Source organism: Triticum urartu, chromosome 1A (genome assembly GCF_056163025.1).
Source record: "Triticum urartu cultivar PI428250 chromosome 1A, HENAU_Tu73, whole genome shotgun sequence".
Classification (NCBI taxonomy): domain Eukaryota; kingdom Viridiplantae; phylum Streptophyta; class Magnoliopsida; order Poales; family Poaceae; genus Triticum; species Triticum urartu.
In genome coordinates this window covers 559,107,627-559,173,975 of record NC_141873.1, presented here as the reverse complement: position 1 = coordinate 559,173,975, position 66,349 = coordinate 559,107,627, and the positions used below count along the sequence as shown (strand labels likewise).

At 45.8% G+C, this 66,349-nt stretch overlaps 3 protein-coding genes, 1 long non-coding RNA gene and 2 pseudogenes across 6 annotated transcripts; 1 reads left to right on the top strand and 5 right to left on the bottom strand.

Moving 5' to 3' along the window:
* Positions 1 to 11,048: 11,048 nt before the first annotated feature.
* LOC147992720 (uncharacterized) lies at positions 11,049 to 13,351 on the bottom strand (annotated as a pseudogene).
* Positions 13,352 to 15,245: 1,894 nt separating this feature from the next.
* Positions 15,246 to 16,403, bottom strand: LOC125533176 (putative F-box protein At1g50870). Its single transcript, XM_087539118.1, has one exon. It carries the CDS (start codon positions 16,401 to 16,403, stop codon positions 15,246 to 15,248), a length of 1,158 nt encoding a protein of 385 aa, XP_087395244.1.
* Positions 16,404 to 18,867: 2,464 nt separating this feature from the next.
* On the bottom strand, positions 18,868 to 35,443 carry LOC147992719 (uncharacterized). Its single transcript, XM_087541161.1, has 3 exons — positions 34,751 to 35,443; positions 19,454 to 20,478; positions 18,868 to 19,372 (listed from the first exon to the last, which is right to left on the bottom strand). The coding sequence occupies exons 2-3, from the start codon at positions 19,825 to 19,827 to the stop codon at positions 18,868 to 18,870; spliced, it is 879 nt and encodes a 292-aa protein (XP_087397287.1). The 5' UTR covers positions 19,828 to 20,478; positions 34,751 to 35,443.
* A 1,760-nt stretch (positions 35,444 to 37,203) lies between these two features.
* On the bottom strand, positions 37,204 to 39,500 carry LOC147992718 (putative F-box protein At5g52610; annotated as a pseudogene). The gene is made up of 2 exons (XR_015615393.1): positions 39,356 to 39,500; positions 37,204 to 38,489 (listed from the first exon to the last, which is right to left on the bottom strand). The product of XR_015615393.1 is annotated as a putative F-box protein At5g52610 (transcript).
* Positions 39,501 to 42,875: 3,375 nt separating this feature from the next.
* On the bottom strand, positions 42,876 to 44,148 carry LOC125533177 (F-box protein At5g49610-like). 2 transcript variants are annotated; one of them, XM_087541148.1, is made up of 2 exons: positions 43,010 to 44,148; positions 42,876 to 42,912 (listed from the first exon to the last, which is right to left on the bottom strand). In XM_087541148.1, the coding sequence occupies exons 1-2, from the start codon at positions 44,146 to 44,148 to the stop codon at positions 42,876 to 42,878; spliced, it is 1,176 nt and encodes a 391-aa protein (XP_087397274.1). The 2 variants fall into 2 exon arrangements, with proteins under 2 accessions (XP_087397274.1, XP_087397278.1); XM_087541152.1 differs by lacking the exon at positions 42,876 to 42,912 and having other exon boundaries at positions 43,006 to 44,148.
* Positions 44,149 to 53,830: 9,682 nt separating this feature from the next.
* On the top strand, positions 53,831 to 56,660 carry LOC125539690 (uncharacterized). The gene is made up of 3 exons (XR_015615392.1): positions 53,831 to 54,359; positions 55,063 to 55,161; positions 56,374 to 56,660. It is a non-coding gene; the product is annotated as an uncharacterized LOC125539690 (long non-coding RNA).
* Positions 56,661 to 66,349: the final 9,689 nt, after the last annotated feature.

Below are 66,349 nucleotides of genomic sequence, written 5' to 3'. Positions count from 1 at the left end.
CGTTCCTTAGCCGTGTGCGGTGCCCCCCTCCACCATATTCCACCTCGATCATATCGTTGCAGTGTTTAGGCGAAGCCCTGCGTCGGTAGAACATCATCATCGTCACCACGCCGTCGTGCTGACGGAACTCCTCCCCAAAGCTTTGCTGGATCGGAGCCCGGGGAGTGTCATCGAGCTGAACGTGTGCTAAGAACTCGGAGGTGCCGGAGTAACGGTGCTTGGATCGGTTGGACCGGGAAGAGGTACGACTACTTCCTCTACGTTGCGTCAACGCTTCCGCTTCGGTCTACGAGGGTACGTAGACAACACTCTCCCCTCTCGTTGCTATGCATCACCATGATCTTGCGTGTGCGTAGGAAATTTTTTGAAATTACTACGTTCTCCAACAAGAATTACGTCCTGGAAGCACTGCTGGGTGCCAGGCCTGCTGCAGGAGCAACGCTAGATGTTGTGAACGCCTGGCAGAGCAAAGCTGATGACTACTCAAGAGTTCAGTGTGCCATGCTTTACGGCTTAGAACCGGGTCTTCAACGACGTTTTGAACGTCATGGAGCATATGAGATGTTCCAGGAGTTGAAGTTAATATTTCAAGCAAATGACCGGATTGAGAGATATGAAGTCTCCAATAAGTTCTATAGCTGCAAGATGGAGGAGAATAGTTCTGTCAGTGAGCATATACTCAAGATGTCTGGGTATAATAATCACTTGATTCAACTGGGAGTTAATCTTCCGGATGATAGCTTCATTGACAGAATTCTCCAATCACTACCACCAAGCTACAAGAGCTTCTTGATGAACTATAACATGCAAGGGATGGATAAGACGATTCTCGAGCTCTTCGCGATGGTAAAGGCTGCGGAGGTAGAAATCAAGAAGGAGCATCAAGTGTTGATGGTCAACAAGACCACTAGTTTCAAGAAAAAGGGTAAAGGGAAGAAGAAGGGGAACTTCAAGAAAAACAGCAAGCAAGTTGCTGCTCAAGAGAAGAAACCCAAGTCTAGACCTAAGCCTGAAACTGAGTGCTTCTACTGCAAGCAAACTGGTTACTGGAAGCGGAACTGCCCCAAGTATTTGGCGGATAAGAAGGATGGCAAGGTGAACAAAGGTATATGTGATATACATGTTATTGATGTGTACCTTACTAATCCTCGCAGTAGCACCTGGGTATTTGATACTGGTTCTGTTGCTAATATTTGCAACTCGAAACAGGGGCTATGAATTAAGCGAAGATTGGCAAAGGACGAGGTGACGATGCGCGTAGGAAATGGTTCCAAAGTTGATGTGATCGCGGTCGGCACGATACCTCTACATCTACCTTCGGGATTAGTATTAGACCTAAATAATTATTATTTGGTGCCAGCGTTGAGCATGAACATTATATCTGGATCTTGTTTGATGCGAGACGGTTATTCATTTAAATCAGAGAATAATGGTTGTTCTATTTATATGAGTAATATCTTTTATGGTCATGCACCCTTGAAGAATGGTCTGTCTTTATTGAATCTCGATAGTAGTGACACACATATTCATAATGTTGAAGCCAAAAGATGCAGAGTTGATAATGATAGTGCAACTTATTTGTGGCACTGCCGTTTAGGTCATATCGTTGTAAAGCGCATGAAGAAACTCCATACTGATGGACTTTTGGAACCACTTGATTATGAATCACTTGGTACTTGCGAACCATGCCTCATGGGCAAGATGACTAAAACACCGTTCTCCGGTACTATGGAGAGAGCAACATATTTGTTGGAAATCATACATACAGATGTATGTGGTCCGATGAATGTTGAGGCTCGTGGCGGACATCGTTATTTTCTCACCTTCACAGATGACTTAAGCAGATATGGGTATATCTACTTAATGAAACATAAGTCTGAAACATTTGAAAAGTTCAAAGAATTTCAAAGTGAAGTTGAAAATCATCATAACAAGAAAATAAAGTTTCTACGATCTGATCGTGGAGGAGAATATTTGAGTTACGAGTTTGGTGTACATTTGAAACAATGCAGAATAGTTTCGCAACTCACGCCACCCGGGACACCACAACGTAATGGTGTGTCTGAACGTCGTAATCGTACCTTACTAGATATGGTGTGATCTATGATGTCTCTTACTGATTTACCGCTATCGTTTTGGGGTTATGCTTTAGAGACGGCCGCATTCACGTTAAATACAGCACCATCAAAATCCGTTGAGACGACGCCTTATGAACTGTGGTTTGGCAAGAAACCAAAGTTGTCGTTTCTGAAAGTTTGGGCTGCGATGCTTATGTGAAAAAGCTTCAACCTGATAAGCTCGAACCCAAATCGGAGAAATGTGTCTTCATAGGATACCCACAGGAGACTGTTGGGTACACCTCTATCACAGATCCGAAGGCAAGACTTTTGTTGCTAAATTCGGAAACTTTCTAGAGGAGTTTCTCTCGAAAGAAGTGAGTGGGAGGAAAGTAGAACTTGATGAGGTAACTGTACCTGCTCCCTTATTGGAAAGTAGTTCATCACAGAAACCGGTTTCTGTGACACCTACACCAATTAGTGAGGAAGTTAATGATGATGATCATGAAACTTCAGAACAAGTTACTACTGAACCTCGTAGATCAACCAGAGTAAGATCCGCACCAGAGTGGTACGGTAATCCTGTTCTGGAAGTCATGCTACTAGATCATGATGAACCTACAAACTATGAAGAAGCGATGGTGAGCCCAGATTCCACAAAATGGCTTGAGGCCATGAAATCTAAGATGAGATCCATGTATGAGAACAAAGTATGGACTTTGGTTGACTTGCCCGATGATCGGCAAGCAATTGAAAATAAATGGATCTTCAAGAAGAAGACTGACACTGACGGTAATGTTACTGTCTACAAAGCTCGACTTGTTGCGAAAGGTTTTCGACAAGTTCAAGGGATTGACTACGATGAGACCTTCTCACCCGTAGCGATGCTTAAGTCTGTCCGAATCATGTTAGCAATTGCCGCATTTTATGATTATGAAATTTGGCAAATGGATGTCAAAACTGCATTCCTGAATGGATTTCTAGAAGAAGAGTTGTATATGATGCAACTAGAAGGTTTTGTCGATCCAAAGGGAGCTAACAAAGTGTGCAAGCTCATCCATTTATGGACTGGTGCAAGCCTCTCGGAGTTGGAATAAACGCTTTGATAGTGTGATCAAAGAATTTGGTTTTGTACAGACTTTTGGAGAAGCCTGTATTTACAAGAAAGTGAGTGGGAGCTCTGTAGCATTTCTAATATTATATGTGGATAACATATTGTTGATTGGAAATGATATAGAATTTCTGGATAGCATAAAGGGATACTTAAATAAGAGTTTTTCAATGAAAGACCTCGGTGAAGCTGCTTATATATTGGGCATTGAGATCTATAGAGATAGATCAAGACGCTTAATTGGACTTTCACAAAGCACATACCTTGACAAAGTTTTGAAAAAGTTCAAAATGGATCAAGCAAAGAAAGGGTTCTTGCCTGTGTTACAAGGTGTGAAATTGAGTAAGACTCAATGCCCGACCACTGCAGAAGATAGAGAGAAAATGAAAGATGTTCCCTATGCTTCAGCCATAGGCTCTATCATGTACGCAATGTTGTGTACCAGACCTGATGTGTGCCTTGCTATAAGTCTAGCAGGGAGGAACCAAAGTAATCCAGGAGTGGATCACTGGACAACGGTCAAGAACATCCTGAAATACCTTAAAAGGACTAAGGATATGTTTCTTGTTTATTGAGGTGACAAAGGGCTCATCGTAAATGGTTACGTTGATGCAAGCTTTGACACTGATTCGGACGATTCTAAATCACAAACCAGATACGTGTTTACATTGAACGGTGGAGTTGTCAGTTGGTGCAGTTCCAAACAAAGCGTCGTGGCGGGATCTACGTGCGAAGCGGAGTACATAGCTGCTTTGGAAGCAGCAAATGAAGGAGTCTGGATGAAGGAGTTCATATCCGATCTAGGTGTCATACCTAGTGCATCGGGTCCAATGAAAATCTTTTGTGACAATACTGGAGCAATAGCCTTGGCAAAGGAATCCAGATTTCACAAGAGAACCAAGCACATCAAGAGACGCTTCAATTCCATCAGGGATCTAGTCCAGGTGAGAGACATAGGGATTTGCAAGATACATACGGATCTGAATGTTGCAGACCCGTTAACTAAGCCTCTTCCACGAGCAAAACATGATCAACACCAAGGCTCCATGGGTGTTAGAATCATTACTTTGTAATCTACATTATTGACTCTAGTGCAATTGGGAGACTGAAGGAAATATGCCCTAGAGGCAATAATAAAGTTATTATTTATTTCCTTATATCATGATAAATGTTTATTATTCATGCTAGAATTGTATTAACCGGAAACATAATACATGTGTGAATACATAGACAAACAAGAGTGTCACTAGTATGCCTCTACTTGACTAGCTTGTTGATCAAAGATGGTTATGTTTCCTAGGCATGGACATGAGTTGTTATTTGATTAACGAGATCACATCATTAGGAGAATGATGTGATTGACATGACCCATTCCGTTAGCTTAGCACACGATCGTTTACTATGTTGCTATTGCTTTCTTCATGACTTATACATGTTCCTATGACTATGAGATTATGCAACTCCCGTTTGCCGGAGGAACACTTTGTGTGCTACCAAACGTCACAATGTAACTGGGTGATTATAAAGGAGCTCTACAGGTGTCTCCGAAGGTACATGTTGGGTTGGCGTATTTTGAGATTAGGATTTGTCACTCCGATTGTCGGAGAGGTATCTCTGGGCCCTCTCGGTAATGCACATCACTTAAGCCTTGCAAGCATTGCAACTAATGAGTCAGTTGCGGGATGATGTATTATGGAACGAGTAAAGAGACTTGCCGGTAAAGAGATTGAACTACGTATTGAGATACCGAGGATCTAATCTCGGGCAAGTAACATACCGATGACAAAGGGAACAACGTATGTTGTTATGCGGTCTGACCGATAAAGATCTTCGTAGAATATGTAGGAGCCAATATGAGCATCCAGGTTCCGCTATTGGTTATTGACCGGAGACGTGTCTCGGTCATGTCTACATAGTTCTCGAATCCGTAGGGTCCGCACGCTTAACATTTCGATGACACTTATTATGAGTTTATATGTTTTGATGTACCGAAGGTTGTTGGGAGTCCTGGATGTGATCACATACATGATGAGGAGTCTCGAAATGGTCGAGACATGAAGATTGATATATTGGAAGCCTATGTTTGGACATCGGAAGTGTTCCGGGTGAAATCGGGATTTTACCGGAGTACCGGGAGGTTACCGGAACCCCCGGTAACTTAATGGGCCTTAATGGGCCTAGTGGAGGAAGAGGAGAGGAGGCCAAGGGGCAGCCGCGTGCCCCTCCCCCCCCCCCAAGTCCGAATTGGACAAGGAGGGCTGGACTGGTGCAAGCCTCTCGGAGTTGGAATAAACGCTTTGATAGTGTGATCAAAGAATTTGGTTTTGTACAGACTTTTGGAGAAGCCTGTATTTACAAGAAAGTGAGTGGGAGCTCTGTAGCATTTCTAATATTATATGTGGATAACATATTGTTGATTGAAAATGATATAGAATTTCTGGATAGCATAAAGGGATACTCAAATAAGAGTTTTTCAATGAAAGACCTCGGTGAAGCTGCTTATATATTGGGCATTAAGATCTATAGAGATAGATCAAGACGCTTAATTGGACTTTCACAAAGCACATACCTTGACAAAGTTTTGAAAAAGTTCAAAATGGATCAAGCAAAGAAAGGGTTCTTGCCTGTGTCACAAGGTGTGAAATTGAGTAAGACTCAATGCCCGACCACTGCAGAAGATAGAGAGAAAATGAAAGATGTTCCCTATGCTTCAGCCATAGGCTCTATCATGTACGCAATGCTGTGTACCAGACCTGATGTGTGCCTTGCTATAAGTCTAGCAGGGAGGAACAAAAGTAATCCAGGAGTGGATCACTGGACAACGGTCAAGAACATCCTGAAATACCTTAAAAGGACTAAGGATATGTTTCACGTTTATGGAGGTGACAAAGAGCTCATCGTAAATGGTTACATTGATGCAAGCTTTGACACTGATCCGGACGATCCTAAATCGCAAACCAGATACGTGTTTACATTAAACGGTGGAGTTGTCAGTTGGTGCAGTTCCAAACAAAGCGTCGTGGCGGGATCTACGTGCGAAGCGGAGTACATAGCTGCTTTGGAAGCAGCAAATGAAGGAGTCTGGATGAAGGAGTTCATATCCGATCTAGGTGTCATACCTAGTGCATCGGGTCCAATGAAAATCTTTTGTGACAATACTGGAGCAATAGCCTTGGCAAAGGAATCCAGATTTCACAAGAGAACCAAGCACATCAAGAGACGCTTCAATTCCATCAGGGATCTAGTCCAGGTGAGAGACATAGAGATTAGCAAGATACATACGGATCTGAATGTTGCAGACCCGTTAACTAAGCCTCTTCCACGAGCAAAACATGATCAACACCAAGGCTCCATGGGTGTTAGAATCATTACTTTGTAATCTACATTATTGACTCTAGTGCAATTGGGAGACTGAAGGAAATATGCCCTAGAGGCAATAATAAAGTTATTATTTATTTCCTTATATCATGATAAATGTTTATTATTCATGCTAGAATTGTATTAACCGGAAACATAATACATGTGTGAATACATAGACAAACAAGAGTGTCACTAGTATGCCTCTACTTGACTAGCTTGTTGATCAAAGATGGTTATGTTTCCTAGGCATGGACATGAGTTGTTATTTGATTAACGGGATCACATCATTAGGAGAATGATGTGATTGACATGACCCATTCCATTAGCTTAGCACACGATCATTTAGTATGTTGCTATTGCTTTCTTTATGACTTATACATGTTCCTATGACTATGAGATTATGCAACTCCCGTTTGCCGGAGGAACACTTTGTGTGCTACCAAACGTCACAATGTAACTGGGTGATTATAAAGGAGCTCTACAGGTGTCTCCGAAGGTACATGTTGGGTTGGCGTATTTTGAGATTAGGATTTGTCACTCCGATTGTCAGAGAGGTATCTCTGGGCCCTCTCGGTAATGCACATCATTTAAGCCTTGCAAACATTGCAACCAATGAGTCAGTTGCGGGATGATGTATTATGGAACGAGTAAAGAGACTTGCCGGTAACGAGATTGAACTACGTATTGAGATACCGACGATCTAATCTCGGGCAAGTAACATACCGATGACAAAGGGAACAACGTATGTTGTTATGCGGTCTGACCGATAAAGATCTTCGTAGAATATGTAGGAGCCAATATGAGCATCCAGGTTCCGCTATTAGTTATTGATCGGAGACGTGTCTCGGTCATGTCTACATAGTTCTCGAACCCGTAGGGTCCGCACGCTTAACGTTTTGATGACTGTTATATTATGAGTTTATATGTTTTGATGTACCGAAGGTTGTTCGGTGTCCCGGATGTGATCACAGACATGATGAGGAGTCTCGAAATGGTCGATACATGAAGATTGATATATTGGAAGCCTATGTTTGGACATCGGAAGTGTTCCGGGTGAAATCGGGATTTTACCGGAGTACCGGGAGGTTACCGGAATCCCCGGTAACTTAATGGGCCTTAATGGGCCTAGTGGAGGAAGAGGAGAGGAGGCCAAGGGGCAACCGCGCGCCCCTCCCCCCCCCCCCCAAGTCCGAATTGGACAAGGAGGGGTGGACTGGTGCAAGCCTCTCGGAGTTGGAATAAACGCTTTGATAGTGTGATCAAAGAATTTGGTTTTGTACAGACTTTTGGAGAAGCCTGTATTTACAAGAAAGTGAGTGGGAGCTCTGTAGCATTTCTAATATTATATGTGGATAACATATTGTTGATTGGAAATGATATAGAATTTCTGGATAGCATAAAGGGATACTCAAATAAGAGTTTTTCAATGAAAGACCTCGGTGAAGCTGCTTATATATTGGGCATTAAGATCTATAGAGATAGATCAAGACGCTTAATTGGACTTTCACAAAGCACATACCTTGACAAAGTTTTGAAAAAGTTCAAAATGGATCAAGCAAAGAAAGGGTTCTTGCCTGTGTTACAAGGTGTGAAATTGAGTAAGACTCAATGCCCGACCACTGCAGAAGATAGAGAGAAAATGAAAGATGTTCCCTATGCTTCAGCCATAGGCTCTATCATGTACGCAATGTTGTGTACCAGACCTGATGTGTGCCTTGCTATAAGTCTAGCAGGGAGGAACCAAAGTAATCCAGGAGTGGATCACTGGACAACGGTCAAGAACATCCTGAAATACCTTAAAAGGACTAAGGATATGTTTCTTGTTTATTGAGGTGACAAAGGGCTCATCGTAAATGGTTGCGTTGATGCAAGCTTTGACACTGATTCGGACGATTCTAAATCACAAACCAGATACGTGTTTACATTGAACGGTGGAGTTGTCAGTTGGTGCAGTTCCAAACAAAGCTTCGTGGCGGGATCTACGTGCGAAGCGGAGTACATAGCTGCTTTGGAAGCAGCAAATGAAGGAGTCTGGATGAAGGAGTTCATATCCGATCTAGGTGTCATACCTAGTGCATCGGGTCCAATGAAAATCTTTTGTGACAATACTGGAGCAATAGCCTTGGCAAAGGAATCCAGATTTCACAAGAGAACCAAGCACATCAAGAGACGCTTCAATTCCATCAGGGATCTAGTCCAGGTGAGAGACATAGGGATTTGCAAGATACATACGGATCTGAATGTTGCAGACCCGTTAACTAAGCCTCTTCCACGAGCAAAACATGATCAACACCAAGGCTCCATGGGTGTTAGAATCATTACTTTGTAATCTACATTATTGACTCTAGTGCAATTGGGAGACTGAAGGAAATATGCCCTAGAGGCAATAATAAAGTTATTATTTATTTCCTTATATCATGATAAATGTTTATTATTCATGCTAGAATTGTATTAACCGGAAACATAATACATGTGTGAATACATAGACAAACAAGAGTGTCACTAGTATGCCTCTACTTGACTAGCTTGTTGATCAAAGATGGTTATGTTTCCTAGGCATGGACATGAGTTGTTATTTGATTAACGGGATCACATCATTAGGAGAATGATGTGATTGACATGACCCATTCCGTTAGCTTAGCACACGATCGTTTAGTATGTTGCTATTGCTTTCTTCATGACTTATACATGTTCCTATGACTATGAGATTATGCAACTCCCGTTTGCCGGAGGAACACTTTGTGTGCTACCAAACGTCACAATGTAACTGGGTGATTGTAAAGGAGCTCTACAGGTGTCTCCGAAGGTACATGTTGGGTTGGCGTATTTTGAGATTAGGATTTGTCACTCCGATTGTCGGAGAGGTATCTCTGGGCCCTCTCGGTAATGCACATCACTTAAGCCTTGCAAGCATTGCAACTAATGAGTCAGTTGCGGGATGATGTATTATGGAACGAGTAAAGAGACTTGCCGGTAACGAGATTGAACTACGTATTGAGATACCGACGATCTAATCTCGGGCAAGTAACATACCGATGACAAAGGGAACAACGTATGTTGTTATGCGGTCTGACCGATAAAGATCTTCGTAGAATATGTAGGAGCCAATATGAGCATCCAGGTTCCGCTATTGGTTATTGACCGGAGACGTGTCTCGGTTATGTCTACATAGTTCTCGAACCCGTAGGGTCCGCACGCTTAACGTTTCGATGACAGTTATATTATGAGTTTATATGTTTTGATGTACCGAAGGTTGTTCGGAGTCCCGGATGTGATCATAGACATGATGAGGAGTCTCGAAATGGTCGAGACATGAAGATTGATATATTGGAAGCCTATGTTTGGACATCGGAAGTGTTCCGGGTGAAATCAGGATTTTACCGGAGTACCGGGAGGTTACTGGAACCCCCGGTAACTTAATGGGCCTAGTGGAGGAAGAGGAGAGGAGGCCAAGGGGCAGCCGCGCGCCCCTCCCCCCCCCCCCAAGTCCGAATTGGACAAGGAGGGGTGGCGGCGCCCCCCCCCCTTTCCTTTCCCCTCTCTCTCCTCCTTCCCCCCAAGTCCTAGTCCAACATGGAAAAGGAGGGGAGTCCTACTCCCGGTAGGAGTAGGACTCCTCCTGGCGCGCCCCAAGCCTGGTCGCACCTCCTCCCCCTTGCTCCTTTATATACGGGGGCAGGGGGCACCCCATAGACACAACAATTGATCATTGATCTCTTAGCCGTGTGCGGTGCCCCCTCCACCATAATCCACCTCGATAATACCGTAGCGGTGCTTAGGGGAAGCCCTGCGTTGGTAGAACATCAACATCGTCACCACGCCGTCGTGCTAACAAAACTCTCCCTCAACACTCGGCTGGATCGGAGTTCGAGGGACGTCATCGGGCTGAACGTGTGCTGAACTCGGAGGTGTCGTGCGTTCGGTACTTGATTGGTTGGATCGTGAAGACGTACGACTACATCAACCGCGTTGTGCTAACGCTTCCGCTTTCGGTCTACGAGGGTACGTGGACAACACTCTCCCCTCTCGTTGCTATGCATCACCATGATCTTGTGTGTATGTAGGATTTTTTTTGAAATTACTACGTTCCCCTACACGGTCGTGGTTGAATCGCGACGAGGTGCGAAGCGAGGCGCGGCAAAAGGCGTGGCAACAGAGCGCGGAGCGGGCACCTGCAGAATCAGGGGCGCAGCACAGGGTTCCGGCGACGGAGGCGACATGACGGCGGGAGTGGCGGGGCGAGCGAAGGGGAAGACGTCCTCGTGGAAGAGGACGTGGCGCGAGGTCAGAACCCGCCGGGAAACCGGATCAAAGCAACGATAGATGCGGTGATCAGATGGATAGCCAAGAAAAATACACGCAACAGAACGAGCGTCAAGCTTGTGGCGAGCTGTGGCAGTGGTGTTGGGGTAGTAGAGGCAGCCGAACGTGCGTAAGAGGCTGTAGTCGGGTGCGACGCCAAGCAGGAGCTCGTACGGGGAGCGAGGCGCACTGGAATGACAGGGACGGTGATTCAGCAGCTAGGTGGCAGTGTTGAGCGCTTCAGCCCAGAACCGCGGCGGCATGGACGCATGGAGAAGAAGGGCACGAACGCTGTCGTTGAGTGTGCGTAGGATGCGCTCCGCCTTCCTGTTCTGCTGGCTAGTGTATGGGCAGGAGAGACGAAGAACAGAACCATGCGCAGAGAGAAGTGAGCGCACTGAAGCAGTGTCAAATTCGCGCCCGTTATCTGTCTGAAGAGAAAACACAGGGAGCTGAAACTGCGTGCGCACATATGCATAAAAGTCACGCAGAATTGGTAGGACATCAGACTTGTGTTTGAGAGGAAACGTCCAGACATAGTGCATGTAGTCATCAAGTATCACAAAATAAAACTGATAGCCAGAAATGTTGGTAACAGGAGAGGTCCATACATGTAAGTGAAGCAACTGAAAGGGGAAATGAGTATAGCTAACTGAAGACTGAAATGGTAAACGTGCGTGTTTGCCTAATCGACAGGCTTGGCAGTGATGCAGCGATGACTTGCTGAAGTGGAAGCAGAGTTGGGAGGCGGTCTGCTGAACCGAGGCGGCGCCAGGGTGCCCAAGACGCTGGTGAAGCAGCTCGACAGTGGCCACGCCGGCGAACGGGCGCGAAGACAGCGACGGCGCAGGTCCAACTCGATACAAATCGCCGGTGGAATCACAACGGAGGATCACCGTTCTGGTTCGGATGTCCTTGACAGAAAACCCAAACAAGTCAAACTCAACAGAAACGGGATTATCACGACAAAGCTGACGAACAGAGAGGAGGTTTTTGATCAAAGAAGGTGCAACAAGCACGTTACGAAGCTGAATTGGTGAAGTACCAGAGATGAGAGAGCCAACACCAACGTGGGTGATCGGGAGATGCTCACCGCTACCAACGATGATGTGAGAAGAAGAGTAGGAGGGATGGACGGAATGAAGAGTACCAGCGTTGTTGGTCATGTGGGAGGCCACGCCCGAGTCGAGGTACCAGTCGGAGGAGCTGCCTGACGAGGACTGGCCGGCAGTGGCGCTGCGGAGCACCACCTGGAGCGACGCCATGTCGAGCGGTGATGCAGGCGGAGGAGGGCGGCACAACATAGTGCGACAGCGGGACGTAACCCGGTGGACGACCGTTGCCGCCGTAGCTGTAGGCGCCAGGCAGAGACGCGGAGGGAGCGGTGTACATGGCCTGCTGAGGAGGCGTGCCGGGGCACGGGCCGAGCACACCAGAGCCCGGGGCACGCCAGGGCATGGGCCAGGCCTGCACCAGGTCAGTCCAGGAGTTGGCGCCGGGCGCCGGAGCAGGAAGCCCAGGAAGACGCGGCTGCGAGGAGGCGGTAGGTTGGCCGCCAGTGTGGCCTTGGCCACGTCCACGGGGGCGCCCGCATCCACGGCCTCGTGTGGCAGAGTCGTCAGGTGCGGCGGGCAAAGAGGATGCGGGCGGGACCGGAGAGGGCGTGGCGAGACCACACCCGGCGACGAGCGCGTACACGCCCTGGATGCGCGGCCTGATCAGCGCGATGTTCGTCGAGCAGGAGGAAGGAGCGCGTTTGGAGGAAGGTGGGGAGCGGCGAGCGCGAGGTGATGTGGGGGATGGCGCCATGGAACTGTTGCCCGAGCCCGCACAGGAGATGGAACACCTGCTGCGGCTCAGACACGGGCTGCCCCAGATCACGCAGCTGGTCGATGTAGGTCTTGAGTTTGGTGCAGTACTTCATGATCGTCATGTCGCCCTGGACGACGGCGTGGTACTCGGCGTCGACGTAGACGGCCCGGGCAAGCTGGTTGTCCCGGAAGATGGCGTTGATCACCGTCCATACAGTGAGGACGGTGTCCTCGTTCTGCATCACCGCGTCCAGAAGCTCGGGGGAGACGGTGGTGTTGAGCCAGTGGACGACGGCGTGATCCGCTATCGCCCATTCGGGGTCGTCGAAGCGCGGGAGAGCCGCGGCGTTGACATGGTCACGGAGACCGAACATGCCGATTGCCGTGTCGAAGTGGCAGCGCCACTGCGCGTAGTTGCCGGCGAGGAGATCCAGGGTGACCGGCACATGCCGGCGGATGTCTATCGTCTGGAGCACGAAGCCAGGGAGGGGAGCAGCAGTGGGCACAACCGCCGGAGGAGGAGCGGGAAGGGCCGCATGCGGGGCGGGAAGGGCAGGTGGAGGGGTGACGGCAGACGCAGTGGCGTCAGTGGGCACGTCGCCAGGCACGGGGGCGTCGCCAGGTGCGGTGGTGGTGCCGTTGGGAGCAGCGGAAGAGGGATCGGGGATCGGAGCAAAGGGGTTGATCCGATCGGGAGCATCTGATGCCATGATAGTTGAGAGGTGGAGGGAGAGAGACGTTTTGGGACTTAGCATACATCCATTAGGCTCATCGGCCGGCCATATATACAGTTACAGAGAGCACGTCCGAGAGGGAGATCGTGTGCCACTACCACTGTCATGCGCAACCCACGCACACGCCCACAATGCGTACAGCCTTGACTCTATACAGGTTGTGTTCGTATAGTCTAACAATCCCGACCATTGCTGCACCATCCGCCGGTGAGTACGAACCATCGACAAACAGGGCCGCAAAGTTTGGCGGCGGTGGCGGCCATCTACGGGTCGGCGAGGACCGTACATTCTTGGGAGCGGTGATATTATCGCATGGAGACATCTCACCCTTAATGACCTCCTCCATAGTATATTTCAGAGCATAGCCAAGAGATTTGAAGTAGCTATCCAAACATTCGACCTTCTAATTCTGCACGGGCCAACCATATAGGTGATTCTCAATTACCCTTACAAAAAAGGTGATTTTCAACTTCCCTCAAGCTAGGGTTTTGCTTCTCATGCCAACGCGTTGAGTTTATCTTCCTCCTCCTTCAGCTTCTCCCTCCACCGGTTCAACTCGGGACGACTACCAGGTGGTCTCGCACCACCGTCTGCCCTTGGTGAATGATGGTGGGGATCCGGGACATAGAGGTTTTGGCAGGGTTTGGTCTTTTCTAGATTAGCTCTTTCTGGTTTTGATGGCATCCGATGATAAGGGTGTAACTTCAGGCAGGGTGAGGCAGTCAACCTACATGCATTGATGAAGGATGGGGGTTGCGTGAGGAGGACCTCACCGACGTGGTTTTTGACGAAGGACGGCCAGCCGAGGTGGATCTTCGTTGGATAACCATCGTCGGGTTCATAGTGACCAGGAGTTCAGTAGTTTCTGGTTAAGTTCATGAGAACCACATCGGATCTAGCTAGTGACGTGAAGATCCGCATTTTGGAGAAGAATTTATTCATGATGTGGTTTGCTTATCTTGGAGATTAGGAGAATGTTACTCTTGGAGGGAAATGGAGCTTCCGAGAAACTCGGTTCTGCTTGCACCTTACGACAGTTTCACAAAAAACCATCCACAATTGAGCTAAATTATCTTGACATCTGGATCAAGATCCATGACTTACACGATGGTTACCATGGTGTGATCAAATCTTTGGCTTCGAGGGGGGAGGGGAGGGGGGGGGGGGGTTATTGTCTCTGAACCGATGCCGTGTGATTTGAGGGGAATTTTTCCCGAAGTTTGAGTCAGACTTGATGTGCGCAGAACACTAAATAATTTATTGTGTCGATCAAAGGGGTGGGAGGAACAAGATTTCTTTAAGTTTGAGAGATTATCAGATTGGTGTGTGGTATGTGGGATGTTGGCCCACGTCTTGAAAGAACATGCCGACAGCGTTCACCCCCGGCTTCGTCAGCACTTGTTTTCAAGAACTTGTGGGTGACTTGGAGGATACGTTAGGACTCTCGAGCTAAATAAGTCACGTTAGTGGCTGCTCTAGTGGTAGCACATCGAGAGGTGGCCGAGATAGGTGAAATTATTACAGCAAGAAAAGGTCTTCTCTAGCCACAACTTTATTTATAAAAGTAGAAACTCAAATGAGGATGCTGACAATCTCACTAGGTTTAATCTTGGTTTTGGTCGCAAATCTGGTTCTCCCCCCTCAACGGCGTGGGCATCTTTGTAATATCTATTGATAAATAAAAATCTAGCAGATTGTTTTAAAAATCACAATTCTGCAGACTGGAAGAGAAATTCAGACATGCGCAAAATTGGACATAGGTGTCACAACTGAATGTGATTAGCAAGTTTTCCTGTGTATATTTGACAGAGAAGAAACACACGCATGCATCCACTACAATGATAGGAAAAAAATACGCACACAAGAATAATTACTGTTCAATTACATGACATAAACGGCTCAGTCCTGGGACCTTTGAATAGCATGCCGCATAACAATAGCAGTCCCATTGCCCATCAAGCTGACCATCTTTAATCTCACTAAGTTTCCCGGTGCCAATGTTGTATGACAAAAGATTATTTGTCTCCTTACTGAAGAGGATGAGAACCTCTCTTTCCAAGTCAAGAGCAACAATCCAATAATAACGTAACCAGGACCGATACTCTCCATTGAGAAGGGAGTTGTCCATTCCAAACACATCTCTCATACAAAGACGATGCTTTAGAGACCATTTGCAAGGGCGATAAGCATCGAGGCTGAAAACTACAATTGCAGCACCATCCTTCTCTGGAAACGCACACTGCAAGAACCCTGCTGATTGGCCAAAGCAACCATCCCGACAGTCACCCGGTAGCTGTATAGTGTGATGATAGGGCGACTTGCCAGGACTCATTGCTTCCAAGCCGTCAAACACAACAATCTCATCACACATGGTCTGCACATGCAACACTCCCTTTGTAAAATTGTGCCGTTCATTGACAAATATCCTATGATTCCCACTCCATGTATCATCCACAAGCCACGTGGATAGGTCAGACGAGAACACCTCAAGCTTGTTGACAACACGTGAAGTGTTGCCGAGCTTCTGTTGAAAGTTGAACACATAGAACTGCGCCGACCATGATGGATCGTAAGCCAAAAAGGCTGTATAGCTGGAGACATTTGGGCCATACGGAGTATTAAGAACAGGAAGCTCAAACCACTCTTCTGTTGCCGGGTTGCACACAATGAAGCGGCGAGTACCTTGCGAAGTAAACCAGCTCTTGTACCGGCAAAGGACTAGGCCATTGCAGCAGTCCACAAGTTCTAATTTCTTGTACTGTGGAATGAACCTAAGTGCTCCATCGATTTCCTCATCGTTTCCGGACATGCTAATAAGATGGACACGTGACCCGTATTGGCCATGGTACAAAAGTCCAGTGGATTTTTTTGGCAGCTTTTGATGGTAGTAAGGATCAGAGGAGAAGGCAAGCCAGGCCTTGCAGACACATTTGAAGCGGCAAAAAGACTTGAACGGCACTCGAGAGAGGATTTCCACCATCAAATCATCCGGTAGGCTAGCAGTAATAATCTTCTTCTTTGAGTTCATCTTTTTACTAAAAGGGAAATTTGACAAGATCAACATGGAAAAAAAAATGACGAGGCTTAAGATGAAAAAAAGTTAGGTTTACAGATCACGGGACTTTTAGGCCAAATCAAAGCGCTTAACTTTCGGTTGAGGTTGCCGGGACATGCTACCCATGAAGAAATCAAATCGACGAGGCCTAGATTGAGTTGTGAGGACATGTAGAGTTACCTAAGTGCTCGAGCTGTATATGCAGTGGCGGTGCAGTCTGCAGCAGCGTGAACCGTGAAGCAAGTAACCACCAACGAGAGGAGGGATGGCGCGGTTGGCAGAGACGACTTCGAACGGTTGTCGACGAACGGGCGGCGACACCGTGAGGTAGGAGGTGACCCAGGACGGTGGGGAAGCACGCGCCACGACGGAGTGGAGACTGCTCGATGCTGATCGGTGATCGTGATCGAGAACCTGAAACGTAATCGAAACTTATAGTGGCTACTGGCTTAATAGATGGGTCTGGAGCGGCTACGCCCTGATGGGCCTATGGGCTAAACAAGCAAGCTTTATGCATATGGGTCCAATGGCGTTATTTGTAATTTTATAATGTTTGATCAATAGCTATTTACGTGGCATCTTTTCAGATAAAATAACAGTTGCCACCGTCAATGTCGCCATAGAATACAAACGCTTCAGGAGCGAAAATCCAATTCGGTGCCCAGGCTCATCCGCACCCGGTCAAAAAAAATCAAAACAAATACTAAAAAAACTCAACAAAATCCAAATTTTTTTGTGTGATAGAAAATTGTATGTGTGAGGTTCACTCCTTTCAACTTATTTGTACATTTGAGAGCTCTCAGAAGAAAAAAAAATCGGATCAAAATAGTGTGTGAACAGTAAACTTTTTTACAGACCCTGAATTTGTCTTTTTTGTTGACAGTTGCTCAGATGTCCAAATGAAGTGAAATTTGAAGCGCACCTCACGCATAAACTTATCTACCTCATACAAAAAAATTGGAATTTTTGAATTTTTTAGTATTTATTTTGATTTTTTTGGAGTTAACTCTTGGTGTTGTCGTTCCTTCCTCCACGATTGTCACTAGCAACTGGAGCAATTAACAGGCATCCCAGGGTTACAGGAGTATTACTACTGATTAGCGTGCCTCATGTATCATATAACAGGAGGATCAACAGGAGAAGAGAGATGTCTACTGGTATAGTCGACATGTTCTTGGAGAGTGGTGTTTTGGCACATAGGAGCGCGCACGCTCCTGGTTTTTAAAATGTGTTTTAAATGTATTTTGAAAGGCAACATATTTTCCCCTTAAGAAAAAGGCAACATATTTGGTGAATCCTACCTAGTTCGTGTGTCCATGTAGCCATTCCGTTTCAACCCCACGATCTAAATCCTGAGCATCATGTGCAGCCTAGGGGCTAATTACGTTTACACGCCCGCTTTGTAACTTGACAACCATCTTAATTCATAGAAAACCCCCAAAGCCTTTTAACCAGGAGCGCCCCGACTGCTTCTGTTCGTCTTGCGCCACCGCCGCCGCCGCTGTCGTCGTGTGCCTCCGATTTCCGTCGACTCGAATCCGACGTTGTTTGGCGCGGGTGACAAAGCGAACCAGGCGGGCGTCTCGACAGCGAGTCCATGACGAACTGACGTTGTTCGCCACCGCCGACGAAGCGGCCCAGGCAGTCGTCTCGACGGCCAGGCCATGACAAACTGTCGTCGTTCGGCTCCGGTGACGAAGCCTCTCAGATCAGGCGCTATCTCCCTGATGGTCTACCCCGACCGAGATGATTCCTTCATAGGAAGTTGTAGCGTCTCGTCTCCAGGACGTAGGCTGTACTTGTGCAAGTACTGTCCTGTTGCATTCGGACGACTACTGACATGCACATTATTAGTGCAAATGACCGTATCAATATTTGCAGCATAATGAATGGCAATGGCGGGTTCAGATCAGAGGCTCTGGTTGAGCTTTTCACTGTTAGTTTGCTTGGCATTTTTTTTAAAAAGTGTCCTCTTTGCTGTTGCCAAGAAGGCTACTGACTAATTCAGTTATGCGTTAGTAAAACAGGTGACCATCTCAGTCATGTGCTCAAAGCATAAACTTTTTAGTAAAGCTTTTGAAGTACAGAAGTGGCCTGGGATGGCTATGTCCGGTTTCTGAACATCTACAAACTTCAGAATGTGCTACTGGACAATGCAAGTCTGATCAAAAAATAAGGAGGAAATAAACATGCAGTATTGCCACACAGTACAAGTTTTAATATTAAAAAGAAATTTAATCATGCTTGCATAGCTGGTAAAAATGTCTGAAATTGATAAATATGTCCGATACTCTGTAGCAATTTGACAAGCGTCAAAACCTCTGAGAAATCAAGTCAACTTTAATTTGACACGACACAAATTCGCATCGATTACATAATTCAGTACATCAGAGTGTACATGATAACATAGATAAAATCATTTTTTGCTTGGACCATATCAGGAAGCACCATTTGGCTGCATATCTTGCACAGTCACACTCCCTTTCTCTTTTTTGCTTGGACAATTACGACTATCATGAAATACCATTTGCTTGCACGTCTTGCACAAGCATGCGACCTTTGCCTTGCCTTCTTTGTCCTTATTTTTTTGACCCCCCTCCTTGATCTCCTTTCCTCGCTTTATTATTTTGCATCGTCCCACGGTACGGACATCAGTCGGCGGATGTATATGAACTTCAGTGGGAATATTACAACCAATAAAAGCCTCATATTCCTCTTGCCGTGTGCTTTGGGTGGCTGCAGGGATCATTTGGTCCAAATGCGCCTCAATGTTCATCACACTTGATGTTAAGAATTCCAATGCTTCATCTGAATGTTTCGCCTTTTGAATAAGCTCTTCCATCTTATCTCGTACACCTGAAATCTTCTTTCTTGTGGCCGCACCAAGTGAATCCATGGGCTTTTCTTCTAGTAGGTTCCCATGTTCATCATAAACATTCTCCCTGCAAAACAAAAGAATGTTGTTAGTCATATGATTTTGGAATAACAATAAGAAATCGGTTGTTATGGATTATTATTTTTACCTTTTGCACCTTTTTTGCCATCTTTTCATAATGTAGTAGCTAGGAAGCTCATTTTGGTTTTCAATCCTCAATACTTGGATAATATGGCGACATGGAATACCGAGTGACTCAAATAACTTGCATGAACAATTTGCTGTCATGCTTCCAATGTCATAGCAAACCTCCCTAATCTTACCAGACCGACCTCTCAGGGTCACATTTTTTACCCCCACACCTTGTGTAATACTCTGAACACAACAATGGTCTCTAGCAGCAATAACCTGTAGCTGAAATTTCTCGAACACCTCATATGTGAATACCTCACTACCCCGTTTCTCCATTGTCCATAGCGTAAATAGTTGCGGGGTGGTATGTATGCTTCTGTTGTCTGCCATTAATTCTTCCTCACGCTGGCATTCTAAAGCTGTGTCAAACCTAAGCCAAAACTCAACAAAAGCAAGCCTTCGATGAATGAAGGCGGTTAAAAACGGAATTTGCACTTTCTGCTCTTGAAGTGGTTCGGAGAATGCCCGCTAGAGATATATCCATAAGGTAGGCCGGTATCCATTTATGTCGAATGCTAAACCTTTTACTCAACCACTCATTTTCCTCCAATCCAAAATCTGTAATGATGGAATTCCACTGTGACTCAAACTCTGTTGAAGTTTCCGAACCCCAAACACATGAGTTCAATCTCGTCCAAAATTCAGAATCTTCTCTAATCACAGGTCCAACTTTTTCTGGAACCTTTTCCATTATATGCCACATGCACAGCCTATGAACGGTGGTTGGAAGAACTTCGTCAATACCATTCTTGATGCTAGTGGCTTCATCGGTTATGATGAGTCTAGGTGCTATCCCTCCTATTGCTTTTAAGGTCTCAAATAACCAAATGTATGACCCATCCTTCTCATTTGATAAGAATGCAGCAACAAAAAATAAACTTTGTAAGTGATGATTAACCCCGGTAAATGGTGCAAATATCATGTTGTACTGATTAGTGGTGTATGTAGAATCAAAGGATATGACATCACCAAAGTGATGATGTAGACCGAACCTCGATGGCGAGATCCGATCTGTTGTTGCGGCCCGACCTTTCACGACACTCCACCTTTAATAGCAGCAACCTCTCGCCCGCGCACGCGATGTTCACGAAGTAGAGGGTTTGAACCTTGCGGCCCAGCACGAGAAAACCAATCTCGACGAAGGTACTCACGCGCAAAATAATTTCCACGAAGAGAAATCGCAACACAGAGGTTTTCTAAAGATCCCTCCAAAACTTGATACGGGTGTCTACCCTGAAAAACACATCGTGTCTATTTCATAAAAAATAATCTCAACTTTACATGACTCACGGGCTAGACTTTATAGTAGTATAGCCGACTCCTTCTAACTTGATTGACAAGGAAAAAACTAACACACGTAAAACCTCCTGCTTATTTAAACTACCTTTTACATCTCGGTAGATCCTAAACTTGCAACCGAATAATATTGGAGGTGGACCCTGAGGTGGACCCCAGCCCGTGTCCTTTAATGACAATACATCACGTACTAGCCTCTGACTCTTGCAACGTTGTGAAACTTCTTCTTTACGTGGAGGTGGCAAAAACAGAAACAAATCCCTCTCATTTATCTTGTTGACCGAACCAAATAAATGACACCCCGCATGCTCCCTTTCATCAGCGTAGGTTTCCTCTTCTTTCCAAGTATTAATGTACTTTTGAATTTCCCTTGCCAAAACTTGCATGATCAATGTTGCATGCACATGTCATGCCTTGATTTAGCTCTTGAATTTGCATGTAATTATCATCCTTTAATACATGCATGTCCAGGGACTTCTCTTCCCTCTCGTTGGCGCAAAGATCAAACAAAACAATGTCCTGTTTTATTTTAACAGAAAATAATTCCTCTAACCCACTAACATGCGTACTATTTTGCGATCATCAACGCTAACATCAGTTGCGGCCATATCATCCTCTCCTCCTTGAAACGAAACCGTCCTCGGTTTCGAATCAATCTCTTCAACAATATTTGTATTTGCAGTTTGAATGATGCTTGGAAAATTTTCAGCGGCTTCAACCTTCTTCTTCTTTACTTCTGATGCAGCTTGAGCAATGTCCCGTTTCTTGCGATCAGCCATATACTTCTCCGATGTGTACGAATCAAGTGCTATGTATTGTCCTCCATGAACAAAAGAAAATTTGTCAACAGAATGATATGTCAACTGTCTTTTATCTGTCCATGATTTTCCTAGCAGTATTGAGCATGTATGTATGTGCGTAGGAAGCACATCACACATGACCATATCGTCATATCCACATAGAATAAACCGTACCTCAACGCGATGCATGATCTTGACAAACTTGTCCTTCCACCAAAGCTCGTACGGTTCTGGATGTTCAATCAACGACAAGTTCAAAGCATCAACCATAGTCTGACTCACCATATTCATACTAGAGTAGCAATTCATCAACGTTGCACAACTCGCCGGCCCAACGCGCACACGCGTAAAGCATTGGTACCAAGGCAAGGAACGCAATTGATCCTTCTCGACCGCCATCATCATTTGCGAGCTACAATCTTTTCTCATGATAAAAAAACTTCAATAGTAACTCGAAGAAAAATATTGTGTCGTGAACAACCTTTGCTCTGAATACCACCTGATGTAGACCGAACCTCGATGGCGAGATCCGATCTGTTGTTGCGGCCCGACCTTTCACGACACTCCACCTTTAGTAGCAGCAACCTCTCGCCCGCGCACGCGATGTTCACGAAGTAGAGGGTTTGAACCTTGCGGCCCAGCACGAGAAAACCAATCTCGACGAAGGTGTCACGCCCAAGATGCGACCCTATCCTAAAGGAAATCGAAGGTCCCAGCAAGGGTAGAAGCGCATCTTGAAGACGCTTTTGCAAGGTGGATATCATTACATCAACATTACATAATAGTGGGGATACATCCAATACATACCAAAGTCACATGAATACAACAATACATCAAATACAAGCTCAACATCCGACTACGGACGAAACATAAACAGAAACTCAAACAACATCCACCCTGCTAGCCCAGGCTGCCAACCAGGAACCTATCCCTCAATCGAAGAAGGAGCAGAAGAAGAACTCCAACACAAATAAACATCGCTCTCACGTCACGATCATCGCAAAACCTGTACCTGCAACTGTTGGTGTAGTAATATGTGAGCCAAGAGGACTCAACAATCCCATTACCATGGGTATCAAGACTAGCAAATCTTAAAGGGTAGGAAAGGGGTAAAGTGGTGAGGTTGCAGCAGCGACTAAGCATGTATGGTGGCTAACTTACGCAAATAAGAGCGAGAAGAGAAGCAAAGCAAGCGGTCGTCAACTAGTAATGATCAAGAAGTGATCCTGAACCCCTACTTACGTTAAACATAACCCAGAAACCGTGTTCTCCTCTTGATCAACCCCGAAAAGAGACACTTACGGTTACGCACACGGTTGGTGTATTTTATAAGAGTTTACTTCAAGTTTACTACAACCGGATATCAACAAATTCCCATCTGCCACATAACCGCGGGCACGGCTTTCGAAAGTTCAAACCCTGCAGGGGTGTCCCAACTTAGCCCATGATAAGCTCTCGCGATCAACGAAGGATATTCCTTCTCCCGGGAAGACCCGATCAGTCTCGGAATCCCGTTTACAAGACATTTCGACAATGGTAAAACAAGACCAGCAAAGCCGCCCGGATGTGCCGACAAATCCCGATAGGAGTCGCACGTACCTCGTTCTCAGGGCACACCGGATAAGTCAAGCTACGAGTAAAACCAAGCCTCGAGTTTCCCCGTGGTGGCCCCGCAGGCTGCTCGGTTCGGACCAACACTCGAAGGAGCACTGGCCTGGGGGGGGGCTAAAATAAAGATGACCCTTGGGCTCCGGAAACCCAAGGGAAAAAAGGCATAGGTGAGGCAAATGGTAAAACCAATGTTGGGCCTTGCTGGAGGAGTCTTATTCAAAGCGAACTGTCAAGGGGGTCCCATAAATCACCCAACCGCGTTAGGGACGCAAAATCTGGGAACATAATACCGATATGACGGAAACTAGGGCGGCAAGAGTGGAACAAAACACCAGGCATAAGGCCGAGCCTTCCACCCTTTACCAAGTATATAGATGCATTAATAATATAAGAGATATTGTGATATCCCAACATAAACATAATCCAACATGGAGCAATCTTCATCTTCACCTGCAACTAGCAACGCTATAAGAGGGGCTGAGCAAAAGCGGTAACATAGCCAAACAACGGTTTGCTAGGAAGGGTGACAAAGGTTAGAGGCTATCATGCAATTTGGGAGGCTTGAGCAGCAAGTGGTAGGTAACGCAGCATAGCGATAGAACAAAGCAACTAGCATAGCAATGATAGTAATGAGATCCAAGGTGACGGTCATCTTGCCTGAAATCCCGCAAGGAAGAAGAACGAGTCCATGAAGAAGATGAAGCCACGAAGATGAACCAAGCGTAGACGAACGAATCCTCACGATCGCAACGAAACGGGAACTATCGAGAAGAAGCACACAACATGGTAAACACACCACACATGAACAAGGCATGATGCTCAACCAAGTATGATGCAAGACAAGGCTACATGAAACTACTCATGGCAAGAGATGATGCATACAAGAGCAACACATCAAAGCAAGTTTAAAAGAGGCCGGAAACAACATATAGCAATTCCGGTAAGTCCTCATATGCAAATTTTGAAATTGGTCCAGATCTGAATAAACGTTATGTTAAAGTTGTTAAACAGCAAGTTAAGATGCACCAAGATGATCTACACGAAATTCTAGTCAAGTTACATATAAAGTTCATTAGATTCGGAGCTACGGCCTAAAAGATATGAGCAAAACAAGTTAAGCATGACATTGATGCAAAATGCATACAAATATCAAGAAAACACATTCAAGACATGGATACAACAAGGTAACATGAAACTACATGCAAAACTAAGCAAGTTTCATATAGAGCACACTCAAAACGAAGCAACTGTTCAACACATACACACTATACAAGGTTAAAGGACAAACTGTCCAAAACAGCAACTAGGCATATTGCAAGCATCAAAACCACAAGCTACAGTATCTCAACATGAAAACAAAAGGCATGGACATGATGTACAGGTAAAGCATTACAAAACATGAACACTGAGCTAACTCCAGAAACTAATAGAACATGCTCAAAAGGACATGGCAAGATTGCAAATAATAACAGGTTCACAGACTCAGCATAATTCACAGGGCATGATAGAAATAACATCAGGTTGCAATGTTTAGAGCTATCAAACAATATGCTACAGGAATTTATCATGGCAACAAAAGGCATGGCATGAATCTACTAATTGCATATAACAAGAGTCCCTTACTGACCATAAGCCAAAATGGCACAGAAAAGATGATGGCACCCATGTAAACATAGCAAGTTTCGTTACAGATTCAGACTTGGTGAAAATAACAGCACATGGCAGGAACAACAATAAGTAGGCATGTTGGTGAGCTTGATGCACTAAGAGGTATTGCATGACAAACTAAGCATACACCCAGCAACTAGACATGGCATAGAAGCTAGACATGGCAAGAACAATAACATAGCATGCACGGATCAACAACAACAACAAGCTAGGCAAAATTGCTAAACATGTTAACAATCTGTCAGGAACATTTTATAGTAAAAGTAGAGCAAGATAAAGACATGCTAGAGCACTCTATAAATGCAACCAGGAGCATCGATGGATAGAGCCTAACCATATGTGCAAAACATTCTTACTGGACATACTCAAAAGAGGCATGGATCTCACTGTAGCAACATGAATACATGGCATGAAAATAACAGCAGACAAAGACGGTGAAATTCTAAGTCTCTGAAATCAGCAACATCATGAAGGCTACTTTGCAAGCTTGAAACAATCAATACATCGCATATCATGAAGAATGGGATGCTCCACAGCAAAGATTACATGTTGTAGCCCATAACACATGTAGACTTCATGCTCAAAAGAAAATCACACATAAAGATACAAAAATGACAAATGAGCAAGTTCTGTTAAGTTACAGCAGACAACATTATATAGCACTCTTGCAACAATGATTAGGGCATCAAGATGAACTCAAATGAACGTGGCACAATGGAACAAAATGAAGAGCATAACATGATGAACATTTCGATATATTATATGCATGAATCGGACAAACGAGCACGGAGATATGACAGGTCAAACATAGCACCAGAATGCAAATTGTCAGGGACTTAGAGAAAATCGAGGGGGGGAAAGTCAACCTCTCTGGATCTGGATCTGGCGCTGGTTACGAGGTTCAACGGGCGCTCGCCGGAGATGGGGAACGAGGAGGACGACCAGCTCGGGACGGGGGAGGAGGTCAGCCGGAGCTCGGAGGAGGAGGTGCGGGCGGAGCTCGGCGAGCACGGCCGCCGGCGACCTCGCGCGGGGCGGCGCTGGAGCGGCGAGTGGTGGCGCCGGCGGGCGGGGCCGCGGGCGGCGCGCGGGCAGCGGCCATGGGGCCGGGCGGCGGCGAAGCTAGGCGGAGGGGCGCGGGGCGCGCGGCTGCCGGGTGGCGGCGCGGGCGGAGGGAAGCGGGCGCTGGCGGCGGCGGCTCCCGCGGTCTCGCGCGGGCCTGCTCCGGGCCCCGCGGGCCGCGGTGGAGGGAGGCGGCGGAGGCAACAGGTGGCGGCGCGTGGTTGGCCAGCGACGGCGGCGTGGTGACGTGTCAGCCCCGGATTGGTCCGGGCGACATGGCTGCGGGGCGGCGGACGCGTCCGGACGGCGGCGGACATGTCCGGCGGCGCGGAGGGAAGTTAGGGTAGGGTTTGATCTGCGCGGATTTTTCGGGGGAGGCCACATATATATAGGTAGGAGGAGGTAGGAGTGTCCAAATGGAGAGCAGTTTTCGGCCACGCGATCGTGATCGAACGACTGAGAGGATGGAGGGGGTTTGGATTGGTTTTGGGCCACTTTGAAGGGGGTGTTGGGCTGCACACAAAAGAGGCCTTTGCGGATACCCAGTTAACCGTTGGAGTATCAAACGACCTCCAAATGGTACGAAACTTGACAGGCGGTCTACCGGTGGTGTACCAAGGCCGCTTGGCAAACCACGGGCCATTCCAAGAATGTTTAACACCCACACACGGAAAGAGGCAAAAGGGGGCGCCGTGGGACATAGGAGTGCCGGATTGCAAAACGGACAACGGGGAAAATGCTCGGATGCATGAGACAAACACGTATGCAATGCAATGCACATGATGACATGATATGAAATGCAGATGATGACATGGCAAAGTGCAACACGCAAGCCCATGACATGGCAACTACGGCGAATAGCTGGAAGACACCTAGTGCATCGGATCCGGGGCGTTACAACTCTCCTCTACTAACAAGAGATCTCGTCCCGAGATCTTAGGACCGAGACGGGGAGGAAAAGGGATGAGGTGAAATAAGAACAAAAGAGAGAGGATGAACAAAGTCAAGAACACTCGAGTAGGAAAAGGAGACGACGAATATGACAAGAATCAAAGCTCCGAAACAAAATGAATTCGAAACCACTCCGGTTAGAACAAGATAGAAGCGGAATAAGAATGAAAGAATTTAGGCAGAACTCTGGCTGAACAAGGAAAGAATAGAATATGAACTTGAGAAGATGGAACGATACTTGACTTGAGGAACAACACAAAACCTCCGAAAGACTTGAAAGAGTGGAATGAGAAGAACTGGGAAGAAGATGACAACTTCTACCACGAATGAAATAGAGAGCATCCTTAGAAGGAAGGATTGAACAGAGTTGTTGAGAAAATCAACAACAAAAAGAATAAGCTTGTTGTGGACTTGTGGCTAACATCTCAAAATTATGAGGTGATCTCCGGCCACAAGCGGAAAAAAAATTGAATAGATGAGAAGAACGAAGAAAAGCAAAACTCCACTTTAAAAGAATACAGAGAATTAATTGCACTTGGAGAAGCAAGAAGAAAAGATACTTGAGATCCTCCAACAAGAATCTTGATGAGCACTTGAAGAATGAATTAAATCATGACGAACCACCGTGAAGAACTCCGGTAACAAAAGGATGACGAGATAAAATTGAAGGATGAAATGGATAAGATGACGCCTTGCGATGATTTAGATGGAGCTTCCGACGAGATAAGCGAGAAAACTTGGAACTCCGGAAAAGAAAAGACGAACAACTTAGAACCGAGAAATTATTCAACATGAACAATCTCCGAAGAAAAGAATTAATCAACTTGATGAAAGAAGAATAAGAATTACGTTATTCTTATCCTTCACCAATTAAATTGATAAGAAACCATGGTTTGCATACAACTTATTCACGTTGGAAAAGATTAAGGGGGGAATATAGCGTCAAATTTAGGAAGGTCTTCATGAGCCACCGATAGGATGAAAAGAACAAATGAATTGATATGATGAGAACGGAAAAGGAATCTTCAACGAACCACCGTAAGAACTCAAAATTGAATGACGAAAGAGAATGAATCATCGGGAAGAATTAGAAAAGCACAAAGATGCTTGAGGGAATTTAGAGACAAGAGAACGAAGAGATCGCGAACTGATTGAGGAATACTTGAACGAAGCACCGGGACAACTATGGAACGAATGAAGCTGAAAACTTGGAACGAAGAAATATTCCGAAAAGATGACCTCCGGATGATCGAGACGGAAAACAACTCCTGAAATACTCCGGATGGATGAAAAGAATTGCACGACTAGAAACAATTTGATAGGGTAACATCGAGTTAGCACCGTGAATCTCTGGGAGAACGAACAAGATTTAAGAGAAAATCTTCTTCGGTCTTCAAATGTTGAGAAAGACGACGAGACACACCAACAAAATTGTTGAGATACTCCGGGAGAATGAAAAGAGGGAAAGATTAACCCGAACATGAAAGAATTTGAGAGCGATCTTGGAAAGGCATCTGACTGATGAAATTCATACTTACGTCAACCTTCAAAAAGAATTTGAGAATAGCTCCAGGAAAACAAAAGAGTCAGGTAAGATCCTGGGAAAAAACCTGTGGGTTAGGGCCCACTGAAAAGAAACACCGTTGGAAAGGATTGTCGAATGAGAAATGATGCACCGGAACGATTGAAAAGGACTTGAATGAGGTGACAACCTCGAATTAAATGGATGCAAACACGAACCTTCTGAGATGTCTTCATCACTCTGGAAGGATAAACTGGCGAGAGGCGAAACGAGCAAGGGGAAAAACACTTCGGTGAAGGAAAGGAATATGATCAACACCGAAAACTTGAATTGAAACCACCTGAAAAGGAAATGAGACGAACAATGATTAACTATGCGAGAATTCACCGGTTGAGGCAATTGAGGAAAGACTGAAGATACTCCGCACGAATGGAATTGATTACTTGAATAGAGGCTCGGAATCCAGGAATAAAAAGGGTGGGAGGGCGGGAAAACAAAGGCAACTGGAACAGGGAATCGACGAGTAACTAGAAGAGAAGACACCGGTTGAAATAATTGAGGAGAGAATGCAAAGGCTTCGCACGAGTAGAATGGATACTCGATTATGGACTCCGGTTCCGAGAAGAAAAAGGGTGGGCGGGTGGGAAAAACAAGGACAACTTCGGATAGGAAACCAACATCGATTGAAAAGAACCGAGGATTGATCTCCCAGAGACAAAGAGGGTCGAAACAACTTGACGAGAAATGCACCGGGCAAAAGAGGATGGACAACGAACAAAAACTAAACGCGTGATCCTAAAGAAAAATTTGAAGGGGAAGAGGAGTAGTTCAAAACATCTATGTCAAGATTTCTCACCAGAGCGACGAAGGGGCAGAGGAGTAAAAAGAAATCCTACTCTCCGATATAACTAGACTCCGAAAAAGTTTTTCTTCTAGACTCGACATTGGCCAAACTACACGATCAAACAAGGGGGCTCCTAGGGTCGGTCGAGGCTCTGGTACCAACTTGTCACGCCCAAGATGCGACCCTATCCTAAAGGAACTCGAAGGTCCCACCAAGGATAGAAGCGCATCTTGAAGACGCTTTTGCAAGGTGGATATCATTACATCAACATTACATAATAGTGGGGATACATCCAATACATACCAAAGTCACATGAATACAACAATACATCAAATACAAGCTCAACATCCGACCACGGACGAAACATAAACATAAACTCAAACAACATCCACCTTGCTAGCCCAGGCTGCCGACCAGGAACCTATCCCTCAATCGAAGAAGGAGCAGAAGAAGAACTCCAACACAAATAAACATCGCTCTCACGTCACGATCATCGCAAAACATGTACCTGCAACTATTGGTGTAGTAATATGTGAGCCACGAGGACTCAGCAATCCCATTACCATGGGTATCAAGACTAGCAAAGATTAAAGGGTAGGAAAGGGGTAAAGTGGTGAGGTTGCAGCAGCGACTAAGCATGTATGGTGGCTAACTTACGCAAATAAGAGCGAGAAGAGAAGCAAAGCAAGCGGTCGTCAAGTAGTAATGATCAAGAAGTGATCCTGAACCCCTACTTACGTCAAACATAACCCAGAAACCGTGTTCTCCTCTCGATCAACCCCGAAAAGAGACACTCACGGTTACGCACACGGTTGGTGTATTTTAGAAGAGTTTACTTCAAGTTTACTACAACCGGATATCAACAAATTCCCATCTGCCACATAACCGCGGGCACAGCTTTTGAAAGTTCAAACCCTGCAGGGGTGTCCCAACTTAGCCCATGATAAGCTCTCGCGATCAACGAAGGATATTCCTTCTCCCGGGAAGACCCGGTCAGTCTCGGAATCCCGTTTACAAGATATTTCGACAATGGTAAAACAAGACCAGCAAAGCCGCCCGGATGTGCCGACAAATCCCGATAGGAGTCGCACGTACCTCGTTCTCAGGGCACACCGGATAAGTCAAGCTACGAGTAAAACCAAGCCTCGAGTTTCCCCGTGGTGGCCCCGCGGGCTGCTCGGTTCGGACCAACACTCAAAGGAGCACTGGCCCGGGGGGGGCTAAAATAAAGATGACCCTTGGGCTCCGGAAAACCAAGGGAAAAAAGGCATAGGTGAGGCAAATGATAAAACCAATGTTGGGCATTGCTGGAGGAGTCTTATTCAAAGCGAACTGTCAAGGGGGTCCCATAAATCACCAACTGCGTTAGGGACGCAAAATCCGGGAACATAATACCGATATGACGGAAACTAGGGCGGCAAGAGTGGAACAAAACACCAGGCATAAGACCGAGCCTTCCACCCTTTACCAAGTATATAGATGCATTAATAATATAAGAGATATTGTGATATCCCAACATAAACATAATCCAACATGGAGCAATCTTCATCTTCACCTGCAACTAGCAACGCTATAAGAGGGGCTGAGCAAAAGCGGTAACATAGCCAAACAACGGTTTGCTAGGAAGGGTGACAAAGGTTAGAGGCTATCATGCAATTTGGGAGGCTTGAGCAGCAAGTGGTAGGTAACGCAGCATAGCGATAGAACGAAGCAACTAGCATAGCAATGATAGTAATGAGATCCAAGGTAACGGTCATCTTGCCTAAAATCCCGCAAGGAAGAAGAACGAGTCCATGAAGAAGATGAAGCCACGAAGACGAACCAAGCGTAGACGAACGAATCCTCACGATTGCAACGAAACTGGAACTATCGAGAAGAAGCACACAACATGGTAAACACACCACACATGAACAAGGCATAATGCTCAACCAAGTATGATGCAAGACAAGGCTACATGAAACTACTCATGGCAAGAGATGATGCATACAAGAGCAACACATCAAAGCAAGTTTAAAAGAGGCCGGAAACAACATATAGCAATTCCGGTAAGTCCTCATATGCAAATTTTGAAATTGGTCCAGATCTGAATAAACATTATGTTAAAGTTGTTAAACAGCAAGTTAAGATGCACCAAGATGATCTACACGAAATTTTAGTCAAGTTACATATAAAGTTCATTAGATTCGGAGCTACGGCCTAAAAGATATGAGCAAAACAAGTTAAGCATGGCATTGATGCAAAATGCATACAAATATCAAGAAAACACATTCAAGACATGGATCCAACAAGGTAACATGAAACTACATGCAAAACTAAGCAAGTTTCATATAGAGCACACTCAAAACGAAGCAACTGTTCAACACATACACACTATACAAGGTTAAAGGACAAATTGTCCAAAACAGCAACTAGGCATATTGCAAGCATCAAAACCATAAGCTACAGTATCTCAACATGAAAACAAAAGGCATGGACATGATGTACAGGTAAAGCATTACAAAACATGAACACTGAGCTAACTCCAGAAACTACTAGAACATGCTCAAAAGGACATGGCAAGATTGCAAATAATAACAGGTTCACAGACTGAGCAGAATTCACAGGGCATGACAGAAATAACATCAGGTTGCAATGTTTAGAGCTATCAAACAATATGCTACAGGAATTTATCATGGCAACAAAAGGCATGGCATGAATCTACTAATTGCATATAACAAGATTCCCTTACTGACCATAAGCCAAAATGGCACAGAAAAGATGATGGCACCCATGTAAACATAGCAAGTTTCGTTACAGATTCAGACTTGGTGAAAATAACAGCACATGGCAGGAACAACGATAAGTAGGCATGTTGGTGAGCTTGATGCACTCACTAAGAGGTATTGCATGACAAACTAAGCATACACCCAGCAACTAGACATGGCATAGAAGCTAGACATGGCAAGAACAATAACATAGCATGCACGGATCAACAACAACAACAAGCTAGGCAAAATTGCTAAACATGTTAACAATCTGCCAGGAACATTTTATAGTAAAAGTAGAGCAAGATAAAGACATTCTAGAGCACTCTATAAATGCAACCAGGAGCACGAATGGATAGAGCATAACCATATGTCCAAAACATTCTTACTGGACATACTCAAAAGAGGCATGGATCTCACTGTAGCAACATGAATACATGGCATGAAAATAATAGCAGACAAAGACTTAGTGAAATTCTAAGTCTCTGAAATCAGCAACATCACGAAGGCTACTTTGCAAGCTCAAAACAATCAATACATGGCATATCATGAAGAATGGGACGCTCCACAGCAAAGATTACATGTTGTAGCCCATAACACATGTAGACTTCATGCTCAAAAGAAAATCACACATAAAGATACAAAAATGACAAATGAGCAAGTTCTGTTAAGTTACAGCAGACAACATTATATAGCACTCTTGCAACAATGATTAGGGCATCAAGATGAACTCAAATGAACATGGCACAATGGAACAAAATGAAGAGCATGACATGATGAACATTTCGATATATTATAGGCACGAATCGGACAAACGAGCACGGAGATATGACAGGTCAAACATAGCACCAGAATGCAAATTGTCAGGGACTTAGAGAAAATCGAGGGGGGGGGGAAGTCAACCTCTCTGGATCTGGATCTGGCGCGGGTTACGAGGTTCAACGGGCGCTCGCCGGAGATGGGGAACGAGGAGGACGGCCAGCTCGGGACGGGGGAGGAGGTCAGCCGGAGCTCGGAGGAGGAGGTGCGGGCGGAGCTCGGCGAGCACGGCTGCTGGCGACCTTGCGCGGGGCGGCGCTGGCGTGCGGGGCCGCGGGCGGCGCGCGGGCAGCGGCCATGTGGCCGGGCGGCGGCGAAGCTAGGTGGAGGTGCGCGGGGCGCGCGGCTCCCGGGTGGCGGCGCGGGCGGAGGGAAGCGGGCGCTGGCGGCGGCGGCTCCCGCGGGCTCGCGCGGGCCTGCTCCGGGCCCCGCGGGCCGCGGTGGAGGGAGGCGGCGGAGGCAACAGGTGGCGGCGCGTGGTTGGCCAGCGGCGGCAGCGTGGTGACGTGTCGGCCCCGGATTGGTCCGGGCGACGTGGATGCGGGGCGGCGGACGCGTCCGGACGGCAGCGGACATGTCCGGCGGCGCGGAGGGAAGTTAGGGTAGGGTTTGATCTGCGCGGATTTTTCGGGGGAGGCCACATATATATAGGTTGGAGGAGGTAGGAGTGTCCAAATGGAGTGCAGTTTTCGGCCACACGATCATGATCGAACGACCGAGAGGATGGAGGGGGTTTGAATGGGTTTTGGGCCACTTTGAAGGGGGTGTTGGGCTGCACAAAAAAGAGGCCTTTGCGGATACCCGGTTAACCGTTGGAGTATCAAACGACCTCCAAATGGCACCAAACTTGACAGGCGGTCTACCGATGGTGTACCAAGGCCGCTTGGCAAACCACGGGCCATTCCAAGAATGTTTAACATCCACACACGAAAAGAGGCAAAAGGGGGCACCGTGGGACATAGGAGTGCCGAATTGCAAAACGGACAACGGGGAAAATGCTCGGATGCATGAGACGAACACGTATGCAATGCAATGCACATGATGACATGATATGAAATGCAGATGATGACATGGCAAAGTGCAACACGCAAGCACATGACATGGCAACTACGGCGAATAGCTGGAAGACACCTAGCGCATCGGATCCGGGGCGTTACAGAAGGTACTCACGTGCAAAACAATTTCCACGAAGAGAAATCGCAACACAGAGGTTTTCTAAAGATCCCTCCAAAACTTGATACGGGTGTCTACCCTAAAAAACACATCGTGTCTATTTCATAAAAAATAATCTCAACTTTACATGACTCACGGGCTAGGCTTTATAGTAGTATAGCCGACTCCTTCTAACTTGATTGACAAGGAAAAAACTAACACACGTAAAACCTCCTGCTTATTTAAACTACCTTTTACATCTCGGTAGATCCTAAACTTGCAACCGAATAATATTGGAGGTGGACCCTAAGGTGGACCCCAGCCCGTGTCCTTTAATGACAATACATCACGTACTAGCCTCTGACTCTTGCAACGTTGTGAAACTTCTTCTTTACGTGGAGGTGGCAAAAACAGAAACAAATCCCTCTCATTTATCTTATTGACCAAACCAAATAAATGACACCCCACATGCTCCCTTCCATCAGCGTAGGTTTCCTCTTCTTTCCAAGTATTAATGTACTTTGAATTTCCCTTGCCAAAACTTGCCTGATCAATGTTGCATGCACATGTCACGCCTTGATTTAGCTCTTGAATTTGCATGTAATTATCATCCTTTAATACATGCACGTCCAGGGACTTCTCTTCCCTCTCGTTGGCGCAAAGATCAAACAAAACAATGTCCTGTTTTATTTTAAGAGAAAATAATTCCTCTAACCCACTGACATGCGGTACTATTTTGCGATCATCAACGCTAACATCAGTTGCGGCCATATCAAGTGACTATAGTTCTTCCTGCCTGTGGCATCCGCCCAGAACACACGCAATAGCTTCCCCTCATCATTCACGTCAAAATCATAGAAAAATGCTGAATTCACTTCCTGCTTTCTAGCTAACTGGGCCACAAACATTTGAGCATTTGCATCTCTGATTTTATACCTGAGTGCTTGGTAGTAATTTTGCAAGTCCCCCTTTGAGCAGCCAACATTCGGAATTTCGCCCTCGCTAACTTGCAGGAGCCTATATGCCTGAGAGGTTCCAATGCTTGCCTTATGACATGTGTATAAAGTATTCTTTGCCCTCTCACTAACTGTACGATTCGATCTGATCAATTGCCGCTTATTAGGTGATACAAGACATGAACATGGTGCTCAACCCATGAGTCTATCTTGTAGGTGTTGTCCCCACAAAGTCTAACAAAGATATGGGCATCACAACCGCATCGCGTATTTGTTTGCTTACGCCTTTTCTTCAAGGGGTCATCTATCTCGTTATTATCTTTTGACTTGAATCCTTCCCTATTACACATGAAACGCTTAGTCCGGACCACCTTATTATCAATCTTTTTCTGTTGTCCGATTCGAACACCAAAACCTGATTCATGTGCATATGCCTTGTAGAACTTCTCTACTGCGTCGAGTCCTTCAAATGTGAAACCCACTTTAGGCTTCAAGTGCTCATCACATTCAGGTGTAAAAGATGAAGACTGCAATGTCAAGAGTAAACTGGAATAAGCACTTCATGCATAGTTTCAGTTGTTAGTGCAAACTGAACTTACAAAGAAGGGTACGTCAGTGTTCTTTTGGGGTGTACTAAATCCTCCATGTCTCATATGCATTTGAACGCTATTGATTGGATCCATACTGCTGCACACATGGCCACATGATTAGCCTTTAAACCTACACTCACACGTGTATGCACAAGGACTTAATCTGTGTGTAGTTTTACCTTAAACTTTTGATGCCCTCCGTGTCGCTGATTGCAAATGACATCGTTGTACTTACTAATTGCTCATCGGTAGTTGCCGCAGCAGCAAAGTATTACCAGTTATAGAGGAGATAAGTCTAGATCGAGAAGTACATGCAGAGCAGACTGATGCATAGGGCGTTTGCCGATTGTTAACATGGGATCAGACGAGCACGTATAAGACTGGGACGCTACCTGCATCTCGTGGGTGCCGGACGACGTCGGGATCGAGTCGACGGAAATCGGAGGCACACGACGACGGCGGCGGCGCAAGACGAACAGAAGCAGTCGGGGCGCTCCTGGTTAAAAGGCTTTGGGAGGTTTTCTGTGAATTAAGATGGTTGTCAAGTTACAAAGCGGGCGTGTAAACGTAATTAGTCCCTAGGCTGCACGTGATGCTCAGGATTTAGATCGTGGGGTTGAAACGGAATGGCTACACGGACACACGAACTAGGTAGGATTCACCAAATATGTTGCCATTTTGAAATGTCAAAAAAATATTGTTCTTGGAGAGATGTCTACTGGTATAATCGACATGTTTTTGGAGAGATGTCTACTGGTATAATCGACATGTTCTTGTGTTTCTTCTATCTCTGCTCTCTTTTAAATGTTCTATCTCTGAATTTCAGACAGACAGACACTTGATAATCTGGCAACATACGCTTCCCCAAAAGTAGTTGCAAGTGAGCGATTGCGTAGCTGCTGTTCCGTTCAGACTAAAATGTAAAAGAAAAGAAAAAATAATGGTACAACATTCTGGGTGACAACATGAGTTGTGCTCAACCATGACAACAGCAGCCAATTTGCTTAGTTAGAATGTTCATCAGGAAGTTGAGCCTGTTTGCGACGATGATATTACCAACACAATTCTTTACGGCGGAAATCAAACTCAAAACTTGGACATGGGTGTCACAACTGGAACATGAATAATTACTAGTAAGTTATATGTGCATAGCACGTGAGAGCTCATACAGTCAAACTACAACCAAAGATAGACATATTGTTACTGTAAAATATATTGTGCCTGTTTTATCTAGGTATCCTTTTTGGCTAGTTATGCCGGCAAATGAAATTGTGAGGCATATGCATGAAGTATAACATACAAAAATCACGTAAAATGTACTGAGCGTGTTTTATCTAGGTATCTTTTTTGGCTATCTCAAAGCTAATGTTCTACAGTATCTGTAAAGATAAATATGATTTATGAAGGTACACAGACTTGAATACAAAGTAAAATGAATGATAGTTTCGATAGAAAAAGAAGTTAGGAGAGTCTGAGTATGGAAGAGTCTAGAATAAAGTAGAAGTGTGCTTTAAATTTTGTGTAAAATGTCCATATGGCTTTAGCCCAACCATAGAATCTTCTAGATAGTACACGTGGAAGAATCCAGTGAAGTAATGAGAAGATCCAACGGTCAATAACACTCGGATTTGCCACGTCTCCACCGTTAGATCAGCTTCATCCAATGGTTGTTATTCAAAGTTATTCGCATACTATATAGTGATATAGAAAAGTGTACTGCGTAGGTCTGACAAAGGAGAAACAGAGGATGTAGCCTCTGAATGACAAGAAAAGATGCAGCAGACAAAATACACACACAAGAGATGCTACTACTAACTACTTCGGATACATGGCTCATCAGCCTGCGAGCTTTGAGTAACATGCCACATAATAATAATAGTCCCCAAACCACCAGTTGAACCAGCCATCTTTGATCACACTAACTTTCCCAGTGTTGATGTTGTATGACAAAAGCTTCCGTGCCTCCATATCGAAAAGGAAGATAACCTCTCGTTCCAAGTCAATTGCGGCGATCCGGAAGTCACACAAATACGCTTTTCTGCAAGAAAAGATGTCTCTCCCAAATGCATCTCGCGTACAAAGTCGATGCTTCAGTGACCACTTGCAAGGACGATGCGCATCAAGACTGAAAACTGCAACTGTACGACCACCATCCTCTGGAGACGCGTAATGCAAGAACCCCGCTGATTGGCCAAAGCAACCATCCCAACAGTCATTTGGAAGCTTAATAGTATAATGATAGGGCGGCATGCCATAACTTATTGCCTCCAAGCCTTCAACCACAAGAATACCACGACTAATGGTCTACACATGCAACACTCCACCAATAAAATGGTGTGGTTTATTAAGTCTCCTAGGATGAAAACTCCATGTACCATCCACAAGCCACGTGGATAGTTCAGAAGAGAACACCTCAAGTTTGAATGGCGAACCGGTGGCCTTCTCTTGAATGTTGATGATATAGAAGTGTGCCGACCATAACGGATCGAAGGCCAAAAAGGTTCTACAGTGGGAGCCATCTGACTCAAGTGGGTGAGGGTGAGATTTAGGAGCACGGACTGTCCTCCACGCTCGTGTTGCCGGGTTGCAGACAATGAAGTGGCCCATCTCTAGAGAAGTATAGTCCCTCGGGTACCGACAAAGAATCAGGCCACTGCAACAGTCTACAAGCTCTAAGCGCTTGTAGTGCGGCACGAACGTAAGAGCTGCATCAATTTCCTCGTCTTTCCCAAGGAGGCTAACAAGCTGGAGATCAGAGATCCACTGTGGTTGGTACAAAAGACCAGTGGGAACTTTCAGCAGCTTCTGTTGGTAGTGTGGATCAGAGGAGAAGGCAAGCCAAGCCTTGCAGACACATTTGAAGCGGCAAAAAGATTTGAACGGCACCCGGGAGAGGATTTCCACCACAAGATCGTCGGTTAGACTAGTAACAGCGAACACCTTCTTGGAATCCATCTCTTTATGGCAGTCTACTCTACTGGAAGGAAAATTCAACTATGTTAGAACGAAAACAGAAACCAATCTTTGAACGTAGTAACAGATAAGTCATAATGCAATCCAATCCACTGAATATATGTTTTATCTAGAACAAAGCAGTTGCTAGCAAAACTGACCTACAGTTTAGGATTGCAGAAGATAAATAAGTGGTCTGAAACATGCAGTACACAAGAAAGTGTATGTTCATAATATCCACATCCACATGTATATAGCTTAACTGCATGTGTTCGAAAACGATGTGATTCCCTATCTAAATTCAAGTATGCATGATAAATTAACCGAGTATTCTATTTTTAGAATGACAGATACTCCCTCCGTCTCAAAATTCTTGTCTTAAATTTGTCTAGATACGGATGTACCTAATACTAAAACGTCACTTGATACATCTGTACTTAGACAAATCTAAGACAAGAATTTTGGGACAGAGGGAGTATATTTGTACGCACGTGCACACTAGATGTTCCAAACACAGCCGGAATGCAAATCTTTATGCACCAAGCCATCCGATTTTTGAAATTGCCTATCGATCCCCATGTCCATCCTATCAATTTCAAGTTCCTAACTATCTGAAACTCTGAACTGCTATGGCAGATGGCGAACTCGTCACCTAGTTCCATACAAGTTTATTTTTTCTCTTACACGATTTTTCTCTCAGATCTCTCTAGGTGTATGCGCTCACTCCAAACAGGAAAACCATGAGCAATTGACAGTGCCCATAGATCTATACGTTAGGGGTCATCACGGATCGGAACGGTTCGCTTGCTCTGAAGGGGATCTGCTAGGGTTTGGATGGGAACAAGTCCAGGGAATGGTGAGCGACCACAGCCCAAGTCCGGGGGAGAATACCTGAGGGGGGTCGAGTTGCCGCGGTGAAGACGGCGGGCGGTGCGGAATTAGAGCAACGCACCGGCGGATGCGCTCCGGCGGCGGCGGAGAGGCGGGCGAAGGGTTGGGGGCACTGGGCCGAGAGCAGCTATGGTCTATGGGCTGAGAGTAGCTATTTTTTTTTTAATTTTGCTTTCTCATTTTGTTAGGACCGTTTTTATTTCTCTTCATCATCTGTTTAGCTTGCACTCCTAAAAAAAATTCTGTTTATCTTCCACTCCTCAAAAAAAAATTCTGTTTAGCTTTGGGCCCCTAGAAATACTGTTTAGATTCTAAGGTCCCCTCAAAAGTAACCCAAATGATAACGCTCACATGTGTGGCACTTAACAACGCGCTCATACGCATTCGATGCCGTTCAATTCATTTGCACGAATTTTAGAGCAGTTGTTATCTAGGTCGAGAGCCACGTAAGCACACAACATTGTGTGGGCGTTATCATTTAGTGTCACACGTGTGGGCGCTCCTCGTCCGAACGGACACAGGATGCTCGCCCGAACGTTTGGGCGAAACTGCTCATCTTCGCCCACATGACGCTCACAAGATGATAGATAGCAACTACAGGTGTGCATACGTGGCAACTAGGTAATCACACACGACAATTATGATTGATCATACATGACGACTATGGTTTAACCACACACGACAACTACAGGTGTACATATGTGGCAATTAGTTAATCACACACGGCGACTATGGTTATTAATACATGGCAAATATGGTTTCACCACACGTGGCAACTCTAATTAGTTAGACATGGCAACTGTATTTAATGATACATGACAGACATGACAACTACAGTTAATTACACATGGCAACTAAAGTTGATTACACACGGCTTTCGCACTCACGTGGTGGGGGTAAGTAATTGCCACACAGGGTCATGTGGGTTGCCATAGCAGCACCCAAACGTGTGGGCAATTTTAATGTTCGCCCACACGGGATCATGTGGGATGTCTCCTGGGTACGACCACATGACTCGTGTGATGGTATCCATTGTGACATACGTGTGACAGTTACAGCGTCCAAAAATAAAATTTCAAGACACATTTTTGCAAGAAAGTGTTAAAAAACACCAATGCATGTAATGTTTCTGCTCATTTAGTGGCGGCTCATGCATTCGCTACAGTTAATGCATATTAGTGCATGTGTTTAATTTAGGTAGTTTTATGAGCTAAGAAATTTATTTCAACATTCACCATTTGTCTTGGTTGAGTAGATTTTTAAGTTTAAACCAGAATAAACTTATGAAGTTAGAAAATGGTTATAAATAAAAGAGTAATCCCAGTTTATACCTCTTCTTTTGGGCATGATGAAAAAAAAGTACTCCTTACCATGCCAGATTCACTCTTGAGTATTTCCTGTGGGCTTATTACTTTGCTTGTCCTTCTTCTTTTCATGCAAAAGACGTGTTACAGTTGTAGATATTCAATGTTGACCCTTAAACCCATGTATTTGTCCGGACTGTGCGGTTCAAATATGTTTTGTTATCCAATGTGGTCCTGCATTCGTCTGTGGACCGATCCGAATGTCCTTTTTTTGAAAACTGGAACCAAACCGGGGGCTTTGTGGGTGTCCAGATCACTGCCAAGCACACATCCAACAACCTGACCCCACCCAGAACCCTCTATCGTGTTGTCTCTCTAGTAGATGTGTTGCTTCCCGCACCACATTCATGCCGACCTAGAGCTGCAGCGGTCGGCATTGACGTCGCTCGAGGTGGTCGGGCGGGAGGGCAGCGTTGACCGACGCGACCACTCGGACCACGCCGCGTAAATGCGGATGTGTCGTCCCAAGAAACCAACTTTGGCAAATGTGTCGCATTGAAGCCGGCCGACTATTTGTTTGCCTGGCCATTGTTATTTAAGCACGACGCCGACACCACCCACGTCCACAACGCACTCTCTACTCCACTTCTTCACGCACATCTGTCGCTCCTGCCTTCCTTCACTCACCGACCATAGGCAAGTCCTTCACCTCGGCGCCGGCAGGCAGCTCTGGATTGCTGCGTCGTCGCCCTCGCTCTCCGGGGCCATCTTGCCCCTTGGCGGACGGCTCCTTGGTGAAGGAGGAGATCGTCATCTTCTCCGGCGACGAGAAGGACCAGCCTCCGCAGATGCCCGTCCCCTCGTAGGACTCGGTGATTGCGGTACGGATGTAGAGTACGAGGAGCATATATGTCTTTGATGCTCTAGCGCTCACTCCACTACGACCTCGGTCCGGCGGCGCCATCGGAGACGCTTCTCTACACGTTAAGCCGAAGCCTCAGTCACCTCCTCGCCGTTGGGTGAAGGTGAACCTCCTTCCCTTTCTGATCTCCTTTACGAAACCGCGGTGTCCAAATTGGACGTCATATCAAGGAGGAGCTGTTGTCACCACCTCCCTGCCGCATCAAGTAGAAGTAACTATCGCCACCGTCCCACCACGTCAAGGAGGAGCGGTTGTCGGCACCACCTAGCCGCGCTGGAGGTGGCCTGCCTTACCTCGGCAGCGGTCGCGGACGCAGCTCGTCCTCGCAGAGTTCACGGAGTATGATGCTCGCAACGGCTTGAGCCTTTGACTGGTGGAAGACTATGGTGGAGATGAGCAAGCGTCGTCTCCGCCGCCTCGACAAGGAGATGGTGAAATACGGCGACGAGTTATCTCTCCATATGAGACCGCCGCCGCAGCCGCCTGTCTCTCCCCACGTCCGCAGTGGTCTCAGCCGCACAACGCGCAGCATAAGACGAAATGGAGAAGATCCTCCGCTAGCGCCAGGCGGCAATTAGGAAGCCCTGCCGTGACCCTACCACCGCTCGAAGCCAGACGATGACGGTGACAATGGTGCCTCCAGCCAGCCCGCACAATGTACAAGGTCACCGTCAAGTACAGGGTAGTTTTTTTTTTGTTCTACTAGTTTACCTCAACGAAATATCGTCCGGATATGCAAAAAATATCCAATTGAATAATCGTTCAGTTTGTTTAAATTTGCATCAAATTTATCTATTTTTGTTAAATTCTGTTCAAAATGTGACCAAACATTTGCTGCTAGCTTTGGATGGCTGGTTCCCGCATCACTGTCCATAGATTGATCCCTACTAGTCTGCCGACGGGTACAATGTTCGATTTAAGGGTCAGCATTGGAGATGCCCTTATAAGCTGTCGCGGTGCTTTTGAATCACCTACATCTGCTGTTGCGGCAGGAAATGCTTAGTTTTCACGTTCCTCTTTTGAACTGTTCGGTTCAGAGAAGAAGGTGAAAGAAAGAAAGAAATAAAGAAAACAATGAAGCTATTATTTAACATTATGAGTTAGACATAAAGTCATGCTCAAGCGTGACAACATCACCCGATTTGATGTATCAAAATTTTCAATTTTCCCCTTGAGGTTACACAACATTATTTTTTTGCGGTGGAAAACAAAATCATACTGCATACTTGCGCATGTGATTCACAGAAGGAACATGAATATTAATTAACATTCCATAGAAAAATTGAATAATTACTTAACAAGTTTCTTGGCTATGTCTGACAGAGGAGAGACAGAGGCATGTAGCCACAACAAATGACAAAAAAAGGTGCAGCAAACAAGTAATGCACATAATGTGATGTTACTCAGTTCATCAAATAACTGCCTCAGGCTGGAAGCTTTGAGTAGCATGCCACATAAGAATAGTACTCACATCCATGGGTGAACCGATCATCTTTGATCTCATTAAGCTTCCCAGTGTTGATGTTATACCACAAAAGCTTTTTTTCGTACTTCTCGAAGAGGAAGATAACACCCCTTTCAAAGTCAAGAGCAACAATCTCAAAATCACATAACCACTGTAGGTACTCTTCAATGGGAACAAAGTCGTCCCTTTCAAATGCATCCCGTATGCGAAGACGATGCTTAAGAGACCACTTGCAAGGGCGATAAGCATCAAGATGGAAAATTTTAATTACGTGGCCACTCTCCTCTGGACATGCCCACTGCAAGACCCCCAAAGATTGGCCAAAGCAACCACCCAAACAGTATTCTGGAGGCTGGATAATGTAATGACAAGGCACCACGCCAGAACTCATTGCCTCCAGGCCTTGAACCACAAGAATCTCCTTTGTTTTGTTGGTCTGCACATGCAACACACCACCTACAAAACTGTGTGGGTTCTTAAACCGTAGCCTATGATCCGAGCTCCATGCATCATCCACTAGCCAGGTGAAAAGTTCAGAAGAGAACACTTCAAGTTTCCTTATACCCATTGGCCGACCTTTGGCATTCTGCAGAAAGTTGAAGACGTAGAACTGTGGCGACCACGACGGATCAAAGGTGAGAAAAGTTGTACAACGGGAGTAATTTGAGACATATGGGTGATTGTTAGTGTTAGAAACAGGAAGAGCTCTCCACTCTTGTGTTGCTGGGTTGCACACAATGAAGCGACAAGTATTTCCAAAAGTATAGAAGCTCTTGTAGCGGCAAAGGACTAGGCCATTGGAACAATCCACAACTTGTAATTGCTCGTGATGTGGTATGAATCTAAGAGTTCCATCAATTTTCTTGTCGTCTGGGGACATGTTAACAACTTGGATAGAAGACCCGTTATGGCCTTTGCACAAAACACCGGTGGGAATTTTTGGCAGCTTCCGGTTGTAGTGAGGATCAGAAGGGAAGGCGAGCCATGCCTTGCATACACATTTAATGCGGCAAAAAGTCTTGAACGGCACCCGAGAGAGGATTTCCACCACTAGATCATTTGTTAGATGATTAGCAGCAGTAATCACCTTCTTAGAATCCATCTTTTATGGCAGATTACTGAAAGGAAAATTTGACAAGGTCAGCATAAAAAGAATTCATTCTTTGGTCATGGTAGCCAATAAGTTACGTTGGAACTCAATCAAACGATCACTTTTATTTCGAATGAAGCAGTTGTCAGCAAAACTGAGATGTTGTTTAATTATTTGCAGAATTAAAATGGTTCAAAACATGCAGTTGTACTAAGGGAAGTGTATTTCCATCAGATCTTAGCAATCTACCTCTGCTTGCATATAGTTTCGTTGTGTGTGCGTTGGAAAACATAGTGATTTCCCATGAACAATCTATCTCTAGCTAGGGTGAAAATGGACCAGAATTTGTCAGAAGTAGCCTAACTTTTAGTTTTTGAATCGTTTACCGGAAGCGGCAACAGAGTACAAATAGTACCGGTGAAGAAGGCGGACGAGTTCCAAGTGGACACAAAAATGGACTACATTAGTATTTACAAGAACACATAAAAAACAGTTCCGGTAAATAACACGTCATACACGTCAGAAAACACGAGAAAACAAGAAATTAGGATACTTCCGGTGGTGTTCATGAGTTATAGTAGTATCATTAATTATGCAGATAGTTCAGCAAAAACTTCTAAAACATAATGAAATAAATAGCAGCTACATTACTAAGTGCATATTACCTGTGGGTGTAAGGCTGGCCATAGTGGGGGTAACAACAGTACTATCATATAAGGCTGGTCGTAATGGTAGTATCATAGCTAGTATCATGCATGCAACTAGGTAAATTTGATGATGTGTCATAGCATTAAATAAAGAAAGAGAGGGTGTAGTATCATATCATGATACCGTATCATATTAAATGCTATGCTACTTTGTGTCATGCATGGCAATAAATAGAGTACTACATGATACTAATATATGATACTATGCATTAGTGAGGTAGTATCATACACTAGTATCATATGCATGATACTAGTATATGATACTCCCCATTACAACCAGCCTAATTGGGACTTGCAAACATGCTTACGTGGCAGATAATTAAAGAAGAGAGAGAGAGTCATAGTAACATAGGTAAATACCGTAACATAATAAATGTTATGCTATTATGTGTCATGCATGGCAATAAATGAGACCGCCTATGATACTACTTTATGATACTATACACTATGGATGTAGTATCATACACTAGTATCATATGCATGATACTAGTATATGTTACTCCCTACTATGACCAGCCTAAGATGCAGATCCAATGTTTTAGGGATCATCGGTATTTTTTATGATCCAATCAATTGCTTACCCTTCGGTTTAGAGAAAAAAAAAGTGCATGCATGGCTTTTAAATTTACTAACCATGCCGTCTATGCACTCCAACAACGAAATCAAATCGACGAGGCCTAGATTGAGTTATGCGGAAATCAGACGACTTACACTTGCCTGTGCTCGTGCTATGCTAGCTGTGGTCCGTGGTGGTGGTGCTCGATGTACGGGCGGCGCGGGTTGGCGGCGACACCGCGCGGTGTTCGTTCCGGTGACCCAGCCCGGTGGAAGACACGCGCCGACGCCGGAGAGGAGCGATCGATAAGGTAGCGGCGGCTGATCTATTTTGCTGTGCACTTGTCCTAGGCTTAATTTCACACTAGGGTTTGGAGTTTGGGCTATATTGACGGACTGATGGGCCTATCCTTTATACAACGCGCTCCCAAGTAATGGACCGGCCTATTTTGCTTTTGTCTGTTTTATTTTTAAGTTATTACTTCCTTTTTCTCTGTATTTTTCCCTTTTGGTCGTTCTTTTCATGAAAAACTAATGAAGGAATACTACTTCGGGAGCCCCTACAAGGGTCACCTGGGAAGGGCAAAGAGCGCGCCACTTGGCGCTATCAGCTCTGGGCGCTCCGTTCAAATATTTTTTATTTTCCCTCACGCGTTTTCGACTTTTTAGATGTTTTTTTCTTCGGTTTTTTGGTTTTCCACAGGTCTTTTTTAGCTTTTGGACCAAAAAAATGCGCTAAAAGTGTGTTTTTTTCCTTCTATGAGAGGCACGGCCGTGCCTCTTGGAAACGAAAAAATGCATTTTTTTTCTTTCCGTGAAAGGCATGTGTTTGCTTCTGCGAGATGCATGTTGTGCCTCTTTCGAAAGGGAAAAAACATGTTCCCAATTCGGTTTTTTGGTTAAAAATACGTTCATCAAAACCTACCAACATGGGATGTAGTTTTGAAGATCTCGACGCGAGGAATCCAACGGTGAAAACAGTTCAAGATTTGGACACATGATTTAAGAGATAAAACATTTTGAATAAACGGATCTACAAAAAAAGTGAAAACTCTGCGACAATGCGCCACTTGTCGTGACGTGGGAAGGTGTAGTGGCTTCGGTTCTTCTCTTACTTTTCTTCTCCCTTTGCTTTTCCTTTTCCTCTTTTATCTTTTTATTTTCAAACCTTCCCACGTTGAGACAAGTATTTTTATGTCAACTTACTTGGAATATCTTTCTTGACCCACATGTAGGTATAGTGGACACTTGTGGAGGAGACTGGGTTCAAGGTTTTTGAATGCACAAGCAGAATTCATACTTAGTACGGGAATTAAGGCTAGCAAAGGCTGAAATAAATCATGCATGTTGGAGAATCCATAACAACTAAAATAAAATATGCATAACAATGCGATCATTAGGTTGTCTCTTCCATTTCTAGGCAAAAATACTTTCTTAAATTTCATTGATAGTTCACAACCATAAAGTTGTCTAAGATAATATATTTGCATATGATATTTCTCTTTCTAGTACCAAGTTCTATTAATAAGAACACCAGTTGCACCCCTTCCTTCAGCAAGTGAGAACGCTGCAACATGGCCCACCCACAGTGCATGGCGTCGAATACCTTGGCTATTATTGGGGATGTAGTAATGTTGCTTAGGAAAAAAATTGCTTGTGACAAAAATATGCGGGTTTGATAAGCATCCTCTTTTTTTTGCGAAATGGGTTTGATAAGCATCCATCCATCACTGTAGTTATATGTGTTAGAGTATTATATATATAGCCATGTAACCTTTCATGTTTACTTTATTGTATAAGATGTTTTCTGCATATATTTCACATCTGTACATGTATATATACTGGCCTATGGCCTTTTGAAAATATAAGTTGTATATTTCCTAATATGGTATTAGAGTTAGGTCAATTTTTTGCACGGTGCAACTCGTGCAGTTGATCCACCTCGCGCCATTACCATCGTCTGTGGCCGCCGCTAGCTCTCTGTGCCTGCTGCCCTGCTCCTCTCCCCTTGCAGGTCACCGCCAGGACGACGTGTTCCCTGGTCCCGCCCGCCCGACGCTGGATCGACAGGACCGGGCTGTTCTCCTCTGCCCCCGATCGAGTTGTCCCTCAGTCGCCGATCTCCGCCGCCCTCGCATCCTCGCCGAATCCCAGCCGCCGCCCTCGCCGGATCTCGCCGCCAGCCACCGATCTCCGGCGCCCTTGCCGGATTCCGCCGCCGATCTCCGCCGCTCGCCGGTTCTAGTTAGCCGCCCGCCCGATCTGCTGATTCACTGGCTGCTCTGCTCAGCTTTGCCGACGTCCCGTCCAGCTGGGCTCGATCTATTGTTCTCCAGCCGGATACGAGGCAGCGGACGAGTTGCCATCTCAAGGCTCTCCTCCAGCCGATTGTTTGCTGTCTCGTTGACTTTGTTGGCTATCTAGTACAGCTGTTGTTGCTTCTATCTGCGGCTGGTTTGCTTTGAAAAAAAATCAGGCACGATATCTCTGTCCTCGGGTTATGTTGTTGTTCCTCGCCAGCGATCTTTGATGACACTAACTACATCGAGTTTGTTGGCTTCATGCGCATTCATATGCGTGGCATTCGTCTTTGGGGCGTTCTTTCGGGCGAGGTTCGTTGTCCGTCTTGTCCGGTTGCACCTGTGGCCCCTACTCCGCCGACGCCACCGGTTCTTGCTGCTGATGCTGATCAAGCTGCGAAGGATGCAGCTAAGCTTGCAGATAACGTTGTCGTCCATGCTTATGATGAGCAGGTTTCGACTTATGAGGAGGCTCTTCAGACTTATCATGAGGCTCTTTCTGCTTACACTCAGTGGCTTGATGAGGATGCCCATGCAGTAGGTGTTCTCACTGCTAGTGTTCTGCCTCAGTTTGCCTCTGAGTTTTTGGGTCTTCCTACCGTATCTGAGATGTGGACCCGTCTCCGTCAGCGCTATTAGCCCTCTGGTGATGCTCTATATATGTCTGTGGTCCAGCAGGAACATGCTCTTCAGCAGGGTGACTCCAGTGTTGACGATTTCTATGCACAGAGTTCTGCTATCTGGCGCCAGTTTGATTCTCTCTGCACTGCTGGTTGTCATACTTGTCAGTTTTGCCAGGCTGTGTGGGCTGATTTGGAGTTTCATCGTGTCTACGAGTTCTTATCTCGGCTCCGTAAGGATTTTGAGCCCCGGCGTGCTCAGTTGTTTGCTCGTGGTCGTATCTCCCTCATGGAGGCACTTTCTGAGATTCGTGCTGAGGAGACTCGCCTACGTGGTGCTGGTCTACTTGAGGTTCCCTGTATGCTCGTTGCTCGAGTTCCTGTTATGTCGCCTTCTGCACCGACCCCATCCCGCTCCAGTGATCCTCCGCTCTTGCCCATTCCTACAGGCGGCTAGGGTCGGTCCCGTCCTCACTACGGCTACTGCAATATGGATGGTCATGTTGAGTCTCAGTGCTTCCAGAAGAAGAAACACCTGCGTAAGGCGCAATCATCAGCTTTAAGGACTTCTTCTTCTACTTCGACATCTTCGGCCACCGCCTTGACTGAGCAGGATATTCTATGACTTAAGCGTCTGCTTGCCGCTTCAGGTTCTCCTTCGACGGGTACTGCAGCTTATGTCTGATACTTCCCGCACTGAGCAACCACCCTCTACACAGTCAGGTACATCCTCGTAGGTTCTGGACTCCAGAGCTTCTTTTCATACTAGATCATTGTTGGCGCGCGTTGCTGCGCCCGTCTATTTCTAAAATGGAATGTTATGAATTTTCTTAGATATATGAAGAAATGAATTTGCCTAAACCTATAGGTTTTGTTAGCACAATACATCAGATGAATGTCTTTTCTAGGGCTAGAGGAGGTAATGTTAATTGGTTTGCTTGGGAAGTGTCTATAAAATATGAAAGTTAATTTGCCTATATAAACATATATTAATTGGTAGTCAAAGTTAACCGGCATTTAGTAAAGCAATATTGTAGGACTCGGAAATTTTCTTTGATCTAATGTGCTAAAGTTAGTTCGGGTTTGTGCTAAACTTTTGATTATTCTTTTAGTGAAACGCTGAACTTTTGATGGTAAATGTTTTGTAATTGATCAAGCACATAAGAAGGCAAACGCAAGGTAATGCTATTTGATTATTTTGTGAGACTTTGCAGCTAGGGAAGCCATAGACAAAGAAGTGCAAGTAGAACAGGAGATCTAGGAGGGACATACCTCTCGACTTTCTTCAGCACAATTACCCACGAGAGATAAAAATCAGAGGCTGGAGATGAAGAATGGAGTCCACCCAGCAGCAATGAGCAAACTCTATCTTCCGGCTAGCACTCTCCTTAACCAAAGATATATAGTAAATATAGTGAGCAGAGAACTGAACTGAACATAAAGTTCTACTACTGCCACGCAAATGCTCTCGGTTATATTGGTAGTTAAAGAACACACAATCAGAAGCTACATACCTAATCCTGGCAGATCACGAAATCCCTAAAAATCATGCATACGGCTACGTACACCACAGGACCATAGGGTCGGGATTCCCCAAATAGCTTCCATAAAAATCACGCAGGCCAGAAATTTATGCAATGAGGTCAGCGACGAAGAGATCAGAGGAACTCGCGCCCACTGCTGTACCTCAGAGGAGGTCTGATCGGTGGGCGGGATCCTACAGATAAGTCCCGTCAGGCATCGGACGCATGGTGAATCTGGCCTGCCAGGTCGGCGCGGTCGGCTTGCTTCGGCTCAGCATCAAGTACATGCTCGAGAGTGGCGTGGATCGGGTGGCGGGTGTTGGTGAAGCGGCCGGATGGATTGCAATCGCCGCCGTCGTCGTCGTACGCAGCATGTCGCTCGTGGCTCGCTTCGCACACAACGCTTCACTGCGTGATTGTTTTCCTTCGGCCGCACATACACCAAAGGCCCAGTAGGCCAAAATAAGGGTAGATGGCCAATTTTGTTACTGGAGCAACGGCTAAGCCCGTGTAGCTCTCTACAATGAGCAACCTAAGCCCAGGCGTGACTGTAGGTAGATTCAATGGCTAGAAACGTCCACAACTATAGATCAACGGCCGAAAACGCTGATAGGCTGAGAAGGCTGGAATAGTGTGCGGTTGTAATATATCTAAATGTCTTCTCATTCTTCAAATTTGTCCTCTCTTAAATCGCTTTATTTTCCTGTTCATGTACTCACTGTTGATGGTACTCCTCTTTCTGTTGCTAGTCGAGGCAATCTTCTCACACCTTCTTACTCTGTTCCTGATGTTGTTCTTGTTCCTCGACTTATCATGAATCTTTTTTCTGCTGGTCAACTTACTGATTCTGGTTGTCGTGTCATCCTTGACATTGACTCTTGTTCTGTTCAGGATCGTCGAACACACACTTTGGTTGGGGCTGGCCCTCGCCGCCGTGACTCCCATGGTCTTTGGGAGCTAGACTGACTTCATGTTCCTTCCACTGCCGCCACTATCGCCAGTCCATCCGCTTCGGTCGCTATAGCTACCGGATCCTTCCAACAGTGGCATCATCGACTTGGTCATCTTTGTGGGTCTAGCTTGTCGTCATTAGTTCGTCGAGGTCTTCTGGGGTCTGTCCCAGGAGATGTCTCTTCAGAGTGTCAGGGTTGTAGACTAGGAAAACAGATTCAGTTATCTTATCCTACTAGTGAGTCGGTATCTCAGCGTCCATTTGATTTAGTCCATGCTGATGTATGCGGTCCGGCTCCCTTCGCTTCGAAAGGGGGCCATCGATACTATATTATTTTCATAGATGATTTCTCTCGTTACACTTGGCTTTATTTTATGACTTCTCACAGTGAGGTTCTTTCCATCTATAAGCGTTTTGCAGCCATGGTTCACACTTAGTTCTCTTTGCCTATTCGTGTGTTCCATACTGACTCCGCTGGCGACTATATTTCCAAGATGTTGCATGGTGTTCTTGCTGAGCAGGTCACTCTTCCTTAGTTCTCTTGTCCTGGTGCTCATGCTCAGAATGGCGTGGCTGAGCGAAAGCATCGCCACCTTCTTGAGACGGCTCGTGCGTTGATGGTCGCCGCTTCTCTTCCACCTCATTTTTGGGCCGAGGCTATCTTCACCTCCACCTATCTCATCAACCTTCAGTCGTCCGTTGCTCTCCAGGGTGGTGTTCCTTTCGAGCGTCTCCTTGATCGTTCTCCTGATTATTCAACACTTCGGTTGTTTAGTTGTGTTTTCTATATTCTTCTTGCCTCTCGCGAACGCATCAAACTGACTACTCAGTCTGTTGAGTGTGTTTTCTTAGGCTATAGTGATGAGCATAAGGGCTATCGTTGTTGGAATCCTATCGGTTGTCGGATGCGTATTTCTCAGGGTGTGACTTTTGATGAGTCTCGTCCCTTCTACCCGCGTCCATCTTCCTCGACCTTTTTAGTGGAGGATATATCTTTCCTTACTTTTCCTGACACACCTATCACTCCAGTTGAGCCCTTGTCTCTCCGTCCTGCTCACTCTACTTCTTCACCTCTTGCCGATTTGCCGCCACCATCTCCCAAGGTTTCCTCACCTCGCATGTCACCGGATTCTACACCTTCAACCCCGGTGACTTCTTCGTCTCCACCTCCTGATTCTACCTCGGCTATTCCTCCTCGTATTCTTCCATATTTCTCTCAGTATTACACTCGTCATTCACGTAATGTGGATGTGTCTGCTGATGTGCCGTCCACCACATCTCAGCCTACCTATGGCGTGCGTCCTTGTTCGCTTCCGCCTGTTGATCGCCTTGGTTTTTCAACCGCTAGTGTTGCTGTTCTTAAACCGACTTCTTATCGTGAGGCTATTGTTCATCCTGAATGGCAGTTTGCGATGGCAGAGGAGATTGCTGCTCTTGAACGCACTGGTACATGGGATCTTGTTTCTCTTCCTCGAGGTGTACGTCCCATCACTTGTAAGTGGGTCTGCAAGGTTAAGACTCGCTCCGATGGTTCTCTTGAGCGTTAGAAAGCTCGTCTTGTGACTCGTAGCTTTCAGCAGGAGCATGGTCGTGATTACAACGAGACTTTTGCTCCTGTGGCCCATATGACCACTATTTGTACACTTCTTGTCGTGGCCTCTGCACGCCACTGGTCTGTATCTCAGCTTGATGTTAAGAATGCCTTTCTTAATGGTGAGCTGTGTGAGGAGGTATACATGCAGCCACCACCTGGGTATTCTGTTCCTGATGGCATGGTATGACATCTTCATCGCTCTCTCTATGGCCTTAAGCAAGCCCCCCGCACCTGGTTTGAGCGTTTTGCCTCTGTGGTGACTGCCGCTGGTTTTTCAGCGAGTGCTCATGATCCAGTAATGTTTGTTCACCTTTCTCCTCGTGGTCGGACTCTTCTTCTTCTCTATGTTGATGGCATGATCATCACTGGCGACGACCCCGAGTATATTGCCTTTGTAAAGGCCCGTCTTAGTCAACAGTTTCTTATGTCCGATCTTGGACCTCTTCGCTACTTTCTTGGGATTGAAGTCTCTTCTATCTCTGATGGCTTTTTTATATCCCAGGAAAAGTATATACATAATTTTCTTACTTGTGCTGCTCTTACCGATGAGTGCATTGTTGAGACTCCCATGGAGCTCAATGTTCACCTCCGTGATACTGATGGTGACCCCTTGCCTGACCCGACGCGTTACCGTCATCTTGTTGGGAGTCTTATCTATCTAGCTGTCACTCGTCCGGATATCTCTTATCCGGTTCATATGCTGAGTCAGTTTGTCTCCGCTCCCACTTCGGTTCACTATAGTCATCTCCTTCGTGTTCTCCGATATCTTTGGGGCACGATCTCTCACCGTCTATTCTTTCCTCGCTCTAGTTCTTTACAGCTTCAGGTCTATTCGGATGCTACATGGGCTAGTGATCCCTCCGGTCGCCGTTCACTTTCTGCTTACTGTGTTTTTCTTGGTGGTTCTCTCATTGCCTGGAAGACGAAGAAACAGATTGCAGTTTCCCGATCGAGTGCAGAGGCTGAGTTACGAGCTATGGCTCTTTTGACGGCAGAGGTGACTTGGTTACGGTGGTTACTTCAGGATTTTGGTGTTTCTGTTACTACACCTACTCTGCTCTTATCTGACAGTACTGGTGCTATTAGCATTCCACGCGATCATGTGAAGTATGAGCTCACCAAGTATATTGGGGTTGATGCTTTCTATCATTGAACATATAAACCCTCCTAGCTAACCCGCCCATACGAGGCACTTGACATCGCTGTTGCTTCTGGTCTGCCCGATTCCCACGCTCTGCTGAGCTGTATGCCCTTTTTACTGTTCATTTATTTTTACAGTGTTGACTCCCAATTTTACTGGCAGGTGAATGACTGATGAGCCTAACGCTAATATTTGGCTGTGTTCGCTCGTTCTTTATCGTTCCTGTGGTATGTTTTGTTTTCTTCCCCTGGTTAGCCCCGCGTGCATCGCTTTTTGGAAGGCGAGGGAAAAGAAAAGGGGAAGTGGCAACAAGAGAAAAGAAAATAGGAAGCCAACCAAACCTAGCCCGCGCCTCCGCAACCCCTGCCGCCGCCGCCTCCTCCTCTTCTGCCGCCGCCGCCTCGGCCTCGTCTCCTTTCTTGCCCTCAGCGGCCACCAGCGACCTCCGAGCCCCCCTTCTCCACCTCGTCACTGTGGTCACCTAGCTTGAGCTCGAGCGAAGGAGCGACTCGGCAGGACGCCGGGGGGCAGGGGCAGCAGCCAGCCGCGCCTCGCCCCGTGCTCTGCAGGCGCCCATCGGCCTCGACCCGGCCGACGGCAGGAGGAGCTCGAGCCGAAGCCGAGGAGCGTGGCCTTGATCCGGACTTGACTGCCTACTGGAGCAGCTGGAGAGAAGTGGTGGATCCGACGGGGCTGGAATCCCTCATCACCGGGCGTGGAGGATGTATGACTCGCGAAGGAGGTAGCAGATTGAGCAAAATGGAGTGGCCTTTCCCATCCGGTGGCCTACGCGTGTTGTGACTGGCTGCACTCCACTCCTTTCTCCCCTTGGTGAGTACTCCTCGCTCTGAAAATTAGTTTTAATCTGATAGTAATTTGTTTCCTGTTCTATAGTATAGTGGCCCGTGGATGATGTTTCATAGGAGGAGGCTACAGAGAGCATCGACGGCTTCTTAGTAATTTGCAGGAGTCTACTATGGTCATGGCTTTTTTTAGAAAACTAAATCTGCACCATGCCATTATGATTCTTGATGATCATGCTTTCGACATCCCTCAGCCTCTCAGGTTTTTATATTTCCAGCTCGAGCCAGCTTGTGGGCTTGCATATCCTATATTCAGAGCTTGTGCATGACGATTCGCTTAATCAATTTCTTCGTTTTTTTGGCCGAGTTTAATGTAGTATCTTCCACGTGCTTACATGATGGCTCCTTTTATCCTTGAAGGCATTGGGAGTTCTTGAAGGGAGATGATGAAAATGGTGTATGAAACGTAATGCAAAAGTGTGTGTTTCTGGGCATTATTGCCTTTGACTGAAGTTTTGTGTTGTCATATTCAAAACTGTAGTGCTTTGCTTGTAGTATCTTAAAGGGAGCAATATTTTGGTACTTATTTTCCGATGATCTAAATTTTTTTTGCACTACCAACCTGAATTTGATACCACTGGTTTTTTATATAGAAATTATATTTCTTTGCCTAGAACCTATGATTTATGGCTGATGTAAATTTCGCCTTTGTACGTGCTTGTCAACTTTAGGTGGATAGCTTAATATGAGGGGAGGCACATAGGTTTGCTAATTCTGTTTCTGGGCTGGCCTATGAGATGGAGACCAAAGCAAACTTCAGCAGGTTTCAGGTGCACATCCTCTTTCCCTTGGGTTTGTCTCCCTAGCTAATCTGGAGCATTGTACATATTGGTAAATATAGTTAGTTATTATTTTCTAGCTGTTATGATAGTCAGAGCACATAAATGCTTGGTCTTACTTCAGTTAGTGGCTGACATTCTAATTTGTGAAATCATACCTGAAGAAAGTGCGTCTTCTTGTTGTTTTGCACAGATACCAAATTAACTAGGCTTACGCAAATAAGCTTCTTCATTGTTTCCCTTCTGGGGAAAAGTTGTGGTCATGTTAGTTCGTTGGTTGGCATGCATCTGCAATAACTGCGTGGTGAAGCACTGGTCCTAATATGTCATGGGTTTCAGTGGCGCGTAAGTAGGATCTACTCATTGTTCCATTGACTGCCCTCCGGTGAATTTTCACCCATTTCCCTCTTTGATGCTTTTGCATCCATATGTCTAACTTGGTCTTCTTTCAACATTTCTCATGGTTTATGTGGTAGCGTGGTTGGCTGACAGCTTATAGCTTTCTGTATCCTCTATCAAATGTGCGTGCTATGATATTCTGTAAGGCTAGGATCATTTCTTGCCTTCATAATGTGTTAAATTAATTATCATAGTTATATGGTGAATCTCGACAATCCCCCGAGGACCAGGCCATAGCTTATGGTCCCTGTTTGGGTTTATTTTGTTGCAAAATGTATTTTTGAAAAAATGTTATTAAGTTATCGCTTTCTCCGCCTACCTCCCTTACATCCTAAGGCTTCATACCTTTCTCATTTTAGTTGTCTTTTCGAGATCGCCATTACATCCTTGATGAACTATACATGCGCGACACAAGGCATATCAGACATGACTGTTTCATGACCAAGATCGACCAGAACTGGCATAAAAGAAATCATTCACACAATCAAGTTTGATAATTGAAAATCTTTGTAGCTTGCTAATGTCGTCGATATAAGCCATCTTTTATGTTGTACTGGTGGGCAAAGAAGTATAACAAGTTCATATATTTTATATATTGTATTGTACAGTAGAGTGCGGGATGTATGATCTGTATGAAACTAACATCATGTATTGCCTTGATATTATCACTTAGTACATCCCCAGTTAATGTATTTATTTATTTTCATTTGAGTGAGAAGTTGATGGTGCAATTTTTCATTGTTTTTCGTTATCATGTTTGAATTTATTAAAGGTTTCTTAGCATTAGTTTCTTCCTGCATGCAGTTTTCGTCACTGGGTCACCTGATGGGTAATGGGTGAGTGAGTCTGCATGCTTGTTATCAGCTCATAAAGCGGATGATGGCGCTGATAGTTTGGCCATTGTGGAGGATATTAGGTGCTCAATCAAATATATAAACCCTTCTAGAGTACCCGCATAACCGAGGCAACTGCGACCACTAGCGATTTTGGGTCACTCGATCTACCTACGTGTAAAGTTTTTTGTACTTTTCATCTGCCTGGCAAACATTCGGCCATCAATTCTGCCTCACGCAACCTAGTTACATGAAAGGTTACACCATATATATATATTGGCCTATGGTCTCCTGGAAATACAAGTGGCATATTTTCTAACAATATGATATGATGTTTTTAGATAATCTCTATCCGCATTATGAATTTCTAGAGCCCCTTAGACCATGTGCCTGCTACCACCGGTAACAAACTACGACCATGTGTTAAGTGCAATACTAAACAGTCGATCAACCTGTGAAACTAAAAAAGTTTTCTGGGAAAAAAAAATCAGGTAAACTCTCGTGGGGCGTATTTGAACCTCCTCATATTTCGAGTAAATTGCAAGAAACCACTACATTGAGGGCTAGGTTATGAAAAAACACTATCTTACTTTTTTTTTTGACAGAAACCGCCATGTCTACGGTAATTTTTTGTAAATAATACTGATCGACGGATTAGAGCACGTTAAGCCCGTTTATGACAAATGGGTCCCGGTTGTCAGGTGGTGACTTGGCAAAAAAAGACCACCTGGGCACCTTGACTAGTCAAAGTCGCCACGTGTACAAGAGCAGCTGCGTCGACCGGTGATGCAGCTCGTGTGGCTGAGCTTAAACTGGGCGAACTGGGCGACACGACCATGTATGTATGTGATGTATCCGGCCACCGGCGCCATTGCAACGGGTACAACACAGCCACAGCTCCGCGCAAGAACTGCATGCCAGTTTAAGTTCAGCGCTCAACTTGGGCGAATTTCGCGCCGGTGGCCGGAGACGCCATCTCCCCGCTGCAAAACTGGGCGAACCAGTTGTCCCGCCCACAGCAGGGCACCACCTGCTCGGCGGTCGGCGGCGTGGGATTCGCCCAGCTGGCTCTCTTCGGCATGCCGCCGGTGGCGTGGATACGAGCCATGGCGCAGGCGCCATCAATGCCTGGCTGTTCTACTTCGGCGGCCGGCTCTCCGAGAAGGCAAGACAGCTGCCGTCCGCCGCCCTGCCTCTGCGCGCGTGTTAGTCGCTGTTGGCCCTCCCACCGTTTGCCGTCGTCGTGGGGCGGAGAAGAGAAAAGGGAGTGGCGGCGTCCCGATCCAGATCGAGGACGGCGCGGCGGCGGCTTGATCCAGATCGAGGACGGCGCGGCGGCGCCGCGTCGCAGTTGGGCTGAATCCAGGGGTGGTGGAAGAAGGCGGGGCGTGGGGACGAGCGGACCACGCCGGCGGAGGAAGATGGAGTCGGGCTTGTGGCTGGCTGCCGGGCTTGAGCGCGTTCGCGTGAAAGATGGAGGGCAAATACGTGGGTCGCGCCAGGAAGGGAATTTTGACCGGTCAAAGTGCCCAAGTGGCATTTTTTTTTCCAAATCAGCTCCTCACGAATGGGACCCATCTATCATAAACTTCTTCAAAGTGCTTTAATCCGCCGATCAGTGATTTTTACAAAAGGTTTACACAAGACGTGTTGTTTTCCGTAAAAGAAATGTAACATAGTGTTTTCTGCAAACCTAGCCTTCAAAGTGATGGTTTCGTGCAATTTACTCTCATATTTCATACTCATACTACACACAAAAAATCTCGAAAAACAATTTCTTTTGCAAATGAACATCTTCTTGCACCGTACACATCTGAAAGAGAAATGTTCAGAAAAATATATGTACATTTGTGTACTATAATATTATAAATTTTGATAGTCTATGCTACTTTGCTGGAATAATTCCAATTGGCATCAACTTCTAAAAAGAAACCAGCTACTCCCTCTTGTTGCATTTGCAAGTCGGGAACTGGTTTTTAGGGCTTCAATTTAATTAGCGAAACATATATTATAAAAAATTCTAAATATACTAAATCTGGTCAGGTTTTATTTATCCTGTTTTTTTGACTTTTTCCTATCAGTGAAAATCTGGCCAATCAGGATGCGAGACGATAAATAGTGGAGGATATAGCGGGGTGCGCTCTGTGGTGGATCTAGCGATGCGTTTTTGGATTTGTTTTACTCTGGTCAATCTGCTTTGTCGGGCGGCATGCGGTGGTGGTTTCCGATTTTTTCTTTAGAGCATCTCCAACAGCCGCGCTATGCGCCGCGCGCAAAAAACTTGTTTGCCGCGTGCGCTTTGGCTGGTTTGGCATGCCCGCCTGCGCTGGTTTCAGCAGCCGCGCTATAATGCAGCGCGCGTGCGCCGCTCCAGTAGAGCGCAAAAATACAGCGCACGCCGCACAAACCACATGTACATGAGCAAAAATAATCAAACAAACAAAATAAATCAACAATAAATAGTTCAATTTCGTTTATCATTACAACTCAAACAAATAGTTTATCATTCAGTACAACAAATGCAATAAACACAACAAATAGTTCATGAACAATACAATGTCGAATGCAGATATCATCATGCTCTTTGTCGTCCATGCCATGCCCACCACTCTTCAATCAAATCATTCTGAAGTTCATTGTGCGTTGATTGACGCCGAATGGCATGATAGGAGGCAATAAAACGGGCTACCCTTTCAGCCCTCCGTCGCACTCGCACGGGATATCCCAAGAGCTCATACTGTGAGTAGTCTAAATCTTGGCCACGCTCATTCTCAATGATCATGTTGTGCATGATCAACAAGCGTGCATGATGTACCAAAGCATTTTTTGATCCCAAAATGTAGCTGGTTCTCTCACAATAGCAAATTGGGCTTGCAAAATCCCAAATGCTCTCTCCACATCTTTTCTAGCCGCCGCATGAGCATTGTGGAAGTCAAGATTTTTCTTACCTTCCGGCTTTTTCAACGGCTTCACGAAGGTTTACCACTTTGGATAGATGCCATTCGCTAGATAATAGCCATAGTTGTACGTACGGCCATTTGCTACAAACTGCACCGGTGGCAACTCACCGTTTGCAATCTTATTCATCAGTGGTGACCGGTTGACAACATTGATGTCATTCAAAGATCCAGGCATTCCAAAGAATGCATGCCAAATCCAAGTCTCCTGATCGGCCACCGCTTCAAGGATTATAGTGGAACCCTTTTTTTGGCCGTGGAATTGCCCATGCCATGCCTTTGGACAATTCTTCCAACTCCAATGCATGCAATCTATTGAGCCAAGCATGCCAGGAAAACCGCGAGCTTTGTTCATCGCCAATAGCCTTGCGACGTCTTCAGCATTAGGAGATCTCAAATACTCCTCGCCAAACACTTGCACAATTCCCACTGCAAAGCGCTTGACACACATGATGGCTTGGCTCTCACCCATAGCCAAGTTATCATCAACAAGATCAGCCGGTATACCGTATGCCAACATACGCAAAGCGGCTGTCACCTTCTGAAAGGTGCTATGCCCGAGCTCTCCGGCGGCATTCCTCCTTTGCTGAAAAAAACGGTCATGGCTCGCTAGTTTCTCTGCAATGCGCCTGAACAAGTCGGTGCTCATCGTAAACCGGCGACGAAAATACGACTCGGGGTATATGGGATTCTCCGCAAAATAATGCCTGATCAATCTGTTGTGGGCATCGATCCTGTCCCTCCAAATTTTCTGCCGACCCATAACCGAACCACCGTGCTTCGGTTTTTTTTATATGCATAGCTAGGATCATTGCAAGATCTTCTTCCTCTTCAATATCAAATTCTTCTTCGGAAGAATCATACGACGAACTCATCTACAATGTTCAATACTATACTATAAAATCTACAATTCAAAACATGCATCAAATTCATGAAGTTTGAGCAATACATACCTTGTAGGCGTTTTGTCAAACACCTTGCGGGCGCGGCGCGGCAGCGAGCGCTCGGGTGCTGTTCCTCGGACGACGGAGGCGCGCGAGGGCCGGCGGGACTACGAGGGGATGGGGCGGAAGCGCGGGCGCGCGGGGATAGGCTGGGGAAACCTGAACGGTCACGGGGGGCGCGGGCGACGGCGGCGGCGCGACCGGACGGGGGGTGGAAGTGGGAGAGGAAGTGCGGGCGCGAGCGCTGTAGTGTGCCGCGCGCAGCAGCTGGCGCCCGAAATACACCGCGCGGATAAGTGTTTTCGACCGCGCGCCTAACCCGTTATAGCGCGCGCGCCGTTTTTGCACGCCTGCTGGAGCAACCCGCCGCGTTGCGCGCGTTAAAACGACCTAATTTGCGGCACGGCGCTAGTTTAGCGTGGCTGTTGAAGATGCTCTTACTATGTTCATGCGGGCGTGGTTTTCGAGGATAGTTACGTGCATGCATGAGCAGGAAGTTGTCCGTTCTAGGAGTATTTCTTATACTGCTTGCATGTGTGAGCTGTTACGAATTGGCTGCCGCTTAGATCGTACTAGGTTCGTGATTGCGTGGTCGGATTGATTCTTTCCTCTCAAACCTCTCTACGTGTCATCTACTAATATGCTATCTGGAAGTGTCCTGTTGAATCTACACGGCTCCACCGCCGCCGTAATCGCGTATAAAAGGGGGTGAGTTGCTGCCCGCTTCTTCCCCACCGCCGCGCCTTGCTCTTCCACCACCATGCCACCACATAAAAGGGCCAGGGCTCTATTCCTTTCAATCGCTGGTCTGCCCCCGCCTTTCTGGCTCACCCCTGGGTCGCTGAATTCCCACTTTGCCACGGCCGTGCCTCGCCTAGGCCGCCGTCAGGCCCCGGCTTGGCCGACCGGCCCTTCCACCGTGGTCTTCTCTCTTCTCCGGCGCGGCCAATCGGCTGATGATGTTGCGGTTGTCCATGCAGGCGTAGTATCAGCGTGCAGATTGTGGCCGGCTGGTGGTGTGCGTCGCCGTGCAGGGATAGAACATCCGGGGATGCAATCCCGTCGCCGCCGTCATGCTCTTTTCGAACACGCAGCGGCCTCAGCTCAGAAGCAAAACTCGAGGAAACACTGTGTTTACCATTACCTGCACCACCCGCAGGCAGCTGCGGCGGAGGGCACACGCTTGACCCAGGCAAAGATCTCCATCGCTGTGGACAACGATGCGTCGGCGCGGTCGCCGCTTGCGTCCAAGCAGGAGCACACACTGGAGTCCAGACTCCAATCAGCTCCCGCAGAGCTGGCCTTCGCCGAGCACACCTTCGCGATATACTGCACGACAGCTGTCTCTTCCTCTCTGTGTTGCGTCCGTGCCTCTGGCCTGGCGCGTCCTGCTGCTGCTTCGCGTATCTGCGTGGCATGGGCGATGCGCAAAGTGTTTTCTTACCGGAGTCGGGAGCTACCGGTGATCCTTCCACCAATGAGGTGCTGCCACATCTTAAGTTGTGGGACCATGTGTATGTGTATATGAAAGTATTCATTGCAAAAAATATCTTGTATTTCTGATTTAAGTCTAATCAGTGTCAGAATGATGCAATATATGCATGCAGAATCTCTCCTCTCTCTCACACACAAATCCATCCATTTTATCTGTGTCTAAAATTTTAGATGTACAATATCTCTCACACTAATTTTCTATTATTGAAATTTTTTATATATTCAAATTCCTGAACATGTGATCTGTAGAACAAGACCAAATTTGAATATATTTAAACTAGTTTAAGTTTTTATATTTCAATCATATTAAAATTTAAATTTCACTTATTTCAAATTTACTTATTTGAAATAATTGGAATCAATTTTGAAACTCGTGAAAATATTTTTTGAAATAAGTGAAATCAGTTTTCTAAAACTAGTTTGTTCAAACATGTCAAACTGATTATTTCAAAACATTTTGGTAATGAATGAAACAAGTTAAATGAAATGAGTGAAGTCAGTTCTTATGAAATGAATGAAATCATATTGAAACGATTGAAACCACTTTTCTAAATATAGTTTTCTTTGTGAGTTTCATATTCCAACTTATGAAACTGTTTTTTCAATGGAGTAATTGTAATGTGTTTTTCTGAAACTAATGAAATCTATCTTTTGTAATGAGCGTAATCAATTTTTTTAAACAAGTGAAATATAGTATTTCAATTGAGCGACTGTAATGTGTTTTCTGAAATGAGTGAAATGAGTAATTTGCAAAAAAGTGAAATATGTCTTTTTGGTGTGAAACGACTTTTTCAATGTGTGAAACTGATATTTCTGCTGAGTGAAATATGTTCCAATATTTCTTTCGAAATATGTTTTCTCAACTGAGATAAATATGTTTTCACAACTGAGTGATATCATTTTCTTCATTGAGTGAAATGTGTTTCTTCAGATGAGTGAAATTGGTTTTTTGAACATAAAGAAATTAGTTTTTTAATGATTGAAATCAACTTTCTAAAATTAGTGAAAGTAGTATTTTGAAATGATTAAAATATGTGTTTTCTAATGTGTGAAAAGATGTTCTCTCAACTGAGTGAGATGTGTTTTCTCAACCGAGTGAAATTATCTTTCTTAAATGAATGACATCATTTTCTTCCGATGAGTGAAAGCAGCCATATTTGAAACGGATGAAATGTGTAAAAACAGTTAATTTCAGAAAAGGTGAAATATGTTTTCTCAAATGAGTGAAATATTTTTTCTCAAACAAGTAAAATATGTGTCTTAAAATAAGTGAAACCAATGTTCACAAAAAGGTGAAATTATTATTTTGAAATTTGCAAAACAGGAGCAAACACTTCTATGAAATAGCAAAACAATCTTATGTTTTTAAAGTGATGCCAAAGAAAATTGAAATATATAGATTAAAAGTAGTTCAAATATATCCAACATTGATCTTATTCTAGAGGTCTTGTTAACATGATTTCAAATATATAAAAAGTTTCAAAAATAGACATTCGCTTTAAAATATATCAATCATTTAAAATATATGGGCGAAATAAAATGCATGTCATTTATGTGGGGAGAGAGAATCACGCATGCCCGGTCGGCTTCTCCATTCCAAGTCTCTCTCTCTCTCATGACAAAGCTGCATGGCATGCATGTATTTGGTCAGATGTGTCAGTATGTGCCAGTCGTATTTAGATAGTAAAAAAAAGGTGTGGTATATACTCTAACAGAGTGCACGAATCTTGACGAAACTAGACGGACGGCGGATGGTGTGCCGGTACCTCCCGCCACCGGTAAAATTACTTATTCGATGGGCGATGTTGCTGCTGCCTGCGTGGTGTATAGCGTTGATGTGTGCGGGCCAACCAACTCGCCGGCGACGTGCTCAGCTCTACACGGAGATAACCACGTTAGCGTGGTACGGCTGCACAACTAGGCCCACGTAGAGGCACCCATGGTCTGCTTGGCGGTGGCTCTCCATGCCAGCGCCCGTTCCTTCTTCACCCGATGACGATGGCAGCGCCGTGATCGCATAGCCTGCGGCCTTTCACAGCGAAAGGCGCGCTAATCACGCTCGAGGCCGCCCTGCTAACCGTCCTGTCGCCAACGACGTCGATGATCGCCGCGAGCTCGCCCTCGGAGGGCACCCAGTGCAGCCCTACACCGTTCCACGGTCGTGCAGCGATGGCGGCTGCACCAGACCAGCCCAGAATACTGCTGCTCGTCGAAGTCACAGTTCGAGCTGAGAAACAGAGGGGCGCCACAACGGACGGAGACGTCGACGACGTGGCATGCAGCGCAGAGCAGGGGGCGTGGCGCCGCAGCGGACGGAGACCGCGACGACGCGGCATGCGGCACAGAGCAGGGGGCGTGGCGCCAACGGAAGGAGACCGTGTTGGATTCGTGGACATGGCGGTCGCACGGCAAGCAGAGCCCCGCTGTGTCCGCCCGGAAGTATACCACAGCCAGCTCGCGGGAGCATGTCGGCCGCAACCCCTGGCATCAGGGCCGGTCCTGACATTTCGGGAGCCGGGGCGAAAGTAAAATTCGAGGCCCTTATTGTTAACATTAAAATAATAATTTATATTTTGACCTCGGCACTTGAACATCCAAAATCCGTATAAAGCACTTTTCAAGTTAGCCCATTAATTATTACTAGGTAAATATGCAAGCATAACCTTGACAATAAACAAAATATTTGACGTTCTCCCTTTGATTTGAGCTCTGAAATCATGCTAGAACTGTTTCTTGGTTAAATCTTAATTAACTTTATCAAAACAAGCAAACAAGCATATCACGATATTCGGTAGGAAATTATCTAGATCTTCGATGTTGTCGAAAACTGGTTTTGCCTGAAAATAGACTAACGTTTTCAAGACAGAAATTTACTAAAACTTATGCAACCACACTGTTCTAGTGCTATCTCCAACAACCACTAATCCATATTGAGCAAATTGGGTTCGATTGGAATGCAATCCATAACCATTACAAATTTGATTTTGGTCTTATCTCAAGATTAAGCATGGATTAGTATCAGTTTTAAAAGCACTAATCCCACCTAATGTTTGAATTATAAAAAACAATTCTTGGCACCAACATCAATTAGCAAACAACAAATTTAGGGGTTATAGGGAGTACCAGAAAGGTTACCTTTGAGCTGTAGAACATGGATTTAAAATCAGTTGATAGATTGCGATCCCCATCTAGACAATCCCTCGTCTGTTCTTGTAAATTGTTCCTGGCTATTGTTGCGCAAGGAGGTGATAAGGCCAGGTGAGAGATAGTCACGATCAGGCGAAGGGAAGGGTACTCGCCTGAGGGAAAGCATCCATTGGCGTGCGTGATGCATCGCTCCATCCGTGATCTGATCTGGTCGAACTGCCATGGTGCGTGCGTTTATTTTGAAGCAGAGATCGTGCATGCCCATTATGTACGGGGCATTTACCCCAGCATCCTTGCTATAAAATTGTACTAGGCCCAATCTTTTTTTTCTTATGATAGGCAATGGCGTACTTGTGTACCAGGAGGGGGCCCCTAGACTGTGGGGCCGGGCCTGCGACTTTACGACAGCTTTTTCGTACACGTTCACTTGCATCACATACACAAGTGCTCTCTGAACCGTGCAATAAGGTCACCCATAACACAGCTCTCCCACTGGAGTTACCTTAGCCCCGGGCCATGCTATTCCATAATATTGGAAAAAGTTGACTAATTATTACCATCATCTTGAAAGCTGGGCGCCTTTTGAATATGAATGGGGCTCCTAGTCTAGGCGGCGCCTTCGTGGAGCCAAACCGAAGGAAGAGCAAAAGGGCGAGGCCACACCCGGCTTCGAATAGGAGGGGGGCTTAGCTCTGGACCCGGCCTGCTTGCAGAAATGGCTGGCATCATGCCTGTAATACTCCACGGAGGGAGTATGTAATAGTAGTTTTTATAGTAAACAGATGAAGAATGGCACGTGCATGTGGTTCTTGGCTAGATGCCACTACACGGGGTATGCGGCGATCCTGTATTTTTCATGCAGGTTCATTGCACTCTACGCGTGCGGCAGTTGCTACACCTCGCATCCCCCTCGCATCTCGATCGATCCTGGTAAAGGTAATTTGTTCGCCGGCCGCCTCTATGCTATAGGAGTTATGCATATGTATCATGATCGCGACCTCTCTGGATTTAGAATATAAGAATAGACCATGCATGAGCGGGTGTATACATCCGTTAGTTCAACTAGCTAGCTAGCTACATGGCCGGGCCGGCAAAATCTAGGGCCCTGTGCGAAACTAAAAAATGGGCCCCTCCAGCCGCCGCTGCTGCCGGCATGGGCCGCGGTGGCGGCGGGTCCGGTGCCAAAGGTTTCTGAGTGGGTGGATGCGGCGGATCCCATCTGAGGCGGCGTGGGCGGCCCTTCTCATGTGATCCAACGGCGGCGGCTAGGACGGAGAATCCAGGCTGTGTGGCGGGGACCGGAGCACCATCGCCGGCGGAGCGGCGGCCCTGCATGGACGACGGCGGTGGCAGCGCCCCATTCGGCGGGGTGGGCTGTCCTGCTAGTGATGGTGACGGCGGTTAC

Coding starts and splice junctions, on each gene's coding strand:
- LOC125533176 (XM_087539118.1), bottom strand. CDS start 16,403: ATGAACTCAAAGAAGAAGATTATTACTGCTAGCCTACCGGATGATTTG.
- LOC147992719 (XM_087541161.1), bottom strand. CDS start 19,827: ATGGCAGACAACAGAAGCATACATACCACCCCGCAACTATTTACGCTA. Junction 19,373..19,453: donor TGGCAAAAAAGGTGCAAAAG/GTAAAAATAATA, acceptor TTTGTTTTGCAG/GGAGAATGTTTATGATGAAC.
- LOC125533177 (XM_087541148.1), bottom strand. CDS start 44,148: ATGGATTCTAAGAAGGTGATTACTGCTGCTAATCATCTAACAAATGAT. Junction 42,913..43,009: donor TGCTACTCAAAGCTTCCAGC/CTGAGGCAGTTA, acceptor TACATGCCTCTG/TCTCTCCTCTGTCAGACATA.